Here is a 72,089-nt window from a genome sequence, read left to right as displayed (position 1 = left end):
ATGAAATATAATCATAATTTTGCAGCCTTTCAGGATTTCCCTTCATTTGGGGGTTTTGAAACCTTTGCGTGCTAAGGGTTATGGTAAACAATAAATGAATGATGTTAAACTGTTGTGATTTTTTTCAATGTGAAGTTTATTAACTTTAGTTTTCTAAACATGTGATTCAGAATTGTTTGGCAATTTATCCATAATGAAAGGAAGGGAATTGTGGGGTGGGGTTTTATAAATGCATTTGTAGTCTTCTTAGAGATCGGAATGTGTAGGTCCCACCAGCCCATGAGCTCTATAATTATAAAAGAATGGTAAAAATTTTTGACAATTTGAAGAATTGGCTTTATAATGGGAACAATGTGTTATAATCAGTAAAAGGAGAATTGTTATGTTTTCTCTCTGGGTAGAATGTTCTTGAGTGGTTAACTCCTCTGTTGCTGAGGAGAAGTAAATATCTTGTAACTGGCAAGAGGGAGAGATTGTAATGACAATGCTTTGTTCCTGTGCATCCTCACAATTCCAGCTGAAGTGCACCTTAAACATTTACTTCTATTTCTATTATTTCTTTCTCTAGTTTTCTTCTTTACATATTTTTTGCTGTCTTGCAATCTACGTTCCCTGAGCAACCATAGGAACCAAGTTACATTAAGCTTCAACACAAAGACCTTGTAAGAATAATGAATCCTCATTTGCATCGACATTTGTATTCAGATTGGCCAGGCTATAAACTTGGCAGATCAAGCGGAATATTAAGTAGAGGCTTCCATGGTAAATTGTGGCTCTTGAAATTGCTAAGTCCCCCCCTCCTTTTTTTCTATCTGTAGTGGCAGGTGAAGTCTTACGACTACTTGCTTCTTAAGAAGCACATTGGCCCCTCCATCTTTCAGTAAATGATGTCAGTTTCGAGCAGAAGAGGGAAAACCCAGCAGTAGGTATTCTAGCTCAAGGCACAATATGGCATGTGACTGGAGCATTAACTCTAAAGGCCAGAGACCATGAACGAGGCATCTTCAGGCAACTGAATGGTGTGAGAACATTAATTATCATATATGGGCTAATGTTTGATTTTTCTGGTATATTCAAAATATATTAATTTCATAAAAGTTCACACTCATTTTTTTGATAGTTTCACGGGCTATAGGAGGACCTAAGTAGCTCTTTGCTCACGAAACAATTGCAGTTATGCCATTCTGAGTCATGATCACTGCTCTACTCATGCCCATTCTAGAAATACTTAAAATGCCTTATTTTAATAAACCACTATGGATTGAATGATTCAATCCTTCGTTTTGCTTGATTCTGAAATGGGAAAATAGGAACAGTCATAGTTACTTCTGTTTAAGCTCAGAAATATGATCTAACAGGTCATATCTACAATACAGTAAACAATGGGGTGAAAATGTCAACTTCAATTTTCATGTTGGGTACAGTCTATATGATGCCAAACAAGTAAATGTTGGAAAACATTTGTGCATGACTTAATTTTTCATGCATTATCCCATTGTTTCAGAATCTTGTAAACAGAACCTGAATCTATGACCTATTAACAAACTCTCACTTCTTTGCCATATTTTTTCCTCCAAAGAACTCTCTTCACTAGTGGGGAGCAATAAAAAGTATTAGATCAGCCCTACAAAGAACTTACAATGGACATCTCAACAATGGCTTTCTTTTTTAAATTTAAATACCATAAATGATGAAATATAGACTTGGTCTACTATAAAGCCATTCCTTTATGTTCTATCTTAAGGAATTACGAACTTTTAGTAATTACTATAAGCAACTGACTTAAGTAATTCTTACTTTAGGTTGAATTAAGGTTTAACTGTGTGTAGAGAAATGGAAGGATGTTTCATGAAAGACAGTGGACTTCTTTTGTACCAGTAAATATTTAGATTGAAGGACATTTCATAAGCTTTCATAAACTTGTAAAACATTTATAAGAATCTTGCCCCAAACAGGTATATTAGTAAGATTTATATTAATGTATTACAATGTAGTGTATTCTGAAGTAGATATTAGATATTCTTAACAGTAACTGGGTTTCAGACTCTAAAAAAAAAATTGCAAATCATGGCTTTGAGAATTATATGTTTGCATCCCACAATCTCATCATTTTAAAGGGACATAAACTATTAGATAATTTGACACCAATTGCAACTCTACTGGAAAACAAGAGTAAATTACTTACTGAAAAAATTTAACTTTTGTATTTACTCTTTAATATAAAAAAAAAAAGATGGTACCATGGTAAATATCATAAAGTTGCCTCGATCCAGAGTAATGAGGGATAAACAATATTTAAATACAATTCTTTCCATGAGAGGCTTTAATGATAGCACCTTATGATAAAGTACAACCATCAATTTTATAGCCAAATGCAAGCAAAGTTTAGAGACTGATATATTACTCTGAAACAATGCTGTTTATACATGTCAAGTAAAGATATCAATCTTTCTTTTTTAAAACATACTTGCTATTTCATGAATCTGAATTTCAATCTAATAGGCTTCAAAATGGTATTTCTACTAATGTGGATGGGAGGGGTATATATTGGCCCCTTTTCCAAAGAAAAAATAAAAATGCATTTGATTACACTGAAAAACACATTTTGGTTATATATTCATATAGGATTTAGAAAGGAAGAGATTTATATTTATACCTTTCTTCAATACTGCCCATCAATTGGAAACTGTCTTCTCTAATCAATGCTAATGACTTGGTTGATTATGCTCGTGCAGGTACTTACCATGCAGTTTTGGGAATCAGGCGCTGATGGAGCTTATCAAGAAGAGAAATTATAGCATTCACTCATTTGCTTTCTAAACAGCAGGAGTCAGAATGCTATCCAAAATTACATTAGTGATATTATTTTAATATCCACACAGTAAAGTGTGTACTATTTCTTGCCTGCCTTCTCAGTGTCTGGGAATACAGTTGGATGGGTATTTTAAACCAGAAAATCAAAACTAAAACCAAAACCAAATTAAAACACTTACTTAAAATTGAAGTACATTATCCAGGTTTGATAAGGGAGCAAGTGGAGCTGTAAAAGCTTTTTTAGGGGTTTGTTTTCCCTAGAATAAGAAAATAGCAAAATGACAGATACTCAGGGTAATTCCACTATGTTCTGCTTCTGTTTACATTAGAAGATATTTTTACTAACTGGTGAAAATGTACATTACCATTGGGTTTTCCCCACCACAACTTAACATATCCACTGTTATACTCACTGGCAGATTATTAGACCCAGGTAAAATGCCCAAAGGACGGGGCCGGGCATCCCATGCAGGTGAGTCTGTGCTCTGTATGGATTGAAGTAGCAGAGTCCTGCATGTGTTATCCTGAGAGAGTGGGCTTCGCTGAATTTAAAATCGATGCATTTCATTGGTCCCTTTTAGTAGAGGGCTAGGGGATTTGCCTCATTTATGAGGCACACAGAATTGTGAGACAGGCCACATCACAGGGTACATGTGTGCTCATAACACTGAAAGTAAGTTCAAGATTTTTACTTTTATCTATGAGGGAAACAATTAACAGCACGGTCTTAGTTACATTTTCTCCATCTTCTTCCAGACAAATAATGAAAGGCAAACATCAAGAAGTATAGATATGGACATGAATATAGATATATATCCCCATATTTCAAAGGAAAGAATTTAGATAGAAGATAGATGATAAATAGACAGCTAACTAGCTAGCTGATAGTTAGCTAGCTAGATGATAGATGATAGACAGACACAGACAGATATGTATAGCTATATGTAAGATATATATATATATATATATATATATATATCACTTTCCTCTCTGATTTTAAAGTATGTGTATCATTGCTGCTTAGGGAAATATTAAGGGTTAATAACCACAAACTCTTTCAGTTGATAGAAAATGTGTGTACATATACGACATTTTTGTATACATATACACAGCAAAAAAAATGTTTTGACAGTAAGAACGTATGACAGATATAGATAGACATCATGGAATAAGAGGTAAGAGAAAATAGAAGTAAACCCAAATATGTAAGATCAATGAACATTTATTCTCACTTACAATATCACTTGAAGGTCTCTACACTTAATTTAAAATCCCTGGTTTAATTTTGTATTTAAATACTTGGCCTGCTCCTTTAATAGATGATTTGCATTAGAGGCCATCCTAAGAATGAATAGAAGTTCTTATTAATATTTCAGTAATTTTGAGATCACTTAAAGGTTTTGTTTTAATCATGGCATAGTACATATTTTCTGATGATTAAAATGATATAAGTTAAGTTAACGTTCATTTAATTATCTGTGTTAAGAATTCCTGTAGTTACCGATAAATTTGGAATGAGATTTTACACAAATGTTACCTACTTTACATTACCCAATGATAATGTAAAAAAATTTTATACAAGAATTCAAATTGTTTTTTATAATATTCCTATTTCTGTGCTAAATACTGTCAAGCATAATAACACTTACCTAGGTTGCCATAAGGAAACAGCTAGAAATTTCTAGGTTTTTTTTCAGGGTGATTACTTTTTCAAAGTACACCACAGATTCTTTTCTAGCTACCTCAGGTGTAAGGTCAAATATCTCTCTCCTTTCACTCCCTACAAAAATGCACCTAAATCCAGTGTAATAAAATAATCATGGGATTGGTTTCTCTTCACCTGTTGGATATTCTGACGTTAGTAGGCAAGCCTCAATTTCAGGACCCAATTAGAGATTGACTGCCTCTCAGAAAAAAATTTCCTAATTTTCTTATTTTGTTTAACCTCCAAGATGGTTGGCTAAGTTAGACAGTTTTGATTTCAGGGGTATGTGCCCTGAATTTTAAAGTACTATGCAGCCAACTTCACAGTTTCCTCTGAGGGTGCTACTGACTTTTCCTATTTGGGGAACAAAGAAAGTTGACTCAGTTTACATATTCAACCAATCCCTGTGCTTTTCACTCCTTTGCCCTCTCTGTAAGTGAATTTACTTTCTTCTTCCTTCACTAGACTATTTACTGTTCTGAATAGTATTTCATATTGTTTCTTAGTCTTCTATTCTTCTTACTGCCATTGATACTTGAAGTACTCATTTTTACTTTTATAATTGTACCTCTTTCAAGAAGTTTTTACTAATCAAGTGGATATAAGGTAACACTCTTTCCTCCAAACAGAAAATTCACAGCAATCATGAGCTATATGTTCATGATATATTTACTCATTTGCATCTACCCACATCATTATGGTAGCCACAAAATTTGCATATATATCAACAGAATCTCCCTGTCTGAATGTCTATGCTCATTCAGTTATTCTCCCAACCAACATAGATTCACTGAAACCGTACTTTGTGTCATGCACTTCTACAGAAGTAATATGATTATAAAGATAATTTGGCAAATAAGGATACACACAAACTTTTAAAGCAGCAAACAATGGGAAAACTTGCCCAGGAAGTTATATAAAAACTTGCAATTAGGCATTTTGTCCATACTTACGTATGTATGAAGGACCTTTTGGGATTCAAATTATGATTTGAAATATTTCCTAAATGGAATATAACATTCTCATTCCAGTTTGATTTGGTAATCCTGTGGTGGTTCCAAATTCTTAGTAATGAAAGTTTCGAACAGACATTTTAAAACTTTTTTGTCTCAAAACCACTTAACATGATTAAAAACTACCAAGGGGACAACAGCTTTTATGTATATATATATGTTATTGTTATGTATGTTTTTACTATGTATGTGATGGTTATTGACATTTACCATATTAGAAAGTACAAGAGAATTTATATTTCTAAATTATTTATTAATTCATTAAAAGTAACAACTGTAAACCCATTAAATGTTAACATAAATAATATATTACACTAAGATATTTTTCAAAATTAAGAAAAGCAAGGAAAATGGCATTGCATGATACTTTTGCAAATCTCTTGAATATGTGGCTGAAGAGAAGATGCTGAATTCTCATACCTGCTTTTATAATCAGTCTTGCAATATACTATTTTGGGTAAGGTATGAGGAAAATCCACCCTCTCACAAATACGTAATTGGAAAAGAACATTTTCATAGCTTTTTCATTTAATTATGGATGTTCTTCTTTATACACACCAGATGTCAACAAGTAACAGTTTCTTAAAGGTTGGTTACAATGTAGAATCTGAAACCATATCAATGAACTTTTTGTTCTTTTCTGCGCCAAATCCCATTTTTTTATCTTTCATTCTTAATAGATCTGTGACCCATGTATGACTGTATAACATCATGAATTGGTCTATAGGAAAATATTGGTTCACTGAGTTATGCAGCTCTTTTTGTTGGCACATTGATACAGTATCAAGAAAAATCACATTCATTAATATTACCATCATGATCTCATAAAAAATTTTAGTAACTATTGAGCTCATGATAGCAGATATAAATTTTCCAGAATTCTAATTTTTCCTTAAAACTAAAATATTATCAACAGATACTGTAAGTTGTTTCTACTAGTTACACACTCACTTTGTTTATTTTCAAATAGATATCTGTATATTCCCCAGTCTGAGTCATCATAGTTTGTAGGCCTTGAAAAATGTGGCTACTATGGCTCAAACTCAAACTCAGTCACAGAAGTGCTTTCCCTCAAGATAACCATTATAATTTGTTCTTCAATTTGCAGCAGAAGGTCTATATGGCTATGTCTCATTTTGTCATAGAGAGTATTAAAAAGGTAACTAATAATAGAGGAAATGTAATGACATTAATTGTCTCATCAAGGACCAAGGACTTTTTTTAGTTCAAGTGTGTACCCCTGAAAAACACACTGATTTACAATACAATTTGGTGCTACCTAATTCATGCTAAAAAGCCAGGACTGCTAAAGCTCTGGCATTGTACATAAATTTCAATCCAAGTGAAAAAATAAAACAATAAAAGTATTATAGTGAAATTAATGGTTGACTTCAAGGACTCCTTAAAAGTTTTTCAGAGCCTAAAATAAAGCTGTAGATGTTCATTAATCATTATTTGATACTCAATATTACCTAAGAATTGACTAGAATTCATTACCACCTACAACACCTAACATTTCCAAATTGCTTAGCAAATAATTTAAATACGTTATGTTGTTTAATCTTTCCAATAAGCCAATAAGTAATCATATTTTAAAAGAGAAAATTACAGCTGCATTTAATGATTTTTCGAAGGTCACAGACCTGCAATTGATATTAGTCCAGTTTAATATTCAGGTTTTATGAAGTCCAGTGTTCTCATTTTACCATAGCTGTTCAACACAACTCTTTTACAGCCTCCTCAAAATTCAAGAATAGTGGATAAGCCCTGTACCATCAGCTTGATAGCAAGTATTTGTTTAAGCACCATGAGAACAGTATTTGTATATGTGTAAATCTTATTTCCATTCCAAATCCTTTACAGCATGGAAGCTAAATTTTACACCTATCTCATTACAGTCCAAAACTGCACTATATTTGTATGATGCTCCTCAACATACCTAGTTAGTTTTCTTTAACTGCTCTAATAATTAATTACTGATTTGGTTATTACATTGGCCAAAATAACCATTGACCATTTCAGTGAATCACTGACCAGTAATTCTAATCTTCAAAATGAGTTTATCCAATCAGTCTTGTGAACTAAACAACTACATACAGGTTAGCTGCAACTGTTTTGACCAAAAACAATTTATCTAAACCTTAGCAGGCACAAGAATACAAGTAATAGAAGTTTAAAAAATAATTCCTGAAATGTATTGATGGGCTTTTGCATAAATGACTTGAGTTATACAACACCATGTCTATGTTCCCTTGTCCATGTAATGAGGTAGTCACTTTATGATCTGTTGTTTCACTTACAATTTTTATATTGTATAATTCTGATATGGAAAGTCACGATTTGGGGCAGTCATGATTCTCTTAACTTACAAGTTTCCTTTTTATGTCAGTCTGTCTTCGCACTCTACTATGAAATCTGCAAAATCCAATTCATTGCTCAGATTTGCAAGTGAAAGGTTATAGAAGCTATTTATTTTATCAGCCACTTAAAACCCTTCAGAATGATATTCACTAAAATCTTAAATTCTTATTTTCTTCCACTAAACAAAAAAGAAATTGTTTTTATAACATTCATTTTATGAGAAATTTGGGGCAGGGGTCACTAAAAATGGGTTTCTTCCCCTAAATGTTAACTGCAGTCCATCCTGGAAATAAACTCATAAAAGCTATTTTGGGGAAGGAAGGGGAGAGAAGAAAGTTTTTGTTTATTTGCAATTACTGAAATGATGGCAGCAGAGGTCTTCCAGAGACAGAAATATAATCACAGTTACCTGGCCTGCACAGAAACTGTTTATTTCAGCAGGCAAGGCAGCAAATTATCCGTACTGGAAACCTTTTTTATAAAGACTCCTCCTTTGCATAGCTAATATATTTTTTATTTACTTTATGACAACATTTATCCCCTTCTATCTAATATCGAAATCAGAGATATCCTATTATTGCTGAGTGTTTGTTTTAAGTCCTCTGTGCTCTGGAACCTGGGCTTTGCAATCTCTAAGTCACCTGAGTGTGGTCAGGTGACTTGTTCTTTCTAATTCTCTAGGGAAGGAAAAGAATCAGGTGTCTCCAGGCCCCTGAAAGCAAGGTAAACGGTAAAGGCATTCACGGCCAGGACACTGCTGTGCCTTCAGTACTGCTTAACCAAACTCTGGATAAAAAATGATCACACAAGAAAGGGACTGGCACATAGTAGGCAATGAGTGCACATTGGTTTTCTCTGGATTTTTCATGTCTATCTCTAAACCTAAACTGCAAAGGTTTTTAACAATGGAAATAGAATTTTCATGTGTGGATTAATGTGGAAATATGGTTATGAAAAATGTTAAATAAAGATAACAGTTTTATAGCAATTATTTCAGTTATATACATAAAACAAAATAATGGAGGCCATTGAATGGTCATCAATAGAAGACTTCAAATAAATTAAGGTGTATCAATATAATAGAATACTATATAGAAATTAATAATGACATAAAGCTATAATGTGTTCACATGGAGTGACTTCCAAGATATGTCAAATGAAAAAAGCAAGTGTAGAAGAATATATATAATATGCTTCCATGTGTATAAAGATATGTAGGTACATATCTTTATGTAAATGACAGAAGTATCACAAACTGATAAAAATAGTTAACCGTGGAGCGTGACAATTTCACTGAATATGCTTTTACATAGTTTGCTTTTTTAACACGAGCACACTAGTTTTTAAAGTAAGCAATAGTTAATTTTTAATGTAAATTAGAGATGATTTTATAAGCAAATCCTTGATACATTCTCCACCCAAAAACAAACAAAAATTGGCAAAGGATCAGTTTTATCGTCAGTTTCTTATAGCATCCTGTAAAAACAAAAATAGGTTATTTTTCAATATTTCAACCCATGAATGCCTTAATTCAGAACAGAAAAAGTCATTAACAGAGAACAGAGAGAACTAAAATACATTGTTGATAGGACTGCCAGATAAAATATAATGTTTTTATTTGCTAAAGTTGGCAACCCTAAGTGTTGAAAGGGACAAATCTTCTGAATTTTTAGGATACTATATATATTCAATGCCAAATATTTAGAGTTTCCAAGTAGTCAGTTTTCTATTATTGTTTATGTAAAATATATTATCCTTCTAATTGAATTTTAAAATAATATACTTTTTGAAAGACAAAAAATAATGTTTCTCCCAACTTTAAGGCATTAAAGTTCATACATGTAATGTCACTCCGTTCTATCTTTTCACATTTGTATTCCAGAACTTTCTTATTTTACCGGTATATTACAGGCAAATTAATCCTATTCAGTGAACATGACTTATTTCTGAATATTCATTCCAACTCTGACTCATACCTTCTTTCCATGTTCTTGCAGTCCCTGGATTTGAAATGTCCTGAGGTCTATTCTATAAGATTTTCAGGCTCTGATCTCACTTGCATAGCATTGTTTTATGTCTTCTATCATTGCAATGTGTAAACATATCAGTGTTGTTAATAGATAAGTAGAAGTACCATGAAAATAGGAAGCGACCACTTCATCGCATCTTTTGTCTTTAATCACTGCACACGCTCCAGCAGCCTGGCCCATGTCTTACACAGAAGCTATAGCCAGCAGAGTCCAACAGATAAGTAGGTGAAAGGCAATAGATAACTCAGTCCTTCTGAAGATTAAACTCAGTCAGCTTGGAATCTCAAGAAAAAAGTAACCTTCCCAATTGGCATATCCCTTTTATAGTTGGCAGATGTTCCTAAAATGATCTTTAGCCGTATTCTTTCCAGGCTAAACAAATAAGTTAAATTCCATGTCCTTTACTTAGATTTTTATTTTATTTTCTTATCCCTCATTCTTACATTGCTCATATGAACCTCCAAATTCTTCAATTGTTCTCTAGGTTGTGGAATACAGAGCTGGGCATTATATTCTAGTAAATCAGACATGAGAATTTTGCTTCAGAATAACTTTTTATAAAATGGCATAGTAATTATTCTTTAGATCTATATATAGTCAATTCCAATATTCTATTTGAACAATTTGTTTCTCTTTTATTTTATTTTTTCTGTATAACTTCTTTATTGGAATACAGTTGATATACAATATTATATTGGTTTCAGATGTATGACATATTAACTCTTGTTTTAAATGGTTCTTCTTAAATGATCCTTGCAGATTAATTCAGTCCCATTTTTTTTTAAAGCAAGGACATCTTGGTTGCTATTCCTAAACTACAAGGGGCTATTTCTCTGTTACATTACCTTGATGCTATTGTAAAACCCTGGGTGTGCAATTCATCCTGCATTTCAATCAGTGATTAAAACAATGATTCTCAAACCCTAGACTGGTGCTATTTCATGCTGAAGTTCCCCAGTTCCATGCTGAAATGGAATAAAAATATATTGTGTTGAGCTTTTTATAAAGTCATCTTTGTTCATTTTTTATGTCTTAGAATACTTCTCCCACATATGACGTAGTAGATGGTACTAATTATTTTTACTGTCACTAAAATGTTGGATACCTTATGCCAGGTTCCTATTTTATTTTTATTTTTTATTTTTTTATAGAATTCCAAGTTTGAGAACCACTAATAATAATAATAGCTATAGAAGTAGCAATAATAAGAACACAAATATTTAAAAGTTACTTATATGCAAAGGATTGTTCTAAGAACTTTGGATATGTTAACTCAAAGCAACAACTCTCTGAGGATCTTACTGTTATTGTTTTAACACTAAAGATAAGGAAATGGAGCAGAGAAAGGCTTGAAAATATATCCTAAATCATGCAACTAGTATATTGCAGTGTGTGAAGGAGTTGGAATTAATCCAGGGAGGGACATCCAGAGGTCATGGTCGTAACCACTGTGATAAAGTGTTACGTTTTCATGCCTTCATATTCAAATTGAGCTACTAAACTTTTAAATTCTACTTTAAATTTTAAATGTCATGAGGTTTAGGCATGTAATAATGTTTTTCTACATATTTTAAAATCATTCAGATGGGATAGAATCCAAAGTGACACTAGATTTCTATCAATACCTTTAATATGCATGCCTACCTCACAACATCATATATAATTCTCTCTCTTCTAGAACTGCATGTTAATTTTTAAGATAATTACTTGAGGAATTTTCTCTGAGCACAGAAAACAGAACTTCAACTGGTCTGGGGAAGACTAGACATTTATTCTAGGGCCCTAAGATTTAGAGCACATAGCTTTGAAAGTAAGAATTTTTAAAGGTTAATGTCATTAGCAAAAGTTAAAAAAAAATGGGAGCATGTAAGTATGACATCAAAGATGACTGAGCAGATCCACCTCTGATATAATCACATATTATAAAAATATAATTGAGAAAAAATTTAAGCAAGCAGAAAAATTTAAAAATAAAATCAGTGCTAGGAAATTAAAAAAGGAATTTCTAGCCAGTGTGGTAAGTAATCAAGTTTCTATCCCAGGAGTCAAGGAGGACCGTTACTGGATACAAATCCTAACATACAGAAGTCAGTATTTCAATGGCTATGTAGGGACAAGAGATAAGGGACATGCCTTGACTCTGAGTAAGGAATGGAGCATAAAGCTGGAATCCTAGTAGCCCTGACCCAGAAACCAAATAGGCTCTAAAAAAGTACAATAGCTCCGAGAAGTAAACCCTCTGCCTGGGACTCTGGATGGGAAAAAATTCTCCAAATAAATTAAAATCCCTGGCCTACTCCACACAAGTGTATGGAGTTTCAATTTCCGTTGTTAACACAGGTATCTCAAGCTGAGAAATTAAAGTAATTGACCTCAAAATGTGAAACCTCTGAGCCCTAATCATCTAGATTTCTTCCCAAGGGATTTGGGGAGGGGGAGACAAGTCAGTCAACTTGACCACAAAATGAGTTCACAGAAAATGAATTAAAAATTCACAATAAAATGAAGTTATGATATGCAACGTTAGTATTCTTACAACTTGAAGTAAATTATCTGAAAGAACAATGTTATAAAAATATTAATTAAAGAGACAAAAGAGACTTAGAAACCCTAATGAAAGATCAGCACACTATGAGGAAGAATGGAATTTCTAGAAAAAAAATCATTGAAATTTGAAATTCAATGAATGATTTAAAGGACAGATTAAATACAGCCAGAAAGCAAATCACTGTAGGAAGTTTTGTCTGAGAAACTTACACAGAAGGAAACATGAACAAAATGAAAGAATTTGAGGTGTGTGGAGGACAGAATCGACCAACGTAATACATATATTTAATAGGTGGTTGAAAAGAAGTGAATACAGAAGATGGAAAACAAAATATCAAAACTGAAAATTCACAAAATTGATGAAATTAAAGAAGCATGTAAATACTCAGATATAAGTAGCATACAAATCATGTATTGCATAAATAAAAATAAATCCACACTCAGATATATATATCTAGTGAAATTAAGATTAACAAAGACAAAAAATATTAGAATGAATGAGAAATGACAGATTCAATAAAGAAATAACAATTACACAGACAGCAGATTCTCATTCATAGTATCAGAGGCAATAACAGAATTTACAATTTCAAACTGCCAAGAGCAAATAACTATCAAATGAGAAATTTATACCAACCTGCTACAGATTGGAGGTTCCAACAACATCCCCCTTGGGTTTGATTAATTTGCTAGAGCAGCTCAGAGAACTCAGGAAAACACTTGTATTTAAAAGTTTAATAAAGGATATTGTAAAGGATACAAGTTAACAGCCAGATGAAGAGAGACATAGGGCAAGGTCCCACACAAAGGGTCTTCTATCCTCAGGGAGCTTGGGGCCTGCCTAGAGCGCATGTGGAAGCGTTCTTGTTCCCCAAGCACAGCAGTGCTCTCCAACCCAGAAGCAGGATCCAAAAGGGTAATAAGCTTAGGGGTTTTGTGAGGGCTTCACTGCATAGTTAAGATTGACTAAGTCATCGACCATTGGCTGGTTCACCCTCCAACTCCTCTTCCCTTTCTCCTACCAGGGGCTGGGGGTGGGGGTGGAAATTTCTCACCCTCTATTCACATGGTTTCCTTTGCAGCCAGCCCCCTACCCTGGGGTTGGATCCAAAAGTCTCCTCATTAACATAAAAAGGCACCCACTTCACCTTTATGGCTCTGAAGCATTTTCAGGAACTGTGGATGAAGACCAAACATGTCTGAGAAATAGGTTAGTCACTTGAACGACTAAATATATATTTCTTATAAATTATTATATCACAGTATGCCAACAGGCTTGGTGTTTGAAGGTAGGTAGATATGCTATTAAATGTGTGGTGGCTTTTGAGGAGCACAGTCAGATCTGTTTTTGAGGGAACATGTTGCTTCCAGAAGCCTCCTTTAGAGCTGAAAGTTCAGCTCACCTTTGGCTTTAACCCTTAAGCTACACAACCCTCCCCTGCTGCTAATCATTACTGGGCACAGTGGATGGATATCCTAGAGCCAGAGCAGGCCGTATCTGCCCTAAGCAGCACTACTCAAATAGGCAACCTTTGCTCTGGGGAATCCCATCAGCCTAGCTAAGAATTTCTGAGCCTCACTATAGGCTCATTCTTCCCAGTCCTTTCATTCTGTTTTTTCTAAGGTGTCAGTCATGCATTGAGATCTCAAAGCACTCTTTGTCTTTCTCTGTTCTGTATCCCTTTATTCTTCACAGGAATTTCCACCTATCTCTTTGATGTCTAATTCTGTCTTAGTAACTGTCTGCGTCAAGGAGAAACCAAACTGACATATCAAGGAGAGAGGGTGGGCCCTGAGTCAGGCCTACTGGATAAACAGGTCGCTTCACCTGAAAGAACAGCAGTCAGGAAATAACTGGGTTTACTCAGGGAGTAGACTTCCTTGAATAGAAAGCCTCTGTTGCATCTCTGGACGTGGCCTACTGCCTTGAGTTTGGGAGAACTGAGTCTACCTGAGCTAAGACTTGCTTCCTTACTGACTGACTTACTCAGTCTATGCTCTGAATTGGAAAAGTGATTCAGTCTTAAGAATTTTCAAGCCTATTACCTTTCTGTTTATCTTGAGTGCCCATGGCAATAGGCAATACCCCCCAACCACTCTCATATACTGACATCCTTCTCACTCATTAAGACTATGGAGAGTGGTCAAATCTTCTGGCTCATTCCAAGTATTTCCATCCCCTGGTGAAATCATCATATCTTGAATCATCTATACAACACACTAGCATCTAAACTTCATGACCTTTGCCTCCACTGTCATGTGGTCCCTCAAGGATGTAGTGACATCTGGGGCATCCACTCTCTCTGTTACTTTCAATCCAAATTCTAATTTCTGAACTCAATCTGGAATACTTTCAGCTTGCTAACATCATTATATCACTACACCTGTTATGTTTTTTCAGTATTTCCAGCCAGCACCCTTTTATTTTTCCTATGCATTAGTACTGTGTTATCTTGCTTCCTACGATATGCATCCTATATTCTACAGCAAGTCATTTCAGTCATTCTCCTATCTGGATTTTTTTATGTCCTTGAAACATACTATAAACAACAAATTGAGTAACAGTAGAATAACAGAATATTAGTAAATTAATAGCTAAAAATATGGATTTTTATGCTTTGACTTTTTTCTTTATCACAATGAGATATAACATCTTGAATGTTTATTGGGATATAAGAATCGCTGAACTAGGTCTCATCTTCTATAAACAAACATAGGGTTTTATTTCTATTGCTCACTATCCAAAACAATACAATTTCATGGTGTGTCAGTTGCATGTATCTTTGTTGCAAGCTATTCCAGATTATGCTGTCAAAATTTAGAGTCTAGTGAGAAATCATATCAAGAAATTTTTTGACATGTTTCTAGGTTGTAATTTGTTTAAATATTGTTTCACTAGTTCTTTCAACTCTTCATTTTCCTTCTGCCATGTCCATAAGACACCAGATTTACTTTTTAATTCTTAATGCAATCTTTAGTAAAGACTGAATTTGTTAAAATAAATCACTGAAATACTCAGTCTTTTTTATTTTTCTTTTAATTGCTCAGGCTTTCTTTTGAATCATCTTTCTTTCATGCACTTTGTTAAAGTACCAAAAGTTGTTTTGACATTTTTATAGCTGTATTTCTCTCTGGTGTATTCCTGGAGCCACAAGGATTAAAACACTGTGAGTAAATATATTTCTTGTACTATTACATGACAAAGATGAAAAATATTGTCCAAAATAATTCAATCTAAATTTATATGCATTTTTAAATTAGTCAAGATAATATGGGAAAGCCACTTTGTACTATTACTTACATGATGAAGATAAAAATATTGTTCACAATAATTCAACCTTAATTTGCATGCATTTTAAAATTACTTCTGAAAATAATGTCAAAAACCATTGAATATTTGTGGTTACCAGAGCTACTCATGTTCACTAACTTCTTTGAGGGTGTTTTATCACATATAGAAAGACATCACTGTTAGGGTTATTTATAAAAATTCTAGTTTCACAAGGTCAGGATAATCTAACAATGGAATATTTTTAAAAACATAAATTATCCAAAATGCACAAACTATTAAAACTAGCTATTTTGTCTTTTCTGACTCTAATTCATAATAAATAGTATCTATTGCTCTATCCCTTTATGTCTACTACCCATGATAAAATAGCTATCCTGGGAATTAGAAAATGATTTATTTTATATCAGTGTTTGAACTTAAAACAATTTTTTTCTACAAATTGTAAAGTAAGTCTTATAACCTCCCGGATGGTAATTTGATGTCCCTAAAATAGAAATGGAAGTTAAAAAAAAATTGTTTTTAAAGAATCCACAGGTGACAGAGAGAACTACTCATATTCTTAAAAATCTAAGGAAAAGCAAAAATAGTCATATTTGTCCTGGTAATTAAGGTAGTGACGGATTTTTCTTCACATCTTCTTTTAATAGAACATTAAAGCTTTATTAGATTAAATAAGGCTAAGGCTAATAATCAAAGGTAAAACTCCAGATAAAAAGATTATACAACAAACACTCCAAAGACAAAGTCTTATTCCAAGTTGTTCAGCCAATAAACATGTGGGCCCCAGACACTTATTTAAAAATTACTTCAGATTAGCCCTTGATTCCTATGCCTAAAATCATCTATTTTTGAAAAGGAAAAATTATACATCCTGTTACGTTATCTTAGCCATAAGATAAATGTCTAAAATAATGTACTGAAAGTAGTTGTTATCTACCAACTGTCACCTGAAATTGTTTTATGATGTATACAAAAATATATGTATACACACACACACACATACACACACACACACACACACACACACACATATATATATATATATCCAAAAATAACTGTCCACACAGTCTAGAGGGCTGTGAACATTTTTAAGATGAAGAGAATACAAAAAACTTTTCCCCACTTCTGCTATAACTTTATATCTCAAATACAGAGTGAATCACTGCTCAGAAAATCACCAGTCCAGAGCGCACTAAACCCAGATTCACTTTCCACATTAACCTTACCGCTGAGTCCAGACATACTGTAAATCACAAAATAAACAAAAAATAAATGAAAGTCTTACAGAGTCATGTCAGAAGGTCACAGACAGAAGTTGCTAAAAAAAAAAACAAAGTGGTAAGTCATGTGGTGTGTGGTTAATCTAAGCTACAAATTTTATGCTTTTTGTGGGAAATCCTTAGAAATAAAAATTATAAAAGCAAAAGTGAAAAAATTGTCATTATGAGTACATGCATTTATAGAATAATTATGGCTTCAATTTATACTAAAATCTAAACTTATTTGGTTTGTAAAATCTAAACATATTAACCGTGTTAATATGCTTTATAGAGATTTTTAAACTTTCATAGGGAGAAATTTGGGAGAAAAATTATTATACTTTCTATTATATATATTATACATTTATAATAGTATAGCATGGTATATTACTATAACTCTCTTTGGGGCCACTATTTTGTCATATGAAAAACAGGATAAATAACACGTTCATCCCATGTTGTGCATGATTAGATAACCAAATGTGTGTGCGTGCATACTACATGTACTCACAAACACACACGTGCATGTATAGACAGCCAGTTTATCATACTTGCTATAAATTGTCTTTTACCTATTCCATAAAATTTATTCTCTCATACTGTATAAAATTGCAACTGGAAAGTCAGCCAGAAGTTTCAGTGGCCAGGTAATCTCAGGAGGGTTTGATGAGGGGACTTGGAGTAAATTTGTCCCAAGAACACTTGGTCCTCTGCTTCTGAGTCCATCAACATTCTCCATAGCTCTCATCAATTCCTCCTAATCTTCACCTTATCATTTTTTTTGTTTTATTTACACCAAAATGTGGGCTTAGATTGGTAGATAAGAAAACTGCCACATTTAATATTAAATATAGACTTTGGGTTTCTGGCTAGGTGTTTGAGTTGCTGGCTAGAATCAAGGAAAGGCAAGAGTTTTAGATGAGTAAGACCAGTAGTAATACAGGTTAACAGCTGGTAAATAGTATTAATAAATGTTACATAAATATTTGCTTTGTGTCATGTACTATTCTAAGTGTTCTACATATATCAATTAGTATCATACTCAACCATGAGATAGGTATTATTACATCCATTTGCAGGTGAGGAAATTGAAGGACAGAGAGTTTGAGTAATGTAAACAAGGACACATAGCTAATGAGTAGTGGATCTTGGATTTGAACCTAGCAAGATGACTCTGGAGTCCATGCTCTTAACTACATTAGACTATGTCTCAAAATCAGGTATTCATGAGGGTTTTCTACATGTAAGTTTTTATAGAAAGTTTTTGGGGGATTTGTCACTCAAATTAGTAGAGAAAATTCTACTTTTGACATCCCCCTTATCTTATCTCTAAATCCTAGACATCATTTTAACTGGAAGCATGAATCCATAATAAGGAATTAGAAAACTATTTCTTATTTTAATTAGAAGCCAAGTTTCTAGAAGAAGGGGAGAATTAAACATTTCCATGAATTGACATAAAACAAATTTACATACCATGTTCATTTATGATATTAAAATCTTAATAATGCTAAGTCAAAACAGCACATCATATAAAAGTATCAACTAAATGAAAGCAAGATGTCACTCCTTAATTAAGCCAGAAGACTGCAGGGGTCCAGGCATCAGTACCTAAATATACCTGAGTGGGTGGGTATAGAGCATGACCATCTAGAGAGGTCATGTTTGGTCTCACAAGCACAGCTGCCACTCAGCTGTAAGAAGATGTCATTTAGAATCTAGGCCTAGTGTTGGCTTTTGTTTTTTTTATAAGGAAAGCTGGAAATCCAAATTTATATGTGAAATCTCATGATTTAAATTTTTAATTCAAATTTAAAAAACGCCAAGTATAATAATCATAGGATATTTATCAAACTAAAAATGACCTCTTGTCTTCCATATTTCCATCTATGATATGATTTCCAATGGACTCATTGACTAATCAGTCTTACTCCTTATTTAGGCATTGAAAAACCTCACAAGAGGTTTCAGGTAAAGTCATGAGGTTATAGTAGCACAGACACATACAGTAAATACTTTCAAATAACAAAACCCATTGTATTATTTTCCTATTGCTGCAGTAACAGATTCTCACAATCTTAGTGGTTTAAAACAACATATATTCATTATTTTATAGTTCTGAAGGTCAAAAGTCCAAAATCAGTCTCACTGGGCTAAAATCAAGGTGCTGGTAGGACGGCATTCCTTCTAGAAGCTCTGTGAGAATTCACCTCTTTGCCTTTTCCAGCTTTTAGAGGCCACTAATAACAGACATGCAGCCCCCTGCTCTATCTTCAAATCCATTAGCATAGTATCTTCAAAATTATCTCTGACTCTAACCATCTGTGCCCCTCTTCCATCTTTTAAGGATCCTTATGATTAACACTGGGCCCACTTGGATAACATAGATAATCTCCCATCTGAAGACACTTACCCCAATCACATCTGCAGTCCCTTTTGCCATGAAAGGTGACATAGTCACAGTTTCCAAGGAATAGGATATGGACATCTTTGGAGAATCATTATCCTATCTACCATACTCATCATATATTAATAAACTTTCTGAGGGAGAAATACACTATATCGTATTCACAGTGCAGGTAAGATGATGGCTTAGATAGAGGAAAAATAAGAAAGAAAAAGAATGGAGTGGAAAATATGCCTTAGCTGAAGAGAACTGAAGATAACCCCTAGTACCTTTATATGTCTCCCTATAGAGTCTTTCACTGATTAGATGACTATATGTATAATCACACATAAATGTGCACATACATATGTGTACACATAGTCACTTGGCTGTTAGTCATGGGGAAGATCCAAGAAATAAGAAAATAATAGATCTCACTCAGCCTTTAAGAACTTTGCTCTCTGCTGTAGACTGAATGTTTATACCTTCCCCAAATTCATATGTTGAAATCCATTCCCTATCATAATGATATCTGGAGATGGGGGCCCTTGGGAAGTGATTACGTGATGATGGTGAAGCCCTCCTGCATGGAATGAGAGCCCTTATAAGACAGTCCCCAGAGAGCTCTCTCTCCCCTCCTGACACCTGCGCACACAGTGAGAAGACCAGCTATGAACCAGGAAGTGGACTCTCACCAGATATGGAGTCTGTTGACACCTGGATCTTGGACTTCCCAACCTCCAGAATGGTGAGAAATAAATGTTCGTTGTTTATAGGCCACCTAGTCTATGGTATTTTGCTATAGCAGCCCATCTAATGGAGAGGTAGGATATACTGAATATTCTCGAATTGAAACAATCAGTATGGATTAGCCAGAATTAGCCTATTATGTTTCCTGACCTCTAGTCACAGCACACACACTGGAGACACAGTGGATGCTGTGGAGCACGAGTTGGATCTCTCTGCTCTTGAGGCCCGGGGTATTCAATTCCCCAGATGCTGGGAATGTTGCCTACCTGTAACATAATACTTTGTCCTTCTCCAGAATGGTCCTTAACAGAAGGAAGTCTTAATTATGCCACCTAGAGAAAGGAGAAGGCCTGTGGAGATGGCAGACAACTCTAGCTGATGACTAGACAATATAAGGAACAATGTGCTGTCTCCCTTAACCCATTTGGGACCTCTCTGTAGGGTCATCTCAACTCCAGAGCTCTTTATGGGATCTAATATGGCCTGAATGTCAAATGCACTACACTTCAACTTCTCTCTCCATCCAATCCTGCCTCCTCAACTCCCTCACAACAGATGCTCCTCAAAGCATTTAGCAATAAACATCCTCCATGCATTTCTCAGAATTTGTTTCTCAAGGTATCCAAACTATGACAGAGGTGTTCCTTTACAGAAGAATAAACAAATAAAAAAATACAATATTTAGATTCTCTATTTGTTCACACACATTCCATGAAGTATTTGAAGCAGTTTAGAGAGATTGAACAAACAAGCATATTAAAGGCATTCATTCTGAGGTTTGGAAACTGTTGGAGAAGCCCAGCTCAGAATTGTTCAGTTACTGACTACACCTCTTTCCAAACACACACACACACAGACATATACACACACCTGTATTGAGTCAGAAGTTAAGCCAGTTGAAAAACCTGAAAGAATAAATTAGGCCAAAGATAAAAAATTTTCTTTCTGACTTGACTTCAACTATAGTTGCAACTGTTAGTATTGAGCAGTTGGTGTTTTAAGAAGAAATTGAGCTGGAACAAATATTTGAATATCTGGAAGTCACTATCCAAATCCATTCTATGAAGTGACAAGTTGAAAATTATAGTTGCATATAGACTCAAATTTAACTCAGCAGGTGGGAATGTTATGAATTTTTCTATCCTTCTCTTTCCATCTTTTTGAGGAATTTCACAGATATTACTACATATAGATACATGAAAGTATAAAAAGTAAAATAATGTATTTAAGTACAATCACACTTAATAATAAAGAGGAAGCCTTATGAGATGCTATGAAGATGACCTTTTTATGGGTGTCTAAAACAACTTTTGGAAATTGCTCTCCATGCAATCAATTGGATTGCTGTCTAGTCAATCCAGTTGAACAATTAAGATAACCTTAGATAATCAGTCATATATTTCAGTGATTTAATAATGAAATATGACCAAATATACTACATTGCAAATGATTGCTCAGAATATAATATTGTTTGGGAGAAAAAAAAACCCTAACCATATCTTCTTTGACATTTACTAGTCAAAAGCTAAGTGACAAAATGTCAACATTAATACTGATACTGTAGTACATATATACCTACAAATATTTGCTAAGTATTTGCTATCTTCCAGGTGCTTTAATAGGCAATGAGAGACTAAAAGTCTCATAAGACACTATTCTTAGCTTATGAGGAATAACAGTATAAAAGTTTACAACATAATATATGTGTTGCAACAGAAAGACATGAGGAGAAGGAATACAGAGGTATACAGAGGAGAGATTAATGCTTTGTAGGAGAGTTGAGAAGCAGAAGTTTGGAGTAAGATGAGTAGGATTTTCCCAGATGCCATGAGCGGAAAGGAATTTCAGCTGATAATAATGGTTCAGAAGGCAGGAATTTGGAAGTGTGTCCAGAGTATAGAGGGCAAAGGAGAAGAACGGAAATATACTTTGCAGTAAACTTATGAAAGGTTTGACATACCTTGCTAAGAAATGTGGGTTTTATCTTGCAAAAACAAGGTGACCCATAGGAGCTTGAGTTAAGGGTGTCCAGTGACTCCAGAGCCTAGGAGAAAAAGTTAAAAAAAAGAGAAATATGTAGACAAAACTCTACAAGGGTTACACAGCAAGGACTTTTCATAATAAAGAAAGGAGAAATATTTATTCATTACTTTTCATAATAAGAGAAAGAGTGAGAGAAAGAATCAATCCCAGGACCATGTAGTTATTATTACATAAAATTATGGAATACAGAGATATGTATATATCAACCAATCACATGTATCATGTGCAAAATAGAGATTAGATATATAATAGTAATGCCTTATATTTATATAATACTTTATAGTGTACAATCTATGTTCATGATTATAACTTCATTTAATTGTTAGAATGTCAGTAAAGGAATTCACTTGAAGCTACCCCACAACTAAGCCAGAGACAGATTCCTAATTCAGCTCTTAGCCCCAAATTCCAGTGTTCTTTTAACCAAAACAACATATAGGCTTTATATATAAACCACACTAGGGGAGAAATTACATTTTAAATGTGCATAAATTCAGGTTTAGTTTGTGTAAGCAAATGCCAAGCACCCTGAACACCAAAATGTGGGTCACAGAAGGACCAAAAAGAGACATGGGCCCATTAATAAATAGAGCACACAATTCTGCTCCTGCGTATCTGTCGTTAGAATTTGCCCTCTTTGTGGAAATAAAATGGATTCTTCTACTTCTTCACTTCTCCCCCATTTTCACTTCTTTACATCAAGCCTCTTTAGTTCAAATCGATGAAACATTACTCAATAAGCACTTCCTCACAAACAGAACTTGAAGCTTCTAACGCACACAAACACACACACACACACAAAGAGAGATAACTAAAAAAAAAGCCTCAAATTAACTTGACCAACCCTTTCATTTTTATAATAAGAAAAACAAAATCCAGGGAGGCTAATGGCTTGACAAATGTGGCCCCAACTTGGTGGCACAGCTGAGATTTCCACAGCCTGTGGCCAAGAATCATAGGACATATGCTGCCAAGAAGGAAATCAAAAGAAGGAGGGATTCACAGCAGTGCCCGTCTGCGACTGGGCAGGGAGAGCGAGGCGGCTACTTCAGCGCTCTGAAGACTTTTAGATTTCACGGAGTAGTGAAATTTCAGATAAATACCTAAGTCCCATCACTGGGTGGCCAACGTTTTAATTTTGCCAAAAATAGATATTTAAAAACAAAGGCAAAACAAGTATAAACTACTTCCACCACCATTTCACACGAGAACAGATATCGCCACACCGAAGTTTAAGACTCTCCTTTAAATGAAATAAAGTCAGCTTTATGATAATTTCACCTTACTGTGGTTTTTCTTCATTTAGCTCAGGATGAAAGCGTAATTCATCTTGGACAAGCTCCAGGGCAGTGGCCAGTATTTAAGAACTACTCCCACAATATGGGAAAAAGCCCTAAAAGGAGGGTCAGACTGACTTGCCTGTCACTGAGACTGTGTGACATGGGCCAAGCCATTCCACAGCTCTGGATCTCAGACTTGCTTATTTGGAAATGAGACCTTCTGACCAGCTCTCTGCAATGCTGGCATTCTAAGAACAGCCAAATACCTGAGTCAGACCAACTCTACAGATGCACCTGAGAACCTGGGTGATTAAGAAAGCCTCTTTCCTAGGTCTTGTCCTTTCCAGCCTCAGGAGAAAGAAAATGCAGGTGAGGAATAGCCTAAAGCTGCTCTACCTGGCAACGAACATGGCACATATGTCCATGAGCAGCTTCTAAACTGACTTTCATGAAAGAAAATATCAGACCGACAGGAAGTGTTTGTTTTTAAATTGTCAGACACTCAATTCTGTATGATAACTATTATTTACAATGCCACTATTGCTACTATCTTTATAGAGAAAAAATTTAACGGAAGAAGGAAGAAAAAGCAGGGCTGTGGAGAGCGGATGCTAAAATGTAGTGAAAGGCGGGGAGGAGGTTAAGTCTGACCATATGAATCTTATTTAAAAGTAAATCAGTACAGGCACTGCTCTTTACTAAGGGCAGGATCTCAAACAGAGTCCTTGCTGGTACATTCAACCCCTTGTGTGTCCATAAATGAAAAAAAAGTAAGTAGGAGAATGGGGCAGAACTTTACAATGCATCAACAGAGGAACATTCTTTCATCCTTACAGTCCTGTGCTCTGTAGAAGGGAGATGGAAAAATCTGCACATTCAGTTAAACCTTAATGAAGTTTTGAAGAGTTAAATTAGACTCTCTGGATCAAATACAGCTTGAAAGTTGAGAGAAGAAACCACAGGAAACCTAGAAACAACAAGGTAGAAGCAGATTTAACTAAGAGTTTCCTTCCCTCCGTCTGTTTCAGTCACACCCTTAATATAATTATAACCTAGCATTCGCATTTAATTATACAGTGTTGAGAAACACTGGATTTTATAGCAAAGCTGAACCAAAGACAGAGCTTTATTGCCAATAGGTTTTGTACTTTTATCGTGAGGAATGAATTTCAGAGCAGGCAAACACAAATCTTAGCTAAATAAGACAAAATGAAGATGTTTACAGCCATGCCAAACATAGACATATTTGCACAAAAAAAATGGTACAAATAACCAAATGTTTCAAATTTGCTTAGGCAAATAGTAACCTCTCAATAAATGTTAGGTGTTATTATTATCATCATATTTGCAAAAAACGATTCAATATTTATTTTGGCTTCCATGCCTATAAAATAAAAATCTACAGAAGGGTTAGTATAAGGTCTTCAAGCTACTTTTTTACAGAAAAAAAAAAAACCCACAGCATTCAGTGGAGCCATATACACCTCCTCTGGTGTTACTACACTTCCTTCTTCTCTGTCCTAAACTCCAGAGGTGTTAAAAAGAGGGTAAGGTTCTTCCTTGGCGTGGATTTTGTGGTACCAACCACAGGAATTCGCATGACTTTGGTGCATAAGTAATTGCTATCATGAAAATCCCTGATTTTTGAAAAATAAATGATGCATAAAAGGCACATAAAAGTTCAGTTAATAAGTCCCAACGCATTCGAGAACATATCGTAGCTGAGCCAATAGAATGAGTTTTTTATTCAGTGGAGACCTCTTAAATGCATTGCCTCAGTGCACAGTAAATCTATTCTTTTAGCAGGTTTATTCCTTTGTCTGGTAGTCAGTTAAGTGGTCTTTCGTGAAATGTGGTGATGACATACATTTGTGGAGGGAGGTATATTCTTATAACTTGTCTGATTATCTATGGGCATTAGCATGTGTTATTTATGAGTATTATTTCTTAAGCAGGTTTATGCCTTCAAGTAATCATGAACACATTTTAAATATAAATATGGGTCTATAGCAACTGGAAGCCACCATGGTTTTAACAAAGTTCATTATTGCTCAAATATCTCATTCAATTTTGAGGGAATTGTGTTTTGAGAATAAAATTTATTTTGTCATTTTCCCTCCTCACTTACCAGATTGTAATGCCTCTGCTACAAAGAAAAGCAATCATCACTGTTGCGTGCATTCAACTAAACATTTCTAGCTGTAGAAATGCCATCTGCTTGTTTCATACATCTAAGATGAACTGAGAGAAAAGCTTTTAAAATGCAACAGCATCGATAATAATTCCCCTACCCAAGAGGAACTTCACAGAAAAATGTCAGAAAATGTATTGATACACTTGTGGGAGACAGAACATAATCAGATTTTTAATGTTCTGGATATTAAAGTTTTGTTGTTGCTTATTTGTGTTAAACTTTTAATCTAACTGAAGAATCACTTTTCTCCTGCTGCAAAAAAATAAAGAAAATTATAAGCAAGTTATTATTCCATCTTCAGAAATCAAATTTTTAATTAAATTTTGCAAAATTTATTTTGCACACAAAACAAAACAATTGAATTACTAGCAGGATCAAAAATGGTAATTTCTCCCTCTGATCTGGACATTAAACTACTGTTTTAAGCAACGACTTTTTGTTTCATTGAATAGTTTTTAAGTTGTCATTGTTTTAGAAATAATCAAAGTAGCAATGTGATTGGTTGACATTATAACTTAACACTGCTATCATCTTTAAATGTAGGCACCAAGACCAGTCTACAGATGAATTAGCCTTTCTTAAATTAAGGAATATTATGAATCAGTAACAGTATGACATTCTTTTTTTATGACTATAACTGGGGTTATAATGTGACAAGAAAAAAATGTAATGTTTCCAAAATGACAGTTTTTTAGATTTGTGTTGCCTGAGGTAGTTCAGCTGAACAATAAACTATAATTTGATTGATGGAAAATTGAAGTGGTTCATCTACTCAGCCAGTCTCGTCTACTGCAGCTTTGGTTTTGCATGTATGATGATGTATCACAGTTTTAGAGATAATGTTGTTTGTATTAGCCAGGAGATCTTTTGTTTCCTCCCACATAAAAAAAGGGGAACTTCATTTCATAGGAATGATCAAAATATGCCAGGGATTAGCATGGAATAAAATTTGTTGGGGTATAAATCTGTAAGTCCAACTGTAGAAAACTAAATGGTATAAATAAAGTCTCAAACATAGTCATTTGCTGTGGGTAAATTGTTCATGTACTAGCTGTAGAATTATTTGGTCTAAGGTAGAGTGACCTCTGCACCTGAAAAAAGCAAAGACTATAGCTATTTCACCTTCATTTTAAACAAATGCTGTCTTGATCAAGAGAAATCTTATAAACATCAATTGCATTGATTCCTAAGCTCTAGAGAGAAAAATGCATTTGAAAAAAATAATAAAATAGTAACAAACAAAGCTAAACACCTTAACCACATGCAAATTCAAATAACAACATGAGGCTATTTATAATTAACTCCTGAATATTGATAATTTGTCAGATTTAACCACCACAAATTGAAATTAAGATTCCTGAGTTAATTTCAGAGTATAATTTTAAATAGAATGGTTCTAGTTCATCTTCCATTATTAGTAGTCAAAGCAACTTTTGAATATTATGTATATAATTTGAAAAATAATAAGGAAAAGTAACCAACTACTTTTGTTTTTAAGTAAAGGAAATTAACTGTACACAGATGTTTATTTCAAAGTTACTAAAAGTTTTACTAAAAATATTCAGGAATGTCTAAGCAATGTATTTCAAAGTATTCCAGTTAGGAGTACATCTGTAAGCAAAGATAAATATTTGAAAAGGAAAATAATAGGATTGGGATGGGAAAATTCTTATGCCACTTTCTCTACTATTCAGGAAAGAATAATGGTCATTAGAAAGGAAACCATCAAAAAAAAATTGTGGGATTTGATGTACTTTATGGCCTATATGATTTATTCAAAGTAAAATAACAATGGAAGCATTTTTCACCTATCAATTAAATAAAACACTTCAAATGTGTTGAGCATGTAAGCAGTTAGTGCTAGCCATTTTATTCTCAGATGAGTGCTCATATATCATGTATGGATGGGTGAACTATTAATACCTTTTTGGAAAGAAATTTGAAAATATAGGTATCATTTCTTGAGTGCTTACAATGTTCCACACACTGTGCTATCAATGTGTTTGCTCAAGTACAAATTTTATCAGTTTCTATCAAGAGCTATGAAAGTGTTCACAGCTTCTGCCTCCATTCAAATGAAAAAAAATACCTTAAGAAAATCAAAAATAATATGAACTAGGCATATATTCACTGCAACACTACTTACATGGGAAAATTGAAGATAATGATACTGGTCAGATATTTAATTATTTTATATATCATAATATCATATCTCTTTGATCATGTATTATGATTATGCAGCCATTAAAATGATTTTACATAGAATATTTTATAGCATGCAAATGTTTACCATATGCCAGGTTAGAAAAGCAAGAAACAAAATTAATTGCCTTATATATATATTAAAGAAATTATGCAAAAGAATCTAAAGGAAATGTTTGGTTGGGAATATTGTTTTCCTTTTCTTCTTTAAACTTTGCTGTATTCCCAAATATTTTTTGTTCACCATGCCCTACTTTCATATTTGGAAAAGAAAATTCATGATCTCTGTTACTTGGACTTCATTCCCTCCCTGCACACCTTGTCACTTAAGGTTCCTCACAAGACAGTGGAAATATTATAACCTCTGGGGCCAGGTGAACCTGGTTTGGAATGCTAACTCTCCTACTTACTGCTATGTGACACTGAGCATGTTATCTAATCTCTCCGGGCCACAATTTCCTCATATGTAGATAAATTAATCAATAAATTTACATAAAAGATTCATAGAAGAGTAACTGATCAACATTAACCTTGATAAGGAGGAAAAGTTTCAATAAGAAAATAATGTTTAAGCATTCTTGGAGGATGAGTTGGCTGTATATATGCGACACCAGAAAAAAGGTTTTCCAAGCAGACAGTACATAGTGAAAATGGATAGAGGCAAAGGATAGAATGACCTGTTCTGGAACTGGCAACTAGTCTTTTAGTATAAAGGATTAAACAGAGATATACAATTAAAGGATATAGTGCTCTTTGTCAGGCTATTAAGAAATTTCCCCAAATTTAAATCATTGCTTTCTGACATCAATTTTCAATTACTTTAGCTCCTAAGTAAGTTAGCTTGTTTTACTTAAGGAAAACTGAATTTTGAATTTCCCTCTCCTGGAATTCAAAGAACAAAATCAAATCACTGAAATTTAGAGAAAGAAGAGACATCCTAGTACCACCAAAACCATCACAAGCAGATGAAAGAAAGGACACCCAGAGATTTAGGATTCGTCACTAGGCTGGGTACTGCATAACCATTTGAGGCATGAAGGTTTTTTTGGGGGGGCTGTTTTGCTTCTCTAATGACCCAACTAGTTTAGCTGTTCTTCGATTTCAAAGTGATAATCTAATATTCTCCTTTAGAAAATTCAACAATTATTTTATTAATTAGTTTTTGTTTTTATAACCAGCAAATCATCCTGGAATTCATAAGAACTTACTGATCTCCTGTCATAGGTATTTCTTTTTGAGCAGATTTACATTTTTTTTCTAGCAGGTTTTCTTTCTTTCTTTTCTTTTCCTTTTTTTTGGTTGATTTATCATAGCTACTTATGATATTTTATATTTATTTATATTGTCTTTTCATTTCTCCAACAATTTAACCTACCAAGGCTGCATCATTTTTAGTTCTACTGCTTAGATTTATTTGAAAATTGATGATCTTCCAAGGAAGCCCCCAAGAATAATATTTCATGCATATAATTGAGACAACACTGAAATGTTTCTACATTTTTGAGATCCATGTGTTTTAATTTATATAAAGATACTGTTTTTATAGTAGATTTCCAGAGTCAAACTCAAGGGTAGGCAAACCACAGCCTACTGGCCCATTGCCTCATTTGTAAATAAAGTTTTATTGGGACACAGCCATGCTCATTTTTTGTTGTATCTAGATCTGCTTTCTCACTACAATGACAGAGTTGAGTAATTGCAATAGATCACAAGGTCCACAAAGTTGAAAATATCTAAGATCTGGCCCTTTACAGAAAAAATGTGCCAACTTCTGGTCTAAGTAATCAATACTGTTTCATTATATCTTAATAGATATAAAGGTTATCTTTGGAGGCATTAATTTCAACCTCAGTAAAATGTTTCACCACCAGAAAACAAAGTAATCAGTAAAAACGTTACCTTTTACAGGGTTAGAATTGGAATTGAAAGTTGAAAGCAACCTGTCTGCCCAATTAAAAAGAGATGTTAAAACAAAAACTTACTAGCAGAACACCACTTACAAACACTCCTCTAGAAAGCCAAAAATATGTCTATATTATACATATTGTGTATATATATATGCAGAGAGAGAGAAAGGCAGAGATAGGGAGACAAAGAAACTGAGATAGTGATAGCAGCTCTAAAGACACGAGACAGAAGATCCCCAGGATCCTACCTGCCTGACCCTCTACCCATCCCCAGGGACAAGTTTTGATGTATGGCAGTGGAACTCAGGGACCCAGAGACTATGACATGACACTCACTGGCACAAAGATTCCAAGAGTTTACCATCAATTTGGTCCTAGGAATACTTGTCACCAGACCACCGGACATAGTTTATTAATTTGATTGTCATGCCCTACTGTGCTTCTCCCCTCACTTTTCTCCACCTGGCCACTCTTACCCTACCTGTGTATCTGCAGTCTGCTTTAGTACACATAATCATTTAGAAATAAGAGATGTGTTCAATCTCCCTTTTTCAATACCTTCTAACCATTATGAGAATTTAGCCAAAAATGTGGGCCTGACCCTTCACCTCTGTACTATTACAGAAGTAAGCAGCACAAAAATGTGTTACTTGCAACTAAAGATTCATAACACTAATAATTTGTTGACTCAGAATTAAACACTAAAGCTCTGAATTGTTTAAAATTATTTTAAAATTGTTATCTGTTCACAAATCTATTCTTAGATACAGTTAATAAGTGGATCATTTACTTCTACTAGCCCTATTTTTAAAATAAATTCTTACTGGTAATTTTCTGGAGCACCCTGGGCTGGCACTATGGTCTAAACACGGTGTTCCTCACAATTGCCTTCAGTGGCTATACCCTGAGGATGCGCAAGTGGGTGTTGCGAAGGGGCAGCCATGGTACAGGAGATGTGGGAGGTAGAGGACCTCTCTTCTTGGAACATTGATTTTATTTGAAAAAATTGTTAGGAAACAACATAAAACAAAGCAGCACCCTTTTACATGTATAAAACTGTTGGGGAGTAGGATTAGAAATTTACATTACGTTTAGGAACACTCAAGACAAAGATAGGCTTTATGGATTCTGCCTTTAGACTTCTCGCCTTCTGGTCAACCTCTCCCATCCCGGCTAAGAACTTACACTTTGCCTCAGGACGTACTTAAATGGCAAATTTTGCAAAGAACATCCATATCAAAGGTGTTTTGTACACAATGGCATAATATATTCTGCATGTCTTGATATGCTGGATGATCCGGGTCAAGTCAGTTAGCTTTTTACTCTTCAGCTACCTCATTTCTTCATGAGGAAATAACATGACATAAAATAAGGAAATCACTAAACAGTTATTAAAAGGTATGTAAAAAAAGATTACTGTGTAGGCAGCCCACTCATGTCCTGCAAAGAATAGAAATTGGAGAAAAAGATTTACAGAAGGCCTATTTGGAGCCAAATATGCTGAGAATATTGAAAGAAACTATTAAAGGAAAAAAATATTTATACTATCTCACCAGTTTACCTATTAGGCTTATGTTGTGTATTTATCTCTTTGTATCAGAAGCCACTGCTAACTATATACACATGTAAAGATTTAATTTCTGAAAACCATATCCTTGTTCACTAGCATCACGTAACAATCACATGCATACTTTTGTTTACTTGAAAAAGCACATAATGTCGACCAATCGTATGAGGATATCAGAGGACTGTTAGTTTGACTTGGGAGCAAATATTTAGATAAAGAATCACACCAGTGATTTTAATCTTTTAAGTACAGAAACTAACTTAACATCTGGAAATTTTAGAGGGCAGGTATTGAAAGTTGCTGAGTTAAAAGAGAAAGCCTCTTATTATTCAGCACAAAATAAGACTGACACAATAACATTTGGATAAGACATTTTTTGTTAATTTTAGAAAAGTTGTGCTCCAAAGCAATTTAGGGTTTCTGTGTTTGTTGATATTACCTTTTAATGTGACAACCATGACACCATTTTCCAAAACAGATGGATTAATGTCATTAAAAAAAAAATTACTTCACCTAGGCAGGTGTTTCCTGTGTATGTTTGACATGAAATTAAACATAGCTCCAGATGTTCTATTTGTAGCAAAGCCAGTTAATTTTATTAGAACATTTAATCACAGATCAACAGTGTAATAGAAGGGCAGTGAACGTGGAGCAGAGATTTAACAGGACTTCCTAATGAATTGTGAATTAGTTTATATGGGGAACTGTAGAGAAGAACAATGCTGCTTATGGGAATCCCATAAATATATTGATTTGAGCTTATTTTTCCTGAATTCTGACACTGTTCATATTTAGAAGTTACACTACAGTTGCAAAGTTGTGCATATGTATTTTAAGCTGGCGATGCCATAATTCTGCAGCTCCTTGGTGTGAGTAGAATCATTTTTTTTTAAGTCCAACATTTGTGGTGTTTTGTAAACACTGCTCCTCAGGCACGCAGGAGCTTGGTGTTCTCGCATCCTTCTCAAAGTGCAGTGGGGTGTTCCTGATACGCGACTGCTCTGCCTGCAATGTGCAAGACTCAAGAGACAGCGGCACAGAGCTCGGCTACGCCAGGCTTAAACATCATTATATGCCTAGTTATTTTTCCTCTAAGATTAGCTATAGATTTCCCATTAATTATAACATCAGGTTGATTCATCATTAATAAAACAAATCTCAGTAAACTGTCACTGATTTCTTGACTAAAATGAAAACAAATGAAGAAAAACAAGTTCCTGTCTTTGTTATACTCTTATCAAATTTGTCTTTGTAGCAGCCTGGTCATTCCAGAGCCAGAGCAAAATATTCATAATTGTCTACTTTGAAATATTAGTGTGCCCATATGCACTAATAAAAACTTAAAGCCCTCCCTGCTATGATTGATGTTTTTTGTTGGCCCGTCACCTCATTGTAGAGAAGTTTGTTTTAATGAGTTTCTCTAATGAATATTTTATATTGCTACTTGGATGAATGGCATATGGTAAATGCAAGGTAAATTACAGCTCTTTAAATAAATATTTTTCATAAATTATTTATTTTGTGATGCCTGTATTGGTAAGATGTCATGTCAGATAAAAATTGGAAAGTATTTACTGTAATACTTATTTGTAACTTGAAGAAGTAAAATTTTTTAATTATTAACAAGCCTCCAATATACCCATGAAACTTATGGCAAAATTAGCATAAACTATATCACATTACAAATTTGTGGAGACAGCTTGCAGTCTAACATGCAAAAATAAGATAATCACTTATAGTTGTAAGAATTTTTATACAGTGCTGTGCAAATCAGAATAAAAATATCTCTACAAGGATTCTTAAAAAACAACTTGGTAAGACTGAAACTTAAAATGAGATTTAATATTGAGAATTATTTAATCTCTGAATAATACTTTTGAAAGCATAATAGAATTATTTTAATTGAGTCACCACACACTTTTCGTGGTAGCTCTTATTTTCTTTGGGGATATATTTGAGTAAACGGGTTTTTAATCTAATAAATATTAATAACTAGTATTTATTGACTACCTTTATAAACATTATCTCACTAAATTCTCATAAGAGCCATGAAAATGTGGTAGTATTATGCCTATTTCTACATATAAGAAAATTGAGAATCACATGGCTAAGAAGTAATAGAGTGAAAATTTGGACTCAGAATAGATTGGCTACAATGTCTATGGCTTCCTAGTTTACCTGAGAAGGCCCCCAAATATACAATTTCCTACAAAAAGATTTTAGACATGGAAAAAGCAAATATCCTCTATTCCTCCACTATTTTATTTTATTCATAGTTGTAAGAGCTAACAAAGAGCAATTACAAACATACCTCGTTTTATTGTGCTTTGCTTTTTTACACTTTGCATATATTGCATTTTTCACAAATTGAAGGTCTGTGGCAACCCTGCATTGAGCAAATCTGTTGGGCCATTTTTTCCGACAGCAGTTTTTCACTTCATGTCTCTGGGTCACATTTTGGGATTCTTACAATATTTTGAACTTTTTCATTATTATTATATTTGCTATGCTGATCTGAGATCAGTGATGATTACTTACTGAAAGCTCAGATAATGTAACATTTTTTAGCAATAAGGTATGTACATCTCTTTAGACATCATGCTATTGCACACTTAATAGACTACAGCATAGTGTAAACATAACTATAACTTTTATAAGCACTGGGAAGCCAAAAAATTCATTTGACTTTCTTCGTTTGCTTCATTGCAGAGTCTCTGAGGTGTGCCAGTACACTGTTCCTGGTACCAAGTGCTTTGCCTACATCAAGTACTAAATCCCCACAACAGTGTCAAGAGATGAGTACTGTCATGACCACCACCACAGAGATGATAAAACAGATGAGGTACAGATTGTTTAGGAGCTTGCCTAAGGTCACACAGCCTGCAGGTAGCAGGGCTAGCATTCAGCCTTAGACACTGGGGCAAAGTCTGTGCTCTAATAATGAAACCTTCCATGTTACATTGAAGCATGTTCTGTCCTGACACTATGATAAACTTAAAATTATGAGGATATCTTATTTGTGTAGCCCCAGAACCCACAACATTGCTTTGAAAAACAATAGTTGCTCAGTAAATACTTGTTATACTGACGTACCGGTGTCTGCTGTTTACACTTATATTCAAAATAGAATTTTTTTCAGGGTTTTAATACCAAGAAGAGGAAAAACAAGCAAATACTAAAAGTTGTGTGCTGCAATTTAATCACATAGGGTGATTCTTGCTCATGCCAAATTAAATAACAATAATAATAATGATGATAAAAAATAATTTGTGCATATAGATGTAACAACTGTTTAGGGCAAAAAGAAAAGAAAATATGATTTATACCTACTTCAAGCATTTTGGCTACATGCATATCTTTAGATTTTTTAAAATATTTGTCCATTTAGGCTAATTGTGTTCATGCTGTCATCGCTCCATGAACATTTAAATTTCTACGTCAAATACTTCAAATGCATTAGCTTAGAAGACAGACCCTTTGTTAACAATTAAACATGATAAGAAGTCACATTTTGCCCCTTACTATATTATGCATGGCACTAGTACATAATAAGCATTTTAGAGTATTGGAATATAAAACCATTTCCTTAAAATGGTCAGTAAGATGAAGCATCATTATTAATTAAATTAGGTTGATCCACATAAACTAACTCTTCAGTCATTTTTCACCTAGAAAAAAATGGCAATTTCATGTGACTCGTTCTAATAGGTAACTGTGTGTCACATATACCATAACCAGATTACCAGTTTTGGAATACAACAAAGCATTCATGTTATGCTAAACTATACAAGATACACTTTACTCTTTTTTTAGTAATCCGAAAGGAACATGAAGATTTAATAGTAGCTTCAGGGATCTTATAAAAAAGGGCATTTCTTAAACTATTGTAAACATACAATCCAACACTTCTAGTTACTCTAACATTGCCCTGATTTTAGAAAATGAAAATCTTATTATAAAACATTTTTAATACTAATATATAGACCACCTCTTGTATAGTTAAAATTTTACCTTTTATTCTCTGCAAGTTAATTCAGAAACCCAAATGTAAGCACTGACAATCAAAAACATCATGTAATTTGGCAACATGTTTTGGAACATATTGATTCCAAAATATCTAGATAAACAAAAAGAATCCATCCATATGTTGTTGCTTTTTCTTTCCTTTCTGACAGATGGTATGCTAGAGAATAAATAAAAACAAATGCCTAAATCAGAGTCCTTATATTTAGTCTGAATTCTAGCTAACAATATGAATGTAAAATATTATTTAATTTAATTAGATTTAAACTAAATTTCAAGAAAAACCACAACAATTGAAATTGATTATGGAGGATGGGGCATTGGCACAAGAAGCAAAGTAGTGGTTGCATTTTAGGACCCACTTTTTCCCTCCTTGTTCAATGGAAAGCATGCCAATTGTTTTGTGATGAACTCAGACTACAGCCAGGTGGGCATGTCATGTTTGAAAAGGCACATTGAGATACCCCCTTCACTTCTTCAAAGACAGTTTTGCAAAATATTTTAGCCTTCATTGCAATATATTACCAGAAGTCTTTGATTTTTTTCTTATCATATTCTTACTTAATGCCATTTTTTTATTCCAGTGATTGGATACCAGGGAAATAGATGTAAATATGATGATTAACAGAACATGATATTTGCATATTATATGAACCTCGTTGAGAGGTGGGACATTTTCAGGTGACTCCAGAATGTTCTACCTCATTATTTCTGATAACTGGTTTGGAGTGTAGGGACCATCATACATAAATAGATAGGAATGAACATCAAAAGCAGCAGCTAGGAAAACAGAGACGGCACTACATGCTTGCAAAAGCAGAAAGGCTACCCAGGACAGCAGAAATGAGGGATAAAGTATGCCTAGATCTCTCCCCCTTGCATCCTTTTCTTCCTTCCGAGCATGACAGTCAGCGCTTTCTCACCGCATTTGAGAGCTGAAGGGAGAATGCTGGTCCACAGGTGGCCAGGCTGCAGACAGGACAGCAGCTGTGTCCTCTGGAGATGGTGAGCATGCTCCCTTCAGAGCTCAGTGCCGCCTCTGTCCGTGGAATGGATGTTCTCTATATGAACTGTAAGAGTGAATATATTAATACTAAGGAACCAAAGACCCAAATTTTAGAAATCAAAAAGTATAGTTTATCCCATATAATCACGGACTAGGAATCACAAAGTTAGTGCTTAAGTAAAAGTACTTAATACCAACTTTCTGAGAGTCCTCCACATTTACCAAAGAAGGATTATTTGTCCAAGTTCCTAAACTAATACCATGGAATTAATTCATTTAATATGAATATATATCATTTACATATATAAATCATATATATATTTAATTTCTCAGGAAATTTACATCCCATTTGGGCCAATTTCCTTACACACCAAAAGATACTCTGTTTTATAAATAGAAATCTTAACTTAAGACATTTTATATGTTTCAAGAGCAGTTATAGACAAACAAGTGGTAAACCTCAGGGAGGAGACGAGGTAAGGAAGGATGTAAATCTAAGTACTCTGCCAATCGCTGTCTTCAGACCTAGATGATAGTGCTAACTCAACTGCTGGGAGGTGGGAACCATATCCAAATCACCTGGGAACTCCAACACATGGGCAAGCCCTCACTGTCCCCACCCTCCCACCCCAGTCCTGTAGGGAGCTATCATCAATGCAAAGTATTACATCAGTCAGGTGTTTGGTGTGTATGTGCAGGAAAGTAGGTGGGAGGGGAGGGTTCAGCATCTAAAAACCCCAGCCCATCATCCCAAAGTTCCTAACACTATGATTTGCAGGTTAAGGCAATCTTAAAACTTATACTTTAAAGCAGAGTTTCTCAATTGCATCAGTACTGACACATCAGATGAATAATTCTTTGCTGGGAGGGATGGCCTATGTACTGCAGGTTATTTAACAGCATCCCAGGTTTCTACTCACTAGCTGCCAGTAGCTTTCCAACCCCCTCCTCCCAGTCAGTGCAATGAAAAATTTCTCCAGATAGTGCCAAATATCCCCTGGGCAGGTGGGAGTGGGGTGATCCTGCCCACCGAGCAATGCTAAGCTAAAGGTGTGCCAGGTATAAACAGACAGAGGAATGTTGATTTGACTCAGACAGGAGATATCTTCATAAAATACACATGATCACAGTTGGAGAGCAAGATGACAATTGGGAAGTCGGAGTTAGGGACTAAGGGCTCCTGCTCCCAGTGGCAGTGTATTTTGTCAGCATTGGAAAAAAGCAAGCAAGCAGAGGTTGCTTTAGCTTGCCTCAAACTTTGAGAGGAACATGCTGATTCTAGGATACAAATTGTCTCTTATGAAAGACAAGAGTGCCCACTTTTCCCTGAAGAACATTGTCAATTAAAAAAAAAATTAAGTCCTTTTTTTCCAACAAGATAGGCATTGTGAGGATGCATAAGATCTTCTCTGTGGAAACAGGAGAATCAGTTCTTCCCCATACTGAAAACAGATTTTCCCTAGTCAGACACTGGTCACAGTAAGGACTGTCCACCACACAGTGCCCTGGAACAGTCTGCACCTTTGTCATAATTTCGTTATATTTGCCATTATAAAATGAGTTGAGATTTGAACAGACAACATATATTTAAAAAATTACACCTGGAAAACAGTAAATTGAAACAATACACAGTGTCACTAGAAATTAATACAAGAAAATATAAACAACATTAAGATCTGATTTTCACCATCTGTTAGATTGGAAAATGCCATATGTGGATAAAATGAAAGTTCCTGTGGCCAGGATTCTCACCTGACCCTGGTTGGCTAGCTCACTACACACATGTGGGCAATATGTTGCTATTGACTCTATATAAAGAGCTCTGCCCAGTGCTCTGGGCAACACGGTGGCACAGCTGCATGACTGCAGGAGAGCAGAGCAGAGGCTGGAGTGGTGGCAGCACCCAAGACAGAGGCCCAGAGGATGGCTGTGCAGGCCGAGAGGCTCAGAGGCAGAGACCAGCTTGCTGCTGACAGACTTCCTCTGAGTGGATGAGATTATAGTGATTGACCTGCCACCGTGGAAATGAAGTTGGGTATAACCCAGTCACCCCAAGAACATTCTACTGTGATTTCTTTGGTCACATTGAATCCATAGTGACTTACCTGGAGCTGAAACCCATTGGCAAGACACCATATTTTAGTGAAACTAAAGTATCACCAATTATAAAGCACAACCATGATGTTATGTAACACAGACATTGTAAAAATGTCCATGCAACTATTACATGTCATTGAAATGGCTTTAAAAATTTAGAAACAACTTCAGTGTCTACCAATAGGTGAGGGGATACATAAATTTAAGCATAATATTGGAATTCCATGTGGTCATTTAAAAAATAAGGTGACTCCTATATAGTGTTTGGGAACATGTTAATGATGTTAAATATAAGCAAGGTACAGAACAAGGATATCACATACTCCAATATTTTCTATAAAGACAATGTCTAAATTGTATAATATTTAACAGTTGTTACCTTTAGAAGATTGAAGGACTTTCATTTTTTATTCTATATACTTCAACATTTTAAAAACCTGTTAAAATTGTATAACAATAAAAATAGAATAAGTGCAAGAGGGAGGGCAGAAGAGTGAGTTTAGCGTGCCACCATTTGACTTAGCAGGATAGGACCTATACACACGTATGCTGTGTAGCCATGGAACACCTCTTGAAGGGATTCAGAAGTCGAATAATGTAATCGTACTGGCCACTGTGTTGGAAAAACAGGGAGACTAAAAATAGAAAAAAAAAAAAGGAAGAATCTTTGTATGCATTTTATACAAAAAGCAAATAATTTTTTTATTTTATACTGTACAGTTTTGCATTTTATTTTTAAATGTTTTCCCTATCTGCTTGTATTTATATGTCTAGTTATATAACTTCAACTATTGTACTACTCGCTCTCCTTTTGGTTGAATTTAGACCGTAACTGGGGATGAACAAGGAGGTATAAATAATCTGGGCCAGGGTAGTGCTGCAACGCCTGAACTCTGGCACCTGGTTTCAAATTCAACATGCGTATCTTGGCAGGGTGACCTGGGACAAGTCACTTCCTAAGTGCCAAATGCTGTTTTAAACATGTCACATATGTTAATTTGCTTAATCCTTATTCCTATGGGAAAGATTATTTTTATTGCCATTTTGGAGATGAAGAAACAGAGGAACTACCAGAAATCTGAATATCCTGCCCAACAGCATAAACATGCCCAAGATAAGAAGAGAAAAGCAAGTCCTCTTCCCACCAAGAGCACCCTGTCCATGGAAAGTGTGGCTCATCTCACCCTTTATGGAGGAAATTCTGCACTTTGGTGTACGGTAGGGATTCCGTGAGTGTGTTGAATGAATGGTGGTCAAGGCCCTGGACTCACTCTGGACCCGAGGAACATGCAAGATTTGGGAGAATGGCAAATATCTGAACAATTTGGCTTAGTTTAGGTCTTAGGTTAAGTGTCAAGAATCTTCTGGGTGCCCACTTTTGTACCTGAGGACTGATGGCTTCATCTACAGAGCTGGGCTCTTAAGGAGCCTTGGGTTGTTGCAAAGCCCTGGGGCCGTGGGGCAGAGAGAAGTAGGAGAGTCCATGCATCTTCTTAGAAAGCTTATTTTAATTTGAGTTCCTGTGTTGTTTTAAGCATTTCAGTTGTATCGCTAGCAAGTGAAGACACTTGAATTTTCAGCAGCTTCACTAATCTCCCAATATTCCTTCAAGATACGACTTAGTCCCATAAAACTGAGATTCAGAGAAGTGAAGTAACTTGCCAAGGACCATAGAGCTCATGAGACTCAGTACCTAGATTCAAACCTTTGTCCACTGGCATCAAAGTCACAGCTCTGTACAAAACAGTGTGACCTGGAAGTGTTAATCCAACGTGTAATGTGCCTAAGCTGGCTCCCCAGTTAGAGCTACATCACGCTGTATCTAGATCACCTCGGACCCATATTAATACTGATTTCAAGCCTCACTTCAAAACTGCTGAATCAATCTCCCTGGGAGAGAGGCCCGTAATCACTATTTACAGCAAGCTGCTCAGGCATAAACTATTAAAATTGCTCAAACTTCCAGACAAACGTTATCTTTTTCTCATGGTTTTACATACATTTATGATCTATACACACAACATTTTATATATACACATGAAATTATGACTTTTTTTTGTACTTACCTGTATTTAACCTATACACAGTAATTATAATTACAGGTATAGAACAAATACACCTGTTTTTTTTAAACCAGAAGCATAGAATCTATACACTCTATCCTTTTCAGTTCATCAAAACATTATTTGACAATATGCTATGTCAGGAAGAGTGGAATTATTTAAGTGGAAATGTTTGTGTCTTTGCTCTGCTGTTAGGTACACTAATGAAGGACTAGGAAAATGGAAGGGTGGTTTAACATGCAGCCAGAGCATGGTCGTTTGCTAATCTGTATTTCCACCACTCACATAAAAGATAATTAGTAGATCATGCAAACAACACTTCTTAAAATAATCTGTGATACACTGAAATGCATATAAATGCTTTGACGAACACCAAATTTTCTCTTCAGAATGTTTGTTATGCCTTGCAAAGTACTGCATGCTTCTCTCTCTGAAAAGCTTTGCATTGGTGATGCAACAGCCCCTCAAATCTATAGCTGAGCTTTGTGTGTATAAAATTGAAAAGTATCACTGAAAATTAGATAATTGCATTTAGTGGCCATATATTGTGCATTAAAAAAAAATCCTATTTTTAAAAAGTATTTTGAGGCAGCAGCTTCCTTTAATGCCTCTGGGCAGTATTTTCAGAACTCATTTGTTTGAGGGGTTTTTAATCTGAGGACATTGAAAAGTTACACCCGCTGTGCTGTCGTCAATCACGCCAGGAGGAAAAATAGTGGCATGATTTGTTATCTGTTATTCCCCTTGCTGTGGTGACTGACTCCCAGTGCCAGCTCTGTCCTTAAGGCCATCACTTATAGGAACCACTGTCTGTCAAAACCACAGCCAACTTTAAGGGCTGTCTTTGTTGGAGCAGACAAATGAGTATGACCTTTAACAATAAAATAGGCACCTACTGAGAGAGATGAAACAGCAGCTGAAATTAAGAACACCATATCGCCATTTCAGACACTTGAGAGAAGTTAGAAGTTGAACTAAAACTTAATTACAAGAGTAAATGTGGGTAGACTTTGTCAATAATGAAACAGACATGGTCAGAAGTATTGATGGGCCACCAGAACTAAAACTTCATCCAGGAATGATCCTACCTTTCATTAATAATGAATAGTATTGATGAGGTTTCTTTAAAAGTGAGGGAGAGGGAATAAATGACGATAGCGAAAGGCTTATAAGGTGGTGTCTTTCTCAGTGGGTGCAGACATATGCAATTTGTTTATGAATGTTCTTACGAAGGGCAAAGGAAAAAAAAAAGAACACACTAAATCGTTGATTTACACTAATAGCTACTTCAAATGATCTGCAGCCAAGTGCCTCCGCCTGGGTAGGTATTGGCCGTGAACCGGCCATTGATATTTTGTAGAGTTTCAAAGCTTAGCGTAGGCATTCCAGGCATTGCATTGTAAAGACCACAGCACAGTTTGTGGTTTGAAAGGCTCTTGTAACCCAGCCTTGCAAGTGGTCAGTGGAGACTGCATTTTACAGAGAACACAAATCAATCTTATTGAGCACTTTTCAAGTAATATAATATTCTGCCTGTGACAATAATGAAATTAGTCTATGGATTTTGTTTAAATATTGAAATGCCATTTGAATATTTAATGAAATAGTACTTCATAAATATGCATATTTGTGTGGTTTTTGCAAAAATAATATCATTGGTTTTTGTTGAGAAACCCTTAAGAATAGTTTCAGAAATTCTGCCTTTATTAAAAAATCAGTTATATTTGCTAACTCAGCAATACCTGTTTGAGATAGTTGAAGAGTTCATGGATTTCCCACCTAGAAATTCTATCACTTCTTATGTAGTAGACTAATATTAGAGTTACTCACCCGTATTTCCAGTTGTCCTCCTTCAGTTTACGATGGGGATGGGAAGGAGAGTCATTTAACTTCCCTGCCCCCTTGATAGTCTTTGGCCAATAAGACAAGAGTGGAAGTGATGTGTCTTTTCCAGATTAATGCAGTTTCTTTCCCATGTGAGATTCTAAGCTGTCTCTTCCCTTGCCATGGAAATAAAGGAGAAAACTTTGTATTGAGATGCTGGGGAACTAAATTCATTAAGAATGGAAGACAGATGCCTTCAGGGTCTCCAGGGCTCCCATGAGGGAGAAATACATAATATTTGTTCAAATTCATTGAGATTTTGGAGTTGCTTGTTACCACAGCATAACCTAGTTTATCCTAATGAATATATTCTAAGTGGGTTTCGTATTTCCAAATTATCAAAATATGCTACCATAACTTTTCCCTATGTTCTATTTCTGTATGTGTATCTATGTGTGTCTGATTATTTTAGCAAGAGATATTTTAGATCCTACGTAAAATTTTCCTACCTTCTCTGACAGCTATGTTCCTAGCACCATATATATGTGCATTTTATCAGTTTAACTTGACTTGGTTTGCCCCATAACTCTTCTAGCCCAAAATAAAACCCAATACCTTTCAAAAAAGAAAGGATCTAAGGTCTGAGTTCAAATTCTAGAATTGGCTGCACCTGTGATAAGTCCAGGGTTCACAGTATCACCTCTAGCACAGAAGTATACAGCCTCAAAAGTACATAGAATTTTTTATAATCAAAAGCCTGCTCCAATGCAAAGGCCCAAGTTTTTAATAGGTTTGGAGTTTCAATTGTAACCTCGCTCTGAAGCGGTTATCCTTTCCTTTCAGCGTAGGGTTAAAAAGCTTTGACAAAGCACCGCAGGGAACATTGGATTGCCTTCACCTACATTGTACCTAGCTTGGGATGGATAAATACAGTCTCATTCTCTAATGTTCCCAACTGCCTCTAGGAACACTATATTTTAAGAGAGAAAAACATGAATCCTGTATTTCAAGAGAGGTAGAACTAAGCCATTGTTAACTCCCCTTAAAAAGGATATTCGGTGGCCAGTTCAGTTTGCCCCTGAGACACCTAAAGCTGCATTAAGTACTTGTGAAAGTGAAAATCCACTGGGAACCCAATTCCAGTGTTTAAACCTCAGCATGAATAGTGGGGTTGCTAGCAGGGTGCACTTTTACATGTCCTTATAAGCAGATTCAAAACTTCTGTACACCCTCGTGCTACACTATTTCTATTAACCGACAGCTAACTGTAGTCTTCCCATTAAATGAGCAATCAAAACATCAGGATTATATAACCTCTGTGAAATTAGAGGAAAAAGACTGATGAGCACCTGAAAAGCAAGAGTCTGCAGATTTATGTCACTTAGAAAATGTCTGAACAATAAAAGAACATTTTTAGGCATTTACAATTTGTTGATCTGTCTTCCTACCAAGTATGGCAAAATGTACATGCTCCAAATTTATTTGAAGAAACACTGATATATGCTATTGATTAGATGATTTATTTCTAAGAAATATGTTCCTCAGATAGGTGCTTAATAAATGTAATTGATAACTACTTGGTAGCTTAAAATACTTCAGAATGTACTCTGTATGTGTTACATTAAACTAGTGAACATGTAATCAAATTAATATTATAGTTTCACAAGCATTTATTTATTTTTAAGAACACATGTCTAAAGGTAGCCATATTTCAAAGATTTGAGTTATTTTTCATGAAAAGTAAACATCCTCAAGCATCCTTCCCAAGTGTTAAGCTTGTATTTGTACAATCTAACATCTATTTTACTAGAAGTCCGCATTTCATTCGATATTGCTTAGCAAATGCTTTGTTATTCTGCCTTTAAGTCAGTTTTAAACATAGCGTCTTGATTGCTATTTGACAGTAATAGGTCAAGCATGAGATATTTTAGATCCTATTAAAATTTTTCAGGTCAAGCAAAGGTGACAGAAAAATAACCATTGCAGGATCTTTATTGTATATGATAGGACCACAAATAAACTTCGCATCCCTACTCCCAGTGTGTCCAGACTTGACTGAAAGCTAAAGGGTGAGCTTTTCTATTGATTTTCACATGTAAGCTAAGAGGCAAAATAACCCCGGCTCATTAAAGGTGCCAGCGTGGTGGATGATTTGGCGCCTTTTATCTTCTGAAAATAAAATCAGCTAAATCTGAGACATATTGTAAGGTTATTAATGGAGAAACAGCACAACTAGGGACCATAGTTTCCTAAGTATTTATGGCCCTGCCCATTTATTCTTCCATGTCAATGCTCCTAATCCACAGAAAGGAGATACATTTTTGCACGGTGACTTTAACACATTGCTTTTTTTTGCAATAGTCACACTACTTCCAAAGTTTGCCAAAGGATTGCTGAATGTTGTTTGTGAAAAATTATGTCAGTTTGAGAAAGACATCTATAAGAATTTTATGAATAGAAATATTTTAGAGCCTATGTATGAGAGAGAAATGCTAATAGTCTACCATTTCATATCTAGCCCTTGAGGTTTTAGTTCTATTTTTTTTAACTTACTATCAAAAACCAAACAAAGCCCTTCATTCATATAAATAGGAATGATTGGGACCATTTTCCCACAAAAGTCATATTCAAGGAATGCTTCTGTCTTCCTAAAGTGTTCCTATGTTTTTTTTTTCTTTGTCATGAGGTCATTTATCTCTCTCTCTGTTTCACAGAAGCTTCTTTTACACATTACACTTTTTGTGTCACACTTCAAAGACAGAAGATGGACAATGATTAGATGGAGAAATAGTCTTTGAAGCAGTATTTAAATTTGACAAAATACAGTAAGAATATGAGATCACTGAGTAACCTAAAAGCCCTTAGCACAAGTTATTTGAATTTTTAAAGATATTTCAAAATTAAAAGTTCTCATTTATGTGTCTAAGTTCCAGATTGTCCTTATTAAAAAACAAAATATGTTTTTAATGTTTAACTTCGACATACCTGAAAAAAGAAGATGTCAATAATAATGATTTTATTTTACCTTATTCAATTTATGGGAAGGTCTTTAAGAATTTTTTTTACCTTTGTAACCTTATGCTTCACATTACACTTCTCTTTCTTTCTTTCCAGTATTGTTCTCTCTTCTTCCTAGCCAACCTTACTCTCCAATATATCCCTACACTAAGAAGGTGATTGCAGCAAAGTTAGTTGTGAAAAGGCATGGGTGATCCTAATTCAGAAAAATAAGTTACACTATGGAATGTAAGTAAAAAGGGATTTTCAATGAAATATAAAATAAAGAGACTATCTAGAATCCCTAATGTAGATTAAAAAATGTAAAAATCCAGCTCTATTATAATAAAGTATCACCTTTCTTCTTTCTCTTCTTTCTTACCTCTTTCAAAATTGTAACCTAATCCTTGTTTCTGTAATAGCTAACTGGAGGTATTTGAACACATAAGCATGGCACACTTCTGAGAGGAACTTCTGGGGCCTTTTGACATAATCCTTGGGTGTGCATTTCACATTTCACAGTGACAGGATGACAGAACGACGTGTTCCTCATGTCAGGAAGGAGTAGCTGATGAGACCTGAGGTAGAGACTGCTGTTCCTCTTACATTGTAATCTTAGACAAGAAGTGACCTTCTAATGCTTATGGAATGGATGATTTTAAAATACCTTCAGGTAAGTTCTAAAATTCGGGTCCTAGTCAACAACCAATGCTAAAAGAATCATGGAGTCTCAGAGCTCAAAGGACCCTTCAAGATCATCTTTAACATGTCACAGAAATACAGAGAAGACCCAGAAGACCTCCTGGGAACATCACTATGACCATCAGATATTGCCTGGCTCACTCTTTCTCACCACCAGATTGAACGGGTCAGACAATTAGGCAAATTCAATATCATTATTTTTAAAAAGCTAGATATATTGTTTTATGTAATGTGAAAATACTGATCAGGATAGAAATCACAGTTGACTTTTTTAATGGAAAAAAAAGAAAATTTTAACCCATGTTAACTACTCATCACAGGAAAAATCTTAGATTAAGAAATACTGAAAGACCCTGGTCCAGTTCTTTCCAGATCCTGGCTAGAAGCTACAACCAGCAGTAAATAATAATAATCCCTGCCCTTTGTGCATCATTGACAGGTACTAAATCTTAAACTGGAATTTAAACTTGGTTAAAAAGAAAAAAAAATATTATAGGATTAGGTAAATAATATAGACAAAATGACAAGAAGCCATGAACCATCAGCTTAATATTGAAACCACAGCCTCAAAGGACTGTATTCTCCCTCATTGTGAAACATCAAGGGTTTTGATTTGGGATTTGGAAAAAGAACAGAACCTTTTCAGCCCCTGGATTGACTTTAGAATCCTACCATAATTAAACATGTGCTACAAACTTCCCACTGGGAATTTGTTAATGACTTAGTTCTGGTTTAAATACAGAAGAAGAATCTAGTTGCTATTGTTCCCAAAACCCCTTGAACAAGCTACAAATTTGCATGAAGGTGAAGCACTCTTTATCTATAGAAGTATTTCATTTTAGTGCATTTGATGAACTCTGTTCCTCTCTCAAAAGGAATTGGATGGGTACTTATACAGCAGCATTTTTTAATCATTTGGGTGATGGGAAGCAGGTAATAGACTCCTTTGAGAAACAGATGAAATATACATTGGCACACAGACACTATTGAGAATTTTTATAAATTCATCATTTTCTGGAATTTATCTGTGAACAACACATTAGTGACAAAATTATTTTTAAAATCTACCTCCAGTATTAAATGATTGACATGTAATTATAAAATTAAGTCAGTGAAATAATGTATGTAAGATATTTCTAGAGAGTTTGATACAATAAGGGTCAACTAAGAATAACTTACATTACTATGGTTAACACACTATTTTCCTTTAAGGATAGAAGAAAATCATTCCCAATCAAATACAGGAAATTTATTCCAACAGCTGAAACTAAAGGCAAATATGTTACCAGTAGGAAGTATAGTGTTTCTTTTTTCACCAAATACTCATAAATAAAAATAATTAATGATTAAAAATAATAACCATTTATTGAGTGCTTATGGTATACCAGACTTCACCCTCACAACAAGTTTATAAGGAATGTAATACAAATATCTCCATTATACATGTGAGTGACCTAAGCCAGAGTTTATTTCCAAAGGTCTACTGATAATATGCTGGAGACTTATATTAAAATGTACACAAATCCAAAATAACTATGTTTACTCAAAATGTCTCTTCCAATTGTTCTACCAGAGCTCTTAAAATAAAATCATCTTCAGATATAATGACTGAAACTGTGGAGTGATCTTCAGTTCTAGTCTCCCTGCACACCTGGAGGTAGTATAGAAAGTGTCTGAAGAACAAGAACTTGGGCATCAAACTAATGTCAGTTTGAACCTCATCTCTGTGACTGATAGACTCTGGGAATGAGGGGCAGGCTGTTTAACTCTTCGGGCATCTAGTTTACACTAATAAAATGGACATAAGAACACCTATGTCATAGAGTTTGAATAGAAGATGAAAACTGATGAAGCAAATAAAGCCCTTAAGCCTGGAGCACGTTAATGTTCAATAAAATGTAACTTTATTACTATTAATTCATTCTACAAAATATCTCAAAGCTGCTCATTTCTCTTTCTTGCCATTGCTACCCCCAGTTTCATCCTAAAGGATTATTACATTAATCCAGGAAAGGGTTAGATTATTTTGTATCTAGAGCTTTGAGGGCCATGGTGTCCTTTTCATTGACTAGATCCCCTGGGGCAAGGTTGTTTTAACAGGCTAGGATTACTCCTGATACCCACCGAGCATTGTGATGTTTTTTGCTTTGCTTAGCAGCCCAGTAGGATTTTCCTCCCAGTCTCTGCAACAGTTAGCAGATCACTCACCAGTACTGAGCAAGAATGCCCTGAGGTAGACTCCCTTCAGCAGGATAGTTCTGGATGAATCAGGGAAGGTGGATAATGAGTGGGATAATGAGTCTCAAGAGGAAGGAAGGGGTCTAAAACAGCCCAATACCCTAAACCCATCCTTTTGTTCTTGTTCCCCAGTGAGTAGCTGTTCCAGACAACACCTAAAAGCATGCCTTCAAATTGTCCCTGTGAGAGTGACGATGTCAGGTTCTCTGCACTAGTCAAGACAGACTACAGTTTTGTTTCTGGATCTCTCTATTATCTTTAATTAACTTATTCAAAATGCTATTTATTTAAGAGTCCATTCACACATTTATTGAGCATTTTCTCAGTGCTAGAGGCCAAGGACATGTGCAGCTAACCTGTAACATACTAGAATGTTAGTGTTTGCTCAATGAGCAAATGAATGAATAAATGAATTGGGTTTAGATTTAACTGGTGATGGCAGGGTAAGATTTTTTTTTTTAATGAATTTAGCAGACAAAGTGGGAGTGCACATTTGGGCTAGATTATGGAGATAATGGGAAATACTCTACCCTTCACCTTCTCCACACAAAGCACCTGTGGTAGGCAACATTCAGTAGTGCCCAATAATCAATATTAATGAGACTAGCTATTTTTTCTTTAGCACACAAACACTGGACTCAGTGTTCTGCATATACTTCAGAATAAGTATCAGTCACTCAATTTTAGATGTAGTTTAAAAATTGCAGTTCAGTGACACGCTCAAGTTACAGTAAGTGCCAGATTGATCAGCAGATGGGCCAAACTTCTGTTCCTGTACACACAGGAAGGACTCTCCCCACCCAGCTTTACCGGCTGTTGGAGGGGAAATGTGTACTTCTTCTCCACAGACATAGAAGGAAGAGCAATGCCATCAAATTTTGATACATGTGTATTATGTCAGGGAGAAAATGGGCAACTATCCTCATCTAAATTCAAAGCACAAAAATGATGTTATGTTTCAGCAAGCTATTTAGATCTGCTCCCCCGACCCTGAAATAAAATTGAGGTTGTCAGTTATTGCCTTTAACAAAATCCTTCTCTTTCATTAGCAAATAATTAATCAGCTGAAATCAGTTCTGACTTTATGTCATAGATGTGATGTCTTTCTCTGCAAAATTCACACATGGAATGTAGTGAAGTGGGACCCTCCTCTTAAAGGCTATGAACTGTGGGTTCAGCCATACAGTGTTCCGTCAAAGAAGGGATCTGCCTACTGGCCTGGAGACCTGAGCAGTCTGAGTGATTTTTTCCAACTCCAAGAGAGGAAGAAGCTGCAGATGAGTAGGAAGTAGGGCAGGTAGGATGGTGAAGTGCTTAATCAATGGCTGAGCAATCAATCAACACCAACAGGTCAAGTCAGTTCAACTGAATTAAATAGACCTTTTATCTTTGGAGAAAAGCCTAAGGACAGAGAGAAAGAGGGACAGATTGGGGTTGACTGGCCTTGTAACAACAAAGAATGTCCAGGAGTTAAGGAATCTTAGGTTAGAGTTTATCAAAGCCCAGTTAGAGAGGTTATGTATCCTCAGTATAAAGAGGCTTCCCACAGAGGAAAAGGCATCATTGTCCACACAATTCGAGTATTTGCTTATTTGGAGATTTTCCTGTGTACTTTTCCTCATCTTTCTGTTTCCCTCTCTCTCTCTGGTTCCTTTTCTCAACCAGTAAACACAACCAAGTCTCGTCTACTTCCCAGCTGCCATCCAAGTCCATCCTTCCCCTTCTCAAGCTTTCTTACCTTCTGTTCTCTGTCCAGTGAACTTCAGTAAACCTTCTCACAGCTCTACTGAAATTACTCCCCAGACTTCTAATTGCCTGATGCCTTTGTTGTAGAGAATAGGAATCATGATCTACAAATTCTAATATGCAAGAAATACAGCAATTTAATCATTTTCTTAAAAACAACTTGAAACTCTCTATAAGCCATCTATCACCCAGCTCTTGGGATAATCAACCTCAGCCCTACAGGATCCTCCAAGACCTTATACTGGGGAGACCCTTGAAGTCTCCTGTGCCACTAGGTGTGGACAAGCATGTCTCTATCCAAGCTACCATGGAACATTTTAATTCAGCCTTTCTGATGCTTTTAGGACACTCACTCCTGGAAGCAAGATATCTTGTTGGAGATGAAAACCCTGGTACCAAGGGTCCAGCATCACTGGATATGTCATTCAGTCATCCATGCTGAAGTATAGAATCTCCATACCACAGAGAACAAACAAGAAGAGGGTCCCAACTATTAAGAGATTCATCCACCCTTGCCCCTTCTGAATATAGTACATATGCTCTCATTCTCTTTGCCTTCAAAGGACTCCCTCTCTTTTACCCTCATCTACATCTACCACAATCTAGGCTTTCACAAAAGACTGTGAGAAACCTTACTTCAAGGGGTTTTCTTTCTCCCTGGAAATTTGCTAAGACTATGGACCACACAGGGCATGGGCAGGTGGAAAAGAAATAATCATGAGAACAAAATATTGATTAATTCCACCAAAAATTTTGCTGCCACACAACCTTTTAAGCACTTTTTTTGATCAGGTAACTACTGAACCTAATCTTTATGTTAGAAGGATTTGGTCTTTAGGCTTCAGTGAAAGGTCATGCTATACTGTCCCTTATAGAATTCTGACTTGCCCTTCTCTATCTCCTTTCTGTGGGATACTTCCCTCACCCATCCTTTTACTTGTGATTTTTCCATTTGCAGCTGTCCTTGGGAACTCTCATTCATAACCATGGTTTCAACTACCATTGTCTCAATCCATATATTATTTTAATCAGTAAATTTTACCACCCAAAAGCTCAACCTGGAAACCTGAGCTTTGACTCATTTGTCTCCTTCACTCTCACCCCCAAATATAATTATCAACATTTCTTGATCACTTTTCGGTCTAATGTGTGCATATCTAACTCCTCCCTCTCTGTAATGTCCATTTTATCTTAAGAATATTCAATTCTATTAAATAAGTGTTATATATAATGAAAAATGTTTTAAGATATTTTAAGTACAAATAAGAAAACAGTAAGCCAAAAGTTTGAAAGACAGGCAGAATTCATAGACTGTACTTAGCACAAGTATACAAAATGTAAAGCATAAGACAGGTAGTTATCAAGTAGAGCACGTATGTGTTAAACACAGGCATAGAAGGACCACAAATATCGAATATTCTGGAGATACCTGAGACTGAATATGCCAGCAACATTAAAATTGTCCAGTTTTACGTAAATGAACACCTAACTGTCAAGTTTTAATTCAGCCACGCATTGGTGAAACTCATTCTGTTCCTATCTGACCTTGGACAAAGAAACACATATGAAATTCATGGATGTTCACCAAACTAACTTGTGAACTACAACTGACTATATATGCTTGTCCTTCAGTCCCTTTGATAGAAGAAGTGTGTGCTGATAGGCCCAGGGCACCTTTTGTCTTCTGTGGGTTCCTTTTCTAGCACCTCCCCTCTGGTCCTTTCAACCACAACATCCACAAGGAAGGATGATATGGCAGAAAGGGAGAGAGATGGGACATATGAATATTGCATACCCCCAAATTTAAGTATGTGGTCCTTTATCTCATTTTATCTCTGTTCAAAGTGTGCTAACTGACTCCTTCACTTTTGCCATGTTTCTTGCTGCATGGTTTAAAATTAATCTAATGAAGTGCTGATTCAAGTGTTTTCATTCCCTCTGTGAATTTTTCTATCTCATGACCTCTGGGATAACCCACCTGTTTGTGTGCTTGGAAGTTACCATTGCATCAAGTGCTTTCTTACATGACACCATTCCACTATGGAAGCTCTAAAGAGCCCCTCATTGCTGTTCACATTAGCCTTCCAAATGACCTCTCTTACCTGCAGTACTATCTAACCATTCGGTGGTCACACAACAACCAGACTGATCTTAAAATGCAGTTTGACCATGTTCGTTCCAAACACTCCAGGACACCCACCATGTGCCAGGTAATGTGCAAGATCCAGGGACATAGATGGGAACAGTAAATATACAGCCTGTCACAGGCTTAGGTTTAGTTTCTTCAGAGGGTAGGGATGGAGTAGCAAGTAAGGCTGGGCTGATAGACAATAAATAATCACTTAATTGAAAATTCCAGTTTTGATAAGTGTTATGTAATAAAGGTAGAGATTATAAAACAGGATTTCTTAATAAAGGTTGAAGAGAAGATCAAAATTCTTTCTAAGGAAGTAAGCTGAGTAGTAAAGAGTAGGAGTTCGTAAGGGATTGAGGAAGGACAGCCTTCTGGGCTGAAGGATCAGCAACTGGGGGAAGCTGAGGGTCCAAAGATACTTAGTGCACTTTGAGGATCAGCAAGAAGGTCACTGGTGCTGGTACATAACCAAGGGGCTGAGTGGTCTGAGATGAGGGTACACAGAGTGAAATCATATAGACCTTGGCACACAGGTTAGGGATTTTGATCGCTATTCTAACAGCAATGGGAAATGATAAGAGGGTTTTAGGCATAGGAATGATGTACACTTGCAAGTGTCTTTAAAGGTTAGATTAAGAATTGCTTGGACAGGGTAGATGGAGAAGAGTGGAAATAGGGATAAGCCATTGCCAAGTTAGTTCTGGCTTAGGCTGTGAGCAATGAAGAAGGAAGTGAATGTTTGTCTTTAAAATATGGTTTATGTATTTAAAATTACACAGAAAGAGCCAATGAATAAATATTATTGGTGATCCTCTTTCTAGAAAGGAGAAAAGAGTTTAAAATAAGACTATTACACTAATCATGATTTATTATGGTAAAGCATAGAGTAAAAAGTTCTTATCACCTCTTCACATGAAGACATTTTTGTTTTATGTAACTTATCTTTGTTTGGTTCATCCACTTTTATCTAACCTATTGAAGAGAATTCCAAATTGTCTGCAGAAATCATCTCCCTTCTCTAATCCCTTCCTATTACAACTCATGAGTATTTAAAACATTTCCAATCCTGCATAAAATCACTGATGGCTTTCTAATGTTTAAAGAATAAGTCCCAAATAATCTAAAAATTGGTTTTCAAGTTGTAAAGGGAAAATATTTAGAAGATGTGTCAGAACTCCTACAGTTTTTTTCCTCTAAGCAACTAAATCCCTTTCTTTCTCTTTCTGTAACTCCAGTTTCAAACCTGAAAATCCTACACACATTCTTGTGAACCTCTGAGCCATGAAATTGAGAAACTTCCACAGTTTGACTCTAAGTTACGTTAAAATAACACCACTTTCTACTTATCTTCACCTCATGATTCTATTCACTTTTAAAAATAAATGCCAGTAATTATATGTTTATTATCCCTGGAATGGCTCTCATGCATTTTTTTCTCTAAATGCAGGAAACCTATTTGTCATTAAGTACATAGCAGTTGCTGTATCTTTGTAACACCTTCCCACTTCCCTAAGCAAAATTCTGTTTCTGCATGATAACATATTCTTTACTCTCTTGTTATGGTTCTTTGACTTGCTCAGTTAAGCTTATTTCTGTTTCTGAAAATACTGTGAAATTTTAGAGAAAGCAGAATGTTTATGGTCTTCCTTAGGATTTAGCCCATTGCTTAGTGTATGGTACACATTAAATTACTTTTCTTAGAAAAAAAGGTATTTTAATGTTTTTCTTTTTGTATTTGTGAAGAGACAGTTTACTATGGGTCTTGCATATCTGCACATCTTATGAGCAGAGACATGGACTGTCTTTGCTCTAAACTAAATCTTCTCAAGGATGTTTGTATAACAAACAGATGAACATTAGAGATAGTGTCTCTTTCAGGAACAAGGGAGATTTGCTCTGCTTACTGTCCATTATAATAAATTAGGTCTCCCTCTGGGGCAAAGATTAGGCAGGTTTACTGCTCATTATAAAAGGTTGAGGTTCCTGTGCTCAAGGTCCTCTCCTGACACAACTAGGTGTTGCCTAAACCTTTCGTCTTCACCTTTTGGGAAATAGGGCTCAGAAACTAGTACAGACTGAGGCTCTGGCTGCTGCTATTGCTGCTTATAATAAAATCATTTGTCTCTGAGCCAGGTTATCTCAAGTCTTCTGCCAACATGCATGAAACTGTGGCAGGTTACTTACTAGTTTACAAGTAGAGTAGCATTTCATACCCTTCACTGTTCTTTACAATGATTATGCAACCAACTGCCCCAGATTCTGTCTCCTTTTGATTTTTAATGGAAACCAACCAATGTTAAGAGATTCCCCCACAAAATTGGCAAGGTTGAAGAGAGAAAAAGAGAGTTTTCCTATATTCTCATGCCTGGGAATCATGCATCTTTGATCTGTGGGAAAGACTATATAAAATAGAACCTGAAGCCTGTAATTATAAACAAAATTACCTTACTGTGATAAATATATTAAGCTTAAGTACTTTCAAAAGCAGCACTGTTCCAGTGTGTAGAAAATTATATTCTAGAACTTTAAAGATGTATTACTAAAAAATTTACTTAGTCCTATGTTGGTGGCAAAATAAATACATCTCCAAGCTGAAGCACATGCTACTTGGATCATCTTCCAGTTTTATAAAGAGATAAATGGATGTTGCAGAAACAATTCCTTATTTTTGAGACCATGTATTCGTCTTTCCTTACCAGTGAGCAAGATGATTAGCAAATCTACTGAAAGTGTAATTTTTTAAAAAGTAGAAAAGTAGCACAGTGTTTGTATTAATAACATTAGGTTTCCAAAATAACAACATTAATGTTGCTTCTTCCAAGCTAGGTCTGTATTTGCTGACAGATCTAAAATGTTGGTGGTACTAACTTAAAAAAACTGTATTTTCTCCTTCTTTATTCTATCATTTTTGGTATATTTCTTTAGTAAAAATGAGTCACCAAAAATTCTTTTCTTGCATGAGTTTAACACATATATTTGTTATTTTTAAATATGAACAAAAGCATAATTTTAACTTGTCTGAGAGGGTGTTTCTTAGCTTTTGGATTGGTAGACTGAGTAGAGTTCCCTTCCCATTGTGGGTATAGGCCTCCTCCAATCCATTGAGGGCCTGAATGAAACAAAAGAGGGAGAGAAAGAAAAACAATACTCTTTATGCCTGAAAGTTTGAGCCAGGACATTGATCTCCTCTCAAACTGGGCACAGCACTATCGAGTCCCCTGGTTCTCAGGTCTTTGACCTCAGACTGAAATACACCAGCAGCTTTCCTGGGTCTGCAGCTTGCCAACAGCAGATCAGCGGACTTCCCCACTATAAAAGTTCATTATCTCTTTCTCTATAGATAGATAAATAGATATTATATATATGTATAAGATATATGTATATATACCATGTTGTATATCATATATACATATATATCATATCGTATATTGTCTATACATGTGTATCATATTGTCTTATATTGGTTTGGGTTCTCTTATTAGGAAAACCCTAAAACACAGACTAAATCACATCTTATGTTTCTTTGTATAGCTTTACCTAATAGGTGGTCAGTAAACACATTTTTGAAGTATGTGTGTATATATATACATGTGTGTGTATGTGTGTTTATACACACATATATGTATATATATTTTTGTTGAGGAATATAATTTCAACCCACTTTTATTGTGCTATGCTGTAAATATAAATTCATCTCAATTTCAGTTGAGATTACTATCATCTCCCTTCATTTATGGACTCAAAAGCATATAGATTTTCCTCTGACATTGTAATTCCTTTCTTGTTTTTCCAATGAAGAAACAATTCTATGATCTTATCCTCTTAACATTTTCAACTTTTTACTTAAAAATCAGGACCCTAAACTGAAACCGGCACGTTGAAAAGTCTCTCCTTAACCTATGTTGTTTTTTACTAGAAACCATAAGGAATATAACATAAGTAACTTTAAAAGAAACTATCACTAACCACCCTGTATCTGAATATAAGTGACTTCCATGGAAGAAAATGATAACAGACAATGTGTATACCCATTTTGTCCATTGGAAATTCAGGCCAAAGCCAATATTCAATAAATCCTTTTGTTTTTCAAAAAGAGATGAAAATATCATCACACATCTAGTTCTCCCCAGTGTAACAAAACAAATAAATAGGGAATTAGATAACTTTGTGAAGATCCCAGGTGAAACCTTTCTTTCAGTGAAAGTAGGTCTTGGAATACAGTTAACCTAATTAGGTAAGTGTGCTCCTACACGTAGCTTTAACTACTGTAACAGCTGACATTCTCGAATGTAGAACACACCGAGAATTCTCAGGTTGCCTGTAATGAGAATTGTGCTGTTCTTAAGGGATTTTCTCAAGAGAGATGACAAATCTTCTGGGTTATCACCACTTTCTGTGGGGAGATAACTGCCTGGAATGTAAAATACCTACTGTGCAACTTGAGAATTGAGGAAAGGAAGAGTTTTATTGTTATTTTCTACACTTGAATTTTCTTAAAATATACATCAAATATTTTTTATTACTTCTTTATTGTGTTATTTTCTTTGTTTCATGACTATTACATTGTAGCAAAGTCACTATCTCTATCTTGTCTCCATCTGAAGGGTTACAGTAAAATTATTTGATGCTAATTATTAACAGAAGTAGTCATCCATGAAATAAATAACCTGCTTATCTAGATAAATTGTCATTTTTCAAATAGTATGGATGATCAGACATTGTACTGTTTGTTATTTCCAAGAGAATAAAGATTTGTATAGAATGCCCAAATGGTATAAAATGCCTGCTGGGAGTGTTGGATTCCCACCTCTCTGTACTCCAGAACTATGCTGGGCTATTGCTTCCACCAAAAAAAAGCAAACTTAAAAAATATTTTCATCACCTAAACGCTTGCCACCATTGTAGATACCTATTTATACTTTACTTAGGCCTTGAAAGCCATTGACCTAAACCAAATCACTCCATTGTTAACAGGAAAGCCCTAGAAGAGGTGGAGGCTGCCAAAGATCCTTCTACTGAAACAGTGTATGTGAACTGCCATAAAAGAACTCCGAGTAGATGCTCAAACAAATGACATGTAAAGTACTGGTAGGTTATACTTGCTTGATTCTAGTTGCCACACAAATGACTGGAGCAGTGATTCTCAGACTTTAGAGTGCCTGAGCATCACCCAGCGAGAGGGTAGGGCAATGCTAATTCTGCTGATCCAGGGATCATGTTTTGAGAACTCTGGGCTGAGTAACATACAAGTTGAGAGGTGGACCTCAAGAGTTTTCCATCATAGTCAACCACTGGTAGGTTTTTGTTTGTTGACGGCCTTTATTAAGTCCAAGCTGTCATAGAAATATCAAGGCAGTGCTAGCCTCGATATCTACAAAAGACTTAATGTAATGATTGATAGAACTGAGTTAGAGTCCTTGCCATTGCAGCTGGTCTTAAGGCCATAATTGATACTCATAATCTCAATCCTTCTGGGTCTAGACTGCTTTCTTGGTTATATGACTCAGATTTTCATTTCCAAAGGGTTGGAGCTCTTAGCTCTTTTACCTTGTTAGGTCATGTTTGTTGCAATTGCCCACTTATAATTATCACGAAACATGGAACACCAAAAATCATATCAATTAATCTCCTGGGTCCCCCCCATTATAGAAAAACAAACTCATCTTCTATTATCAAACCCTAGTATATTATGTCAAACTATGGTATTGCCAATCCAATATACTACCCACCTTATGAGTTCATATGTGTAATTTTGAAAAGAGTCATCAAGGCAATAGAGATAGATGACATGGCACACTGGCAACCTGTTCATGCAACCTATTTGTGCCTTCTTGGATCTGCTTGGATACATTTTTAAATATACCATTTCAATCATATAATAACTTGTTTCTGTGCCCACTTCAAGCTGGACCTACCTCCTTGTCTTGCTCTGGGTCCCCCTCAAAACTGAAAGATTTACAAGCCACCAGATACACGGCCTAGCACAGAACCCCCAAATACAGTATGTCATCTCTAAAATCCTGTGGGACTCATCAAGTACTCTATGATTTTCATAGTTGTAGAGGATGCAAGGTTCAAAGCTTCCCGTTAATTTTACAGGGAGATATCTTAAGACAGTCCGGTACATCAGACAACTAAAAAAACGTTGCCAATGTAACAAGCCCTTGAATATTCATAGGATTATTTCTCATCTACTGTGATTTGCAAGCATCATTAGGGTACCTAAAAATACTTATCAGCTCCTTCTCAAGAAGTGCAATTAACACAAGTCACCAATATAATGGACTCCTCTGCTCTTCTGTGAAATATCAAGAAAATTAGGGTCCTGTAGTCTCTACTGTCATGAAGAGCTAAAAAGATAACATCGTCCCCAGGAAGAAAGTGAGATGCATGCTGTCTACAAGCCAGGAAGCAGACTCTTACCAGAAACCTTAATCTTGGGTTTCCCAGTCTCAAGAACTGTAAGAAATACATTTCTGTTGTTTAGAAGCCACTCAGCCTGCAGTATTTTTGTGATAACAGCTCAAACAGACTAAGACACTGCTCTCTGAGAATTTACAATCTATGGTAAAACCAGGCAACAAAACAATCCCAATGGCTAATTGCTGTAATAGTCAGTGCTTATGAATGCCCAGAAATAGGACAGTTTGTCCTGAGGTGGGATTTGAGCATATTGGTAAAGAAGGCTTTCAAAACTGGACTTCTTTGTTTATCTTTGAATACCAGTACTTAGCAAAGTGCATGCCACATAGTAGGCACTTAGCAAATCTGAAACACAGTGAACTGGAACTGAGGCAAACCAGGGCAAGGGAGAAGAAGCAAGATGACATGGGTGGAGGGTGGAGCACAAGTGGAAATGAAGAAATAAGGCTGGGAGGGAGGACAGGCTAATTATTACAAGGGCCTTTGTGCCTTGCAAAGGATGTTGAGATTTCTTATGAATATAATGCAGAATAGTTGAATGACCGACCCATGTTGCCATTCAAGGAAACTTGAGGAGATAATATGAAATATGCATTTTGATTTCTTTAAAAAGATGTTGAAATAGAAATTTTCCACAATCAGAAAATATAAAAATAAATAATTATAAATTCATAATTTAGATTATTATGCACCATTAAAAGTGTGCCTTTTGTAGACCATTTAATGAAAGATAAAATATAACCAGACAAAAACAGGAAAATTTTAAATTCATTGTGATTCTAATTTTGAAATATATTTGTGTCTGTGTGTGTATGCATGTGTGTTTGTTTACATACAAGAATAGAAGAAAATAAACTAGGGAAAATCTTTTAATAATATTTATTGAGTGCCTACTTAGCGCCAAGTACTGGTCTAGGGGTTTGAAATATTAGTTAAAATTGGCAAAGTTCTCTGCTCTCATGCAAATTAAAATCTAGAATAGGAGGTGGCTAGATGAGAAGACTTTAAAAGAACAGTAAGAGTGATAAATGTTATGGAATAAAATAATATATCAGGGAATTAGAAATGTTACCAAGAGGAGGGATGGTGAAAGGGTATCTATGAAGGATTTTAAAAGGTTTGCCCAAAGTAGGTTTTCTCATGAATAGAAATACACCAAGATGTTTATATATAGTTTCATTTTTTCTTATTTATTTACCACCAATGGTTTAAAATTTAGAAACAGAAAATAAAAGTTTGATCTTTTATTTTATTATTGATCTACCCTGAGTCTTTGATTATTTAGTCAAACAATATCTATGGGACCAAGCTATATATTAGGGAATCAATTCAAAAGTCATAATTTCCCTCCAAATCTTGTTTCATATTGCAACTTAATCAGATAAGAAATGTTTTTTTGTAAACTAAGTAATAAATAGCATAAATCAAAACAGTGCCATTGCTACTTTTTTCTAAAGGTTATATCTAAATAATTTGACTGTTTTCCTACCTACCCTAGTAGATAGGCACATGGAAGAAAGACCTTTCTTAGACTAATTAAACTGTTTTACTAATATATAGCAATAAGCATCTTTAAAGTACATGAGACATTGGCTGATTGTCTTCAGGGATATCTTCACATATTTCCACCTTAGAATTCAAGTACTAAACTTATATCATGCATCAGGTTTGCTTTAAATTGATCCAATGGGGAAGGGGAAGAAGGAAGAGAGAATAGCTAAAACAAGATGGCAAAATGCTGAAGTTGAGTGACATATGCTACTCTCTTTGCATTCAATATATTATTCTTTACTTTTGTGTTAAAAATGTCTTATAATGTTTGCAATGTTTTTTCAAGCTTGATGGAAATAACTCATTTGAGAGAACACATTTTTCCAGATTCTCTGAATTAACAATGATGACAAACATTCCAGATCAAATCACCAGGAATGGGGAGGTGCCTCAGACAGCTAGAAGTTGAAGGAGTCTTAGACATGTACACTATTACTGTCATGGATCCTGGTCTAAGCAAATTTCACATGAATCTCAGGAACCTCCACTTCTGCCAATGCCCTGCAGCCAAGACTGCCAACAATATGCCTGTAAGTCGGAAGAAGTTAGATTTACTCATTCATTGTAGTAAGGGAAACCAGAAGCCATGGGAAACAGTGGAATATCTCCATAAGAAGGAGTTGGAAGGGACTTCCAGGACTTGGGCTCACATAAAGTGATTTTGGGGGTGTGCTCACAGAAGCAGAGGTTTACTTTAGATTGGGTGCTCTTCAGAAAGGGGAGGAACGCTATGATTAGGTATCCTAATAATTATCGTCAAGAATGAGGGAGGTATAGAGCAGGGCTGAAGCTATGCTTGATAAGCATCATTCTGTCCTGATAGCCATCCAGGAGAAGAGAATGGTAATTTTGAGATTGTACAGTCACCTTCTAATTGTTTATACTCAAACAAACACAAGAGTAAGCTTGTTTCTGTCTCACTTCACCATGTCACGGGGCAACCTTGTCTGATGTGATTTAAGAGAGTTTCCATAAATAAACTCCATAGCCAACCTCTAAGTGCCAGGCCAGCTCCTAGCAAATCTCAAAGCACAGATGTTAAGCCCAACTATTAGGGATTGCTTTCCTTCTTCTCAGAGCTCTATGCTTCTATTAGCCTGAAACATGGTATAACCATTTATGTGTGCTGAAAATGATCAATATTGACAATTTCATATAGTTTAACTTACATTAACTTAGATCAAGGGGATGTTTTACTTAGTCTACATTAGCTTAAGATACACCAAGTATGTCTTTGTTATATTATACAATTTAAATTATGGATGTCATTTTTAATAAAGAATCAGTATACAAAAAGGTTATATCAAGAACATAATGTATATTCTACAGCCTAATACAATAGAAAGAACATATGTGGGCTATGAAGACATACTGAATTCAAGTTCTGACCACAGCATACTACTTATGTGATCTTAGGTAAATTGTATAATAGCAATAAATCTCCTTAAGATCACTTGTAAAACATGCCTAACAGATACTACTCATTCAATAAAAATTAATTCTATTCTCTTCCCCCTAATTCTGCAACTTAAGACAATTTCTATTATTTTTGCTCAATGTTCACTAAATAATTATCATAATGAACTCTTCCTAAAGAAGATGTGTAAGAAATATATTTTTAAATTTTCAAATGAATGCATGACTTCTGGTCTCATGTAAAAGTTTCTCATTTGATTTCCCTTTATCCCTAGTTGTCAGGAAGTTTACACTTTCAGAAAAAAAACACAATGTTTACTGCAGTAATGTTTCAACTTACTGACAAAATTTCCATTTTTTTAATAATTTACAACACCTCTTTTATCTTCATTTCAAATATCTTCTTACACATATGTTTTTTATTTTATAAAGCCACTTCATTGTATTTGAAACCCAGGGAAGTACAATTTTTAAAAAATAGTCATATAAATTCAAGAAGGTAAACAAAATGATTGACTGTTAATCATCTAATATTTATTGTATTTAGTATATGACCTGAATGAACATATAATAATATTTAAAATATACCATAGTGGTTTGTACATATTTTATTCATTAATAGGACTTACAACATGTGATAATAATTCTCATTCATTGAAATTTGGGGGAATTTATGAGAGGAGGGTTCGTTGGGCAAACTCAGGCTGCCATTACTGTTACAGAGGCCACAGTCATATGTCTTTCCTATTCCAGAACAGAAGCTGGAACTATTGATGTATGTGCCTTGCTGGTATACTGACATCAACTCTCCATTTCATCCTGATCACCCAGCTACTCAGTGTGTCTTCCATAGTACATTCTCTCTGGTGTAATTTTTTTTTTTTAAAGACAATTTGCTCATTTCCATCGGTTTACCTAGATGCCACTCGCCCTAGACTTCCTCGCCTCCTCTTCACTGAGGCCCCTCACTGACTAGCCAGGCTCTTCACTATTGCCTATGAATCTACAAATATCCTTACCTCAGGCCACTTCTCTGCTTCATACAAAGTAGATGACCAGACTCCCTGTCTGATGCATTGACAAGATTTCTACTTGCCACTTGTCTCCTGGCCTCACAAATGGGATTGTAGTGTAACCTCTAGAATATTTGCCGCTGCTTGCTCACTGGCTACAGTCATATAAGGTCATCAATAAAACCAAGGAGTTGTTCTGTAAAATGTTGAAATATAGTCCAGGTCCCTTTGGGTAAGACTGGGAATAAATTGTGTGAACACAAACTGTTTCTAATAAGTTCTTGATAGGTATTGAAAAGAACACATTTGCCTGATTGCTACCCACATGCCACATATGTTAGGCTTAATCTATGCTAGTTAAGATACAACATACAGTACAGTAGCTGCAACTGAGGCTATTACTCATTAAATTCATAGTACAAAAGCTCATAGTCATGTACAGTGATACATCTTACTTTTGCAGGAGCTAAACTGGTATGCTACGTGTGGATTTGATGAGGAGCACCAGCCTTGCATCTTCGAGGGTAGCATTAAACTCTGTCATTTCCCCCAGGGCGTGATACTGTCTTTGACTTATCATCTTGGTTGGGAGCGCTAGGGCAGTTTCCGGGACTCATATGTGGCTTTTCCTCCCACAGTGGCTTTTACTCCATTGAGAGTAGTAGCTTTTAGTCCTAATGAGAATTTTACCAACTGCTAGTATGTCTATTTCAATGATATATTTGGGAAATTGGAAATGACCATCAAATTCCCCAATGTTGACTGTACCTGAATGAGAACTCCATTTGTTACCTGTTCACATATAGCCCTATTCTAGCAGAGGTCCACACTGGCACTTTGAGTCTCCAGATACCAGAGACAACTTGTCCCAGAATCTAACAACCCTTGAAAGAGTATTTCCCTTTCCCTGGTATATGATTGATAAAATAGCTATAATTTCTGTGTCTGAGATTAACTCTGGTTTGGAAACTAGACAAAAAATCATGGATATCCATTGTAGTAATTAATCTCAGCTTTCTGCTATTCAATCCTTAACTCTTTTGATCATATCGGGTAAGCAATAACTTTGTTAGTTGCTTATCTGTCATGCTGCTTGGACACCATCTTACATTAGCCCTTTGTTGGTTATACCCTATGGCTGATATCCTGACTTTGCTGCTCATTACAGTAATTTTGTCCATCTTATTTCTGATGACCAAGTTCTGCCTATATTATTGCATTATCCTATCATCCCAATTGCTACTAGGACCCCAGATCTATGAGACCTCCTCTAACAGCCCAAGCCTACGAAAGAAAGCCACTGCTGAGTACTGGATGATCTCTGTCACTCATTTTACCAATGTATTTCTTGTTGCTTTGTTAAGCAGTGTCCTCCATGTCATCCTGAGGAATAACCCATGAGTTTTCTGTTCTTATACAGTATACCCATTCCAACTTGATCTTTGAGCATATATTCTCTCTTCTCTCTTAGAAAGTATAGCACCTCCCCAATGATGTCCTTCCAGAACTTAGTGCTTATTGTTGTTCTGGTGGCCAGGAAGGAAGATGTAGGCAAATTTCATAGAGGGTAATTATTGTCTTGTAGGTAATCTACTTTACTTGCAACTTTACATAATTTTCAAGTACTGCCTTAGTTAAAAACCCACAAAATTTAATATGTTACATATTATAGACTGATTGGAGACAATCAGTGAAGTCTTTTAAAATTTTACTAGGGTATCTTATTTGACCAATGGACTACTTAAAAGTGTATTGTTAATTTCTAAACACCAGCAGGATTTTTTACTTTAAAAAATTTAGTTATGAATTCTTGTATTTATTTATTATTTTAACCCTGCTCAGAAAACATACTCTGAATAATTTCAGTCCTCTGAAATTTTTGTTATTAGTTTAATGTGCATTTGAACAGAATGTATATATTCTGTCATTGTCGGGTGCAGTTTCTATGTAATTCAATTAAGTCAAAGTTTTAAATCATGTTTCTCAGATCTTAGATATCCTATACTCTCTTGGTATGCTATCTTGCCTACTTTTTCTATCAGTTATTTGTGGAAATTTAACAGAATATTTAAATGGGGATGTGTTACACTAACAGCAGTAATTTATGAAGGAAAAATTTGGTAGATTTGAGTTTGTAGTTAAAAACATATAAACAAAGTTATAAAGAAAACAAGAAACAGAAAATATTTGCAAAAATGAACAAATTGTTAATATCCTTAGTATGTAAAGAGATAACTGAACTAATAACTACAATTTTTAAGTGATGAAATATAAATGGTCAATAAATTTACCTCATGAGTAATCAGGTATATGCAAATTAAATTAAATTTTTAATCTTTCACACCAATAAAGAATAGCAATCAATATTGGCAAAAGCATGCAGAAACAAGGTTTTTTTCTTTATTTAACTCTGCTAGTGGAAATGCAGTTACCTATAACCTTTCTGCAAGGCAATCTTGTATTAGAAGACTAAAAAATGTGAATACATTTTGGAAAAAAAAATAACTGCATTGTTAAGAGTATAGACCCTAAAGCCAGTTCCTTATATTTAAATGCCACCTATGCACTTAAAGACTATAGAATCGTGTGCATGTTACCATATTTTATTAATTCTAATGTTCATGTTAAAATATTTCTCAGAAATGTATTGGCAATATTTTTTTTCTTTTTTAATTGCACATAGTAATGGTGTTCTTACAACTGATGCCTTTTCAGTTCAGTCAAATGTGGTCTTAACTTTATGCATCAGTATCTTATTAACTATCTCACAGGTCTTTTCACAGGCTTAGATAAGTAAAAATATATAAAGCAAGTATTGGGTAAAGACATTTAAAGCATTTAAAAAGGTATTCTTAGTATTCTGCAATTACACTTCCACAAAGCTCAGCTTAATGGATAATTAAAGAAAGATGTATGCATACACATGTTTATCACATGTGATTTGTATAATAGATTGAAAAAGGAATCATAGGGCACAAGGACTAGTTAAGTAAATGACAGGAAAACAATGTGGTGATCATATATGTTCTACTAAACATGTTCATTTATTTATTCAAATATGCTCTCAGTAGATGGTTATATAAAAATTAGTTATAAACTGCATAGATAATATAAAATGATTTTGCAAACAAATGGCATAGTTATAAGTATTCATGGACTTATACTTAGAAAAATAATTGGAAGGATAGAGAGAAAGATTTCTAATTAGTCACATCTTATGTGACTTCTTTCTTATTTTTTCTTATCTGTACTCAAAATTTTCTCCCATGAACCTATACTCCCATATCTAATTTTTAAATAGTTTAAATACATAACTTTTACAAGTTACTTTGCAAGAAAAATCTTTGAATCAATTTGGCAGAAAAATGGAGATTTGAAAATCTGTTCATGGATCTTAGCAATAGAAAATAAAAGGGACTTTAGTCTCAGGTGTTCCTACCATATCTCAGATCCCCATTTCCCCACCGTGTCTGATACATTACAAGTGACTAATTAATGTTTGCTGGAGAATTAAAGGAAAGAAGGAATAATCATGAATAAAATGTTTGATTAATCTTGGAAATTAAAACTTTAGACAAACCATTAACAAACATTTTTTAAAAGCAACAAACTGGAGGAAATATTTGTAATGGTGACTAAATATTTAGCACACTTGCATATAAAATAAAGACACTAATTTAAAAAGTTGACAGGCAACTATAGACACTCATCATCTTTGTGGTAACTAACTTCTTATATTAAGTCAAATGTAGCTCAATATTTACTTATACCTTTTGATCATAAGTATCTAGACTCTGCCTTTATGACATTCTGAAGAATGCTGATGTAAGAACAATTAATATGAACACATCAAATTCCACCATCATTCAATTGCTGCCTCACTGCTACTTTACTTCATCCCTAGAACTGGAATTAATTTTGTTGATCATTGAGGTGATTATCTAGTTTTATTTTAAAAGACTCTTGCTAAATGCTTTGCTACCCATATTCATCACATTTCCCAGGTATTAGTTAGCCTATTTAGGGTCAGGAAAAGTTGTTAAAAAATGGAAAATATAAATATAGGATAAGAAGAAATCATTGAAAAATCGTGCCTTTTAAAAAATTTATAATGCTATGAAAAATCATAGGAAGTAAAAAAATTCAGTAGATGAAATGTATCTGTAGAGTTATTTATCAAGAAAAAGGAAAGAACCATTATATCTTTCCTCACAACTCTCTAACATATTTGATATTTTACATGTCTTTGTGTGTAAGGGGTTGGAAAATAATGAAATGAAATGAGGATGGGGAACTGATTAGTTAATTTTCAGTCTTCAAAGAGGAATTTCTTTATCACTCATTTATTGTTTGTCTTTTTTTTTAATTTACCAAAATACTCATTGATCTTTACTGTGCCAAGCAAGATGGACAAGACAGATGTTGATTCTGCCTCAGCAGATATTATCTTTCAATGGAGCACAAAGTCAGTAACCAAGGAAAAAATAGCACAATTACAGATTAAGTGAGTACAATGAAGTTTTCAAGGAGTGCGCTCTCAGAAAGAACAGCAAGAGCTGGGGGTGACCTGTGAACTATGGAGAGAATGGTATGGAAGGCCAATTAACCTTTAAGGTGAAACCTGAAAAATGAGGTGTCACCCATGAAAATGGCCAGGGGTACATGTTCAAGGCAGAGAGAGCAGGAAGCACAAAAACAAAAGTTGTGAAGGGTCTGGACTGCTTTTGGAATTGGCAGAAAGCTAGTGTATCCAGAACACAGACAAAATGGGGTGATAGCCACAGTGGAAGGGCAAATCTCAGGGCTGTTTGAAGAAGATGCACTGTATTTTTAAGATTATCTCTTCAATTTAAGAAGGGTTTCGTTATATAAAGTTAGCCCATGTTTCCACGTTTGCGCCTTTCTGTATTTAAAATAAGTCTTATCAGATCTCCAAAATAAATGAAGTGAAAAAAACAAGATGCAAAACTGTACACCGTCATACATCTTTATATGCATAGAATATCCTGGGATGCTACATGAGAAACTGATAACAATGGTTCCCCCAAGAACGGGGAGGAGATAGACGAGAGTTTAGATTCATGCTCTCATTTTGTACCTTATCAATTTTGTGTCATGTACTTGTATTACATTTAAGAAAAAGTTAGTATTTTTTAAATTCAAAATATTATTTTTAATGTTTCATTATGGAGATTCATTCCCAACTTGCTTAATTTTGTCCTGATCTCCAACTGGTCTCTTTGAAGATAAAAGAGCATATTACAGAAAGGTTTTCAGTGCAATACAACAGAGATATAATCTCCCCTTTAAAAAATACACTCTTCTATTAAAGATCCTTTGGCGTTATCAGGGTAATTTTATTGCTTCAAAAAGGTTCTTTGCTAATAAGCATCTGGACTTACCAGCTATTACAGTGAATTCGGCAAATCACAAGGTCTTCAGCTGTCTCACCTATGAAATGAGAGGGTGGAGCAAGATGAGTTTTACAGGTCCATTGTAATTCTAAATTGCTTTGATTTTTTTCAATTCATCCATTCATTCAAGTATTTAATGATTCTTAATGTAAACCAACACTGTGCTAGATACTGGGGAATCAAAGATGTGTTCTGTGATAGAAAATGGCATATGTTTGCTCAGTATTTGTTTTCCATTTCTTCCATATTTGTACTATTTTGAGTTGGCAAAGATTGACAGCCAACCTAAGACTCCATCTACCAGCCTCCAAACCAGTGTTACTAGAAGTGATGGAGATAGATTCTGAGCCTTGCACCTCCCCTGCACCTTTCCCCTTTTCTCTCGCAGGATGAAATATAGATGTAATAGCAGAAGCTAGAGCAACTGTCTTAGATTACTGGAGAAAAGTGATATTTGGAAGATAGAAGAGGTAAGGATAAAAGGGGCATATGTCTTGACATTGTGGAGTTGCTGTGTCACCTGTGAACTGCTTGTGATCAGGTGGATGAGAGAAACCCTATCGTGTTGAAGTTACCTTACTATTGTTTATATATATATATAACAACTAAATGTATCCTAATATAGGGTTCCTGCAACAAAGGAAGTCACAAGTGAAAGAGAGGGACATGTTAACAAATGATCACAACATTAATCAGCAAGTGCTTTAATATTAGTATAAATTGAGTATTCCAGGAAAGAAAGACCGACTCTTTCACTCTGCTTAAGGAAATCAAGAACATGTTCACAGGAAAAAAGTAACACATTTAGCTGGGTCTTAAAGTATATGTAGCAGTTTTCTAGATATAAAAGATGATAAGGATATTCCTGGAAAAGAAAATCAAATGTAAGAATTCCCAAGTTGTGACAAGACATGTCTTGTATTGAAAATATCAGCAAGCTCACTGTGACTGATATTTAAGGTGTATGATGGGAGTATGGCAATGGATGCTAAGCTTGGTGAGATTCTGAAGTCAAATAAGTTAAGCCTTTTTCCTTTAGGTAATGGGGATCCAGCAGGATTCATAAACAGGAGAGTGACACAATCAGATTTGTTGCTTAGGAAGTTAACTGATGACAATTTGAAAGATAGATGGATTAGAGTAGGAAAAGATATGTGGGAGCAAGACTAATTTTAACTTCTTGGATAGTATGTAACTTATAGAAGACATGTACATTTTTCATATTGGCTGATTAATTATTAAGAATACACAAGAAAACTAATCTTAACCATCCTTCTTGCTTGGTCTGTATTTATATATTAAAAATACTAGTGGGCCCTTATAAAATTTAGTAAAATTATTATTAACAGAAGCAATAAATATGAATGAAATTAATTTATGTATATTTATATACATAGACATATATGTGAAGAAAGAGACAGAGAATAAGAGAGTGGTAGGTAGATATAATGTAAGCTTCACATGAATGTTTATGTGGATATTATTAATAAGTAAATTTCCAGGAAAAATTTACATATGTTCTGATCTGTGCGTACGTAGAAGGCAGAACCAACGTAATAATTGATCTGTCCTGTCATATAAGCATTCCAAGGGAAGACCAATTACACTAAGACCAAATTATACTTTCCAATTACACAGGTGAATCAATCCAACTCAACATGTCAAAGCATAAAAAAATGTTTTAGAAAAGACAGGCAACATACTAAATTTCCCTACCCATTACCTAGAAGTAAGTACTATTCAGAAGAGTAAAATGTCATTCTGTCAATATCTGAGCTTATGAAGGTTTCCCGACCCCATCCATCAAGGTGCCTTCCACCTCACTCTCAAATACTTCCCCAAAATACATTACCTTGGGAATTACCTTTGAAATGCTTTTGACTTCAAGAAAAAAAGGCAATAATAAAATAACAACACTCAGATGCCCATCAGTGTTCCCGGTATGTATAACCTCATCCTTCTCTTCCTGCATTTTGTTTCATTTTTAAATCTTGCCTTCTTCAATTAGGGTGTGTGATGCACAGATTTGGTTAATGCATTGAACTATGTAGTACTGAGACAAGTCAGGAAAAAATAAAAGAAAAAATACTTGCCTACATATTCATGCAGTTGTGACTCAAAATTTGAGGAGTATGGAGTGAGTTAAAGTAGGAGCAGTTATTTGGTGCAGAACTTACAGTGCTGAGACCAATTTAAGGTTTTGGTGTTTATCCTGACAATGATGGGATGCCCACGAAGGATTTTAAGCAGAAGAGTGTGATAATCATTTGCATTTCTTAAATCTCTCTGGCTCCTATTAGGAAAATGAGTTGCATGACAGTGAGGAGAAGAAAGGACAGATAAAAAGCTACATCCATAAACCGGTAAAGAGATAAAGTATCTTCAAGTAGGTTGTGGTGAAAGCCAAAGAAGTGGACACATCCTCAAGATATCTAGGAAATAAAATTGACAGGACTCTGAAGAATTAGATAAGAGGAATAGGCATAGACAGAAGTTGAGGATAATAATAATACTGCACGTTAGTATGGCATTTGCTGTTAACAAAGCTTTCTGTATTTACTTCATGCAATTCTGACGGTAATGAAGAAATGCCAGTTGTTATGACTGTTAGTTTTACAGAAGAGTCAGCAGAGCCTGGGAGAAGCTAAGTGACCTAACCAGGGTCTTAAGCGGCTGTTACTACTGCGAGCTTGTATTTGAACTCACAACTTCTCTCTTTGTGTTCAGGATACTCTCTATTGAAAATCCACCAATCTGCCCTTTTGTAAGAAGCTAGTCCCTGAAAAGGCCCTCAGAACATATCTGGGTACTAATTTACCTGCTCACCTCTCAATTCTAATCTCTCTGGGCAATGAGCCCAATTAATTTGGCAGGAACTTAGGTAAAGAAAGGCAGGGCACAAGCCACACAGCATTCATAAATGAGAGGAAACAAAGCAAAGGAAAAAGAAAAACAGAGAATCCTCCTGCCCCATGAGCAACTCTAGAAGGACTCTTAATTGGACATGGTTAAATTGTACTTCAATGTTAATTGCCACCCAGGTTTTGGAATAATAACAATAGAAGTTAATCTGTCTCAAAAGCAGAAGTTCAAATTTCATTACCCAGGGTTTGTTTGAGGCATATGTGCCAATGAGTTTCTTATACAGCAAATAATGCTAGCCATTATAAACCTTTTTAGTATAACCACAGTTTCTCATGAGTATTTTTGAAACAGTGAATGACATAAGGAGTAACTTGATGCTCAAAGAGCCAGTTTGGTGTAATTTAGATGGCAAGGTGTCCACCTTTATACCTGGGTATATAGTCACAATGCCTCTCTATTGTCTTCCATTGATTAAGTACAGGTAAATTTCAACATAATGATCAGAGAAAGAGGAAGATACCTGGGATAATTTCAGTAATTCTGGAAATTTCTCCATCTAAAAATGTATAGCCTAACCTAAGAAATAAAATATTACCAGTGCAGTTGAAGCTACCTGTAAACTCCTCTCTGATTTGGTCCACTTGCCACCAAATAGAGATAGATACTTCTATCCTGAATTTTGTGTTTATCATTCTCTTGCTTTTTTACACTCATACCACATAGGTACATATTCCTAAGCAACATTATATTTTATTTTCCTTTTTCTGAATTTTATGTTAAAAATTCTGTCATGATACAGAATTTTCTGTGATTTGTTTTCTAAATTAAAGATTCTAGTCCAAAATGTTTTTTATTATAGTTTATATGCAATATTATATTGGTTTCCAGTATGCAACAGTAGTTCAACAGTTACACACATTATTAAATCCTCACGCCGGCTAGTGCAGTTATTATCTGTTAAAATAAGAAGATGTTACAGACTACTGGCTAAATTCTCATACTGTACTACCATCCCCATGACCAACTTATATTATGATTGGGATTTTTGTGCTCCTTTATCCTCCTCATCCCCCATCCACCCACTCCAACCCCTTCCCCATGATAACCACTAGTCACCTCTCAGTGTCTGTGACTCTACTGCTATTTTGTTCATTTTCTTTGGTTTGTTTTTAGATTCCACAAATAAGTGAAATCATATGATATTTGTCTTTCTCTGAATTATTTCAC

The sequence above is a fragment of the Manis pentadactyla genome, chromosome 3, assembly GCF_030020395.1.
Source record: "Manis pentadactyla isolate mManPen7 chromosome 3, mManPen7.hap1, whole genome shotgun sequence".
Lineage (NCBI taxonomy): Eukaryota > Metazoa > Chordata > Mammalia > Pholidota > Manidae > Manis > Manis pentadactyla.
The sequence above is the reverse complement of the archived record's forward strand: the minus strand, read 5'-3'. Positions refer to the sequence as shown.